This window comes from Nicotiana tabacum, chromosome 11 (assembly GCF_000715075.1).
Source record: "Nicotiana tabacum cultivar K326 chromosome 11, ASM71507v2, whole genome shotgun sequence".
Lineage (NCBI taxonomy): Eukaryota > Viridiplantae > Streptophyta > Magnoliopsida > Solanales > Solanaceae > Nicotiana > Nicotiana tabacum.
The window spans coordinates 53,214,069-53,286,157 of record NC_134090.1 but is presented as its reverse complement, the minus strand read 5'-3'; the positions used below and the strand labels follow the sequence as shown (position 1 = coordinate 53,286,157).

Below are 72,089 nucleotides of genomic sequence, written 5' to 3'. Positions count from 1 at the left end.
TCTGCGAACCAGAAATTCTAAGTAAGGAATTCTGTTGACCCGAGGGAAGGTGTTAGGAACCCTCGAATCCCGTGGTTCTAGCACGGTCGCTTAAATTGTTATAATGGCTAAATATCTGATTTAAATACATGTTGTGACTTACGTGCTTTTATTAAGTTTAAACCGCTTTTATTATTATCATTTATTTTTATAGAATTGCAATGTCGTGAAAATGCATCTCGAACCACGTCACAATCAATGCACCCGTAGTTGTTAACACATTTCGACTCCGTTGAGATTTGAATTTGGGTCACATAAATGCGCACCCGAATTTAAGAATGTAATTTGATTAAATCGCGCCTAAAGAGTCTGATGTGTTATTATCTTTGGGGAAGACAGTGAGATTCACTAAACAGTCATTCCCAAATTCTAAGTATTTATTATGATCGATTATTGAGGGCCCCACGATTTGCGTTTTATTTGGCGAGGCTCGTCTCATCTTATGAAATGGGTAAACCTACAATGACTACATCTTTATTGTGTTTGTCTCTAAGAAATGGAAGAAAGAAAATACATTCTAATTAAATTGCATGCTTGGCCAACTCCGAATTCTTGTTAATTATCTGATTAATTGTTTATGAGACGGGAATTGTCTCGTGCCCTATTCCATGGGTGAACATGCTTTTAATTTGGTAAAGGGAATTGCATACAAGATTGATGTAACGCTAAACTTACTCTAAACGCTTCTCAAGCTGAATTTAAACTAACCCATTTAAACAAGATTAATGGAATTACTTATTTAGAGGATGCTACTAATGGTATTCGGAACTTGTCCTATAAACTACCTAAACGGGATTCAATAAAATTGAAACTCGAAAGATTAAAACTGTATTACATTTGGCAAGGTTAAAAACCACCCGCCCTACATATTCAAAGCATAACTGGAGAAGGAGTTCGAATTAACAATTATACTAAGTGATTGCACATTCCATGAATTATATAGCTACATCATGTATACTACTAAACAAACCATATATCGCAATTTTAGACCAAAATAGTTTCAATTAAGTACAAGCTCACTAATGTGTTCTCTATTGAGATACAAATTAAAGAATTACACAATTTTAACAATATTTATAAAGCTGTAAGTAAGCAGCGACTGATTAAATTCCTTTGCATCTTCATTTCATGCTTTCAACTGTTACATCAATGAGAGATTCTAGTGTGTACCTGGATGTTGAAACGCAAAAAAAGAAGAGGAAAGCAGAGAAGCCAGCAACAGCAAGATGGAAACAGCATCAGCAGCAGTAGCAAGGCAGTAGCAAATGCCAAACAACCAGTAGAGTAAACCAAACAAATAAAAACCAGAATCCAATGGCAGTTTCAGAAGAAAGCAAGCAACGAACAACTGGACAGGATTCCTATTTCAAACTATGCTTTTGTTCTTTTAATAGATGCTAGAGTTGAAATTCAGTTCTGAAGCTGAATTTACAACTGACTTCTGATTTTAAAAACCAAGAAAACTCAATTTGAAACCTCCCTAGGCTGATCCCAAATGCTCTCACTCTCACTGGTTCTCTTTTTGTGTTCTACCCTGCCTCTTTTCTGATTCTCAGCACTGTCTTTGATTTTCTGAAAGATATTTTGATTTTTAGAACTCCCCTCAACTCTCTACTGTCTCCTCCTCCTCCCTTTTTAACTCTCTACTGTCTGATTTTTTTTTTAACTAATGGAATTCTCCTCTATTTATTCTAGCATCAGCCCATTCAAAACAGCCTGTTCAAATCCATTGAATCCCCTCCCATGTTCCCCTCTCAAACCTTAGGGCCTTTTTCAATTGAAAACTAATTCACCCATCTTCATTCCTCTGTCCTTCCCACTCAAAACTCAAAAGAAATGTCTTCCCCCCTCCCCCCCCATCAGATTCCCTGACATCCCTCTATTTAAAATGGTTTTGTCATTTTATTAAACTGAACCAAACATGGGCAGCAGGAATGTATCCTGACAGCACATACTGTCCAATTATTCTAATTCCCTAACTTCTGACAAACACATGCTGTTACTGGTTTCCAGCCATTAAAGGTACTCAATATGTCATTAATCCCACTATTGGTCAATTAATTCCATTAGTTGAATCAATGTTTTAATACTTTACTGTCAGCTCATTTGCCTTTAAGCATTTCAGAATTTTATAACCCCAAACCTTTTAAAACCCCTGACCATTACTGTTTTATCCCAACTTCAACAAAAAATGAAATTCTGAACTTATGGGAGTTCAAATTCAACCACTATCCTAACTGAATTCCAACTATTGTATTATAGCTAACAAACCATTCACAGATAGTTTCAAACAATCAGATAATCGACAATGGTTCGATCAAATCATATGAAGTTTATCAGAAATCAGGACATTTGAACATTCAGTCCTATAAAACTAATCGACGATGTTTATCTAATCGACTTTACTAATTATAACGCAGAACAATCAGTCGATTAAACAAATAATACAAATAAGGCATGAACTGTTCTTGACAATTTTGCACGATACAGGGAAAACTACAGGCATTATTGATTCGACGATATCAATCGAATTGAAATATATATACTACTATACGGATTCAACATAACAGAATAAACAATCGACCAAATAAAAGGTCTTATGAAGATGGAGAACAACTGACAACAGAAATCCTAAAATAAACAAACAAACTAAATAAATATGTCGATAAACTAATCTAAACTAAAATAGACAACAAAAGGGAAAAGTGAACAAACCAGAAAAGCTTAAACACAGATGACCCAGGACCGAGCTTGATTTGCCCATTTGAGGTCGAACAAATCTTAATCGAGGTGTTCTCGACTAAGAACACTTAGATTAGGGTCTATTAGACCCCGAACTTCCGTTAAATCTAAACAGACTCCACAAATTCTTGTGCTCTAGGGTTTGAATCTTCAGATTTGGGGTTTTGGTATTTGTGGGTAGATTCGGACCAAACCAAGTTTGGTTTCGTCACGAGGGAGGTCAGGGGAGTGTCTAGTGTGAATCTGGGGTAGGTCGGTATAGATCGAGGTTTTGCTCGAATCTTCAAATGAAGATTCGAGAACCTAGGGATTGATTCGAACTAAACGGTTGGTGGATTTGGATTCAGGGTGATTGAGTGGTCCTAGGGTGTTAGTCTGGTGGCCGACAGCGTTGATGCCGCCGGGTTTCAAACGGAAGGGGGCTAAGGCGGCTAGGGTTCTAAACCCAGGTCCGTCTCTGAAATGAGAGAGACGGAGGAACAGTGAGGAGGGGGGTCTGGCTCGAGGGGTGCGGGGTGAAAGAGGTGAGCTTATATACGGAGTGAATGGTTTGATGTTGGCCATTAGATCAATCGAGATCAACGGCCTGGATCCAAGGGTTAATCAAACGGTGTCGTTTGGTTTAGTATTGGGGTCGGGGTTGGTCCGGGTAACGGGTCGGGTATGGGGTTATGGGTGAGTGATCTGGACCGTCAATCTAGTGAGATTAACGGTCCAAATTGAAGGTGACACAACGACGTCGTTTGGACGGTCGTGTGGCCAGCTTAATTGGACCGGGCAAAAGGGATTTGGACTGGGTTATTTTGGTTTGGGCCTGTTCTTATTTAGTTCAAACTGGCCCAATCCGGAAACCCCTCTCTTTTCTTCTTTAATTTCTAAAAATCCCACCTAAATTGTAAAACAAAACTATACAATTATTAAACAACTATCACACACATTAATATTCAATAAAAATAAAATCACTAAAGGACGACAAATAGAATAATAGCTGCATATTTTATGATTTTCCTTTTAATAATCGAAATACGGTTTAATCACACACGACATATTTTTTGTATTTTTGTTTGATAAGACTAAATGAGAATGGACAAAACCACAAATAACTACCAAAAATGTCACGTAAATTCCAAAAATTGTACAGCAAGACCATTTGTTATTATTTTGATTTCTTTTGGAGTGATTGTCGCGTAAACAAAAATCACGTGCTCACAGCTCCCCCTCTTTGTCCGAAAACACGAAGAGTTTTCGTGCAAAGATAAAGAGAGCGGATATGAGCGATTTTTGCCTATTGGAATACTCCGTGTGAAGCACATTTTGAAAGATTTGACCGAATCTTTGCTTCGAAGATTTCCTACATATCCTGGGCTAAACAGGAATCAGGTCAATGTAGTTCGGGAAATTTTGGTAGCTGGGACTACCGTGGGATTGCAATGCTTGCTGTTACTGCTGCTGTTGTTGCCGCTACTGCTTACCGACCCCCTTATTACAACCAAAGGAAATTGAAACTGAACTGACTATTTATGCCTGTCAACTGCTAGTTACAAGATTCCTATCTATAATTCTTTTGCAACTTGATCTTGGGTCTTGGCTGATTCTGCTTGTAGACGTCGATCCGAATCTTGATGCTTGCAAATTGTAGGCGCCTGTTTATTTCCGCGATATTGAGTGAGACGGGATTGGCGGAGTCGGGACCTTGATTAAATTTTGGAGTGATCCGCCCTTTGTTTGTTCCAATGTCTCGGAACATCTTCTTTTTGTCTTTTTCTTCTTTTCTTTATTCTAGATTGAGACTCATCCCGTAGGTCGTCTCGATCCATGCGCCTCGAGGCCAAACCTGCTGAGACAAAACAAAACAAACGAACAAAATTTTCTGCCCCAGTTTCACTAGGAAAATTTCGTGAGTTAATTGCCATAATAATCTACAACACTAATGCGGGGATAAAAAAACTAGTCTGCAAAACGCAACTCAGAGGCTGGAGCCCTAATGTCGCCAAAGGTAAAAATACTCAGTTCAGGGTTGGAGCCCTAATGCTGGCTAAATGGAAAATGCTCAGTTCAGGGTTGGAGCCCTGATGCTGGCTAAAAGAAAAATGCTCAGTTCAAGGTTGGGGGCCTAATGCTGGCTAAATGGGAAATGCTCAGTTCAGGGTTGGAGCCCTAATACTGGCTAATGGGAAAATGCTCAGTTCAGGGTTGGAGCCCTAATGCTGGCTAAACAGAAAATGCTCAGTTCAGGGTTGGAGCCCTAATGCTGGCTAACAGAAAAATGCTCAGTTCAGGGTTGGAGCCCTAATGCTGGCTAAATGGAAAATGCTCAATTCAGGGTTGGAGCCCTAATACTGGCTAAATGGAAAATGCTCAGTTCAGGGTTGGAGCCCTAATGCTGGCTAAATGGAAACTTACTCAACTTAGGGATCAGAGCTCTAAATTGGGAGGATTGCCAGGTTATGCTGGACACTATTCGGGTTATGTCGGAAAGATTCGTCGGGTTATGCCGGGAAAAGGGAAAGAGTTCTCGGGTTATGCCGGTAGGTCATCGGGTTATGCCGGAAAGATTCATCGGGTCATGCCGGGAATAATCGTCGGGTTATGCCGGGAAAGTCATCGGGTTATGTCGGAAAGATTCATCGGGTTATGCCGGAAAGATTCATCGGGTTATGCCGGAAAAGGTCCACGGGTTATGCCGGGAAGATTCGTCGGGTTATGCCGGGAAAAGGTAAGAGTCCTCGGGTTATGCCGGGGAAGTCATCGGGTTATGCCGGAAAGATTCATCGGGTCATGCCGGAAAGATTCATCGGATCATGCCGGGAAGATTCATCGAGTTATGCCGGGAAGATTTATCGGGTTATGCCGGAAGATTCATCGGGTTATGCCGGAAGATTCATCGGGTTATGCCGGAAGATTCATCGGATCATGCCGGGAAGATTCATCGGATCATGCCGGGAAGATTCATCGGATCATGCCGGGAAGATTCACCGGATCATGCCGAGAAGATTCATCGGGTTATGCCGGAAGATTCATCGGGTTATGTCGGGAAGATTTATCGGGTTATGCCGGAAGATTCATCGGATCATGCTGGGAAGATTCATCGGATCATGCCGGGAAGATTCATCGGATCATGCCGGGAAGATTCATAAGGTTATGCCGAGGAGATTTATCGGGTTATGCCGGGAAGATTTATCGGGTTATGCCGGGAAGATTTATCGGGTTATGCCGGAAGATTCATCGGATCATGCCGGGAAGATTCATCGGATTATGCCGGAAAGATTCATCGGGTTATGCCGAAAAAGGTCCACGGGTTATGCCGGGAAAAGGTAAGAGTCCTCGGGTTATGCCGGGGATTTGGATAGAAAAAGCTCCTTGGGTTATGCCAGGGAGATCCGTGGTTTATACCGGGATAGTTGAGGAATGAGGTCCTATGTTACCATGATTTGTTTTTCTTTTGGGGATTTTCATTTTTCTTTCTTGTCTTCTTTCTTTTCTTTGGTTTTCCTCTTTATATATATATATATATTTTATTTTTATTTTTTTTGTTTATTAAAAATGCATGAAAGAATTCCGGGACAACTTACTTTTGGTCATTTTCCTGCTGCAAAGCTGTTTCAAACTCTCGCGCGCTTCATTTCTTTTGGGCTACACCTGCTTCTTGCTTTGGATTGCACCTGTCTCAATTTTCCCTAACAAAGAAAGCATTGTCAGTTTGAAAACGGTGGTTGATTCTGTGGCCTTGATCGTTCCAATTACTTGGTCTTGGACTAATTCCTGTTGAGAAACCCTGCCATTGATTGGATCTACAGGCGACCCCTTTTTAAACTGATCAGACTCGCATTTCCGGATTTTGTGATGATTTGTCCGTGTAAGGCTTTGGTTCTTTTATACCATTCTGCTTGGGGATTCTTTACTAGGTCAACTCAGTGGGGATTTTTATTGGGGAGGCTCTGTGGGGATTTGTACAAAGCAGACTCGTTGGGGATTTGTTGGGGCAGACTCTTTGGTGGATTTGTACAAGGGAAGACTGGCATTTTTACAAAGGGAGACCCTGTGGGGATTTGTCGGTTTTGTGTCAGGGATTTTGATCCTCAAACCTAAACTGTAGTGGCTAACCGCGTGGGACTTAACCTTTCCAACTTTATTTTGCCTTCGTAGGCTTTTCTTTTCTTTCGAACGTCTTTACTTTGGAAGCAAATCAACTACCATGGTCAGTCGGGATGGGACTGACGCACCACTGAGGCCGTGCATTTTCTTTGACTCTTGCCAGGCGGGGCCTTGTGAAACCGGTCCTGCCACCCTTTCTTTGTAATTGTTACGGAATCAGAGTTAGATCGAAAGGGATTCAAAGAAAACTATGCAAAAGGAAAGCATATGAGTTTAAAGGGAAGCGTCCCTTTCGAGGGGAAAGAAGGACTTATCTGGAGTGCATGCTGGCTTCAAACTGACATGACATGCCTTTTGGACTGGATGTTCGATCCATATCAAACTCCAGCTTCTCATGAACCTATTGATCTGTGTTTCTAAATCGGAGAACCTTTCCAGGACTTTCAGTGATGAAGTATCCATTTTCCGGTCGACCACGCCCTTTGCGGGTTTTCGCTAATCGACCTCTCTCATTTTTTATTTCTCTACTCTCATCGCCTCATGGTGCCCGAAGGTTTTCACCGATAAGACTCTCTCACTTTATTCTTCTCAATTTGATTTCTATCAGATTCCAACAATGATGTTTTCCACTTTCCTGTCTTTGCCGATTAATCAGAAGGACTTGGACAAGGTTTGGGGTGAAAAGAATTGGGATTGAACTACAACTTTGGAACCTTTTGGGCGGGATCATCGCCGAACCATTATAACTTCTGCCCCAGTTTCAACTATTGGGGGACTTCTTGGATTTTTATTTTGGTGTGACTGAACCCCAGTGAGAGGTTGCCTACGTATCCTTTCGGAATCAAGTCAGACGTAGTTCAGGCCACTTTTGTTTTTTGGGTTTTCTTTTTTTTGTTTTCTTTTTTGTTTTTTTTTTCTGCTTTACTTTGTTTTTCACTTCCTTTTCCTTTTCTCATTTTCATTGTATTTTCTTATTTTTCTAATTCTTTCTTCTTCTTCCTTTTTTCCATTTGTCTTTTTCATTCCAATTTCTCTTTCTTTTTTTTAATAATACTTTCAAGTTCCAAAGAGGGTAATCAAAGAAGAGTAACCGGCTCAAATGGGTTTGCAAAGGGTTGATAGTGTTTGGGTAGCGAGAACAAAAGCCTTCGTCATCTCAACTGTGCAAAGACATCGCCGGAGCGATCTAGACATAGTGTTGCATCTGCTTTCAAGCAGGGTCGGCGTCATTCCTTTCGACGTCGCCCAGATACAAATGCTCCTCTTGGCAATATTTTCCAGTGACGTATGGACCCTTCTTTGTCGATACAATTGCTCGTGACAAACCGCATCCATTAAGGTTAACATTCCGTACGAGTCTAAACCCATTTACTGTCCTCAAACTCTGCTTTAGTGACGGACATTTTCCAAACCATGAGCCAATTTTCTTTAGTTGTTCCTATTTTCTCACATTCTTTATTATTTCAAATTTTGACTCATTATTTGAAGTCTGACGGAGTTCTCGGGATCTGGGCATGAAGTCCGCAGGCATGTCATGTTATTTAAAGCTGCATCATCAGAATTGAAGAGAACTAAAAAAAATGTAGCAGATCTCTGAAAAAGAAAGTGAGCGATGAAACATGATTTCATTTCTTGGAATTTCGGGAAGATAAAAAAAGGGTTGACATTCAGGAAATTAAAAACAGGAAACTAAAGAAAACATCTGAGTTACACCCTGGGGTAGCTCGTGGTGCAGAGAAAGTGGCAGGACAGGTCCATTAGGACTTCCGTTTGATCAAGAATGGCGTAGCCTTCCAGATTTGAAGCTTGGCGCTTGGTCCCATGTACGATACTTCAGCGGTGCTAGTGCCCTCTCCTGGCTGGACTATGTGTGTTTCGCATAGCTTTTCCCTCATCGCCTCACATATTTCCTCACTCTCTTCAAGCGGGAACACCTTATCATCTTCCTTTTTACTGTATTTTGGCTTCTGTGGTATGCGTCCAACAAACACTGGCTCGTTCAGCCGAGGTGGTTTGATCGTCCCCCATACCATATAGGCCTGCTTGGATATATCAATTTTTCCTTTTTCTTGCTCCGGGGTTGCCTTAGGCTTCCTTTCTGTATTAGCAATAGCAATTATAGCCTTAAGCGCCGGATCAAATTCCTTGTCTTCACAAATCATCCCAATTATCGTCCCGTTATTATGGACGGGCAGCGGATTATTGGTCACATTTGGGACGTCCTCGTCTTTCAACACAATCTTCCCTTGCTCTAACAAATTCTCTACAGCTTGTTTCAATGTCCAACAGTTGTTGGTGTCGTGCCCTTCTACCCCTGAATGGTATGCACACCTGACACCCCGCTGATATGATGGTGATCCCGGGTTCTGCCCGTTTGGTGGTATGGGCTGCAACAAATTCATCTGGACAAGCTTAGGGAATAGGGTGGAGTAGGGTTCACCGATTGGTGTATAGTTGGGTCTCCTGGGTGGTTCCCGAGGACGGAAATTATTCTGGGAAGGTCGAGGATTGTAGTGGTTTTGGTGAGGAGGCTGATTTCTAGGATGTGGAGCTTATCCCCGATTGGCTGGCTGCGACCGCTGGACGTAAGGTTGGGTGCTCATGACCATGTAGGGCTGAGGAGCATAGGTCACATTTTGGTGGGGGAAATAATGTTGCGGGGTTCTTTCCGAAGAACAAAGCCCGGGATTATGATATTCTCCTGCCTCTGATGCCGCCATGGATGTCTCTTCCTTTTTCTTCCCTCTTGCCATTCCTCCAGTCCCGCTTTGGATGGCTTGGGAGGTTGCCCTTATGGCTGCCTGACTCAAAATTCTACCCGTTTTTAGACCATTCTCCACCATCTCCCCAATCTTAATCACTTCTGCGAAAGGCTTTCCCATGGCTGACATTATGTTTTGGAAATAGTCGGACTCTTGAGCCTGGAGGAAAGTAGTGACCATTTCTATCTCGTCCATGGGAGGTTTTACCCTTGACGCTTGCTCGTGCCATTTGATGGCGTATTCTCTGAAACTTTCCGAGAGTTTCTTCTTTAAGTTTGACAAGGCATTCCTGTTTGTGCGATGTCAATATTATATTGAAACTGCCCTACAAAATCTCTGGCAAGATCATCCCATATATGCCAACGAGATATGTCCTGGTCCATATACCACTCTGAGGCGATTCCTACCAGACTTTCCCCGAAGTATGCCATCAACAATTCTTCTTTGCCTCCGACTCCCCGCAGTTGGTTGCAATACTTTTTGAGATGAGCAATGGGGTCGCCGTGCCCGTCATACTTCTCAAACTTTGGAATTTTGAAACCCACGGGTAGATGCACGTGAGGGAACATGCATAGATCGGTATAGGAGACGCTCTTCTGTCCGCTCAAACCTTGCATGTTTTTCAAATTCTGCTTAAGGCTCCTCATTCTTTTGGCCATCTCATCTTGTTCAGTAATTTTGGGGTTTTGATCCTGCCCAGGTGCAAACTCGTATTGAGTTTGTTGAGGATGAGTGCTGGTGGTGAACCGAGTTGGTTCCAGTGAGAAGGATGGTGCTTGAAAGGTGAATGAGGAAGAGTCAAAATTGGGCCTGTGTGTAGTGGGTTGTGCCATGATTGGGCAGGGCGGTGCGGTGAATATGCTTGTAGCGACATCCGTCGTTGACATCCAAGGGCAAGACTCAGAGGGTGATCCTGCGGAGTGGGCTGAAATGGTTGGGTACCCGAATGGGGTATTTGGATAGCTTATGGGGATATTGGAAGCCCCACTTGTTCTGTAGAACAACTCAGGGAACCTAGGGATTACACTCGGTGGCTCCTTTCCATTATTCCAGTCATCCAACATCTCCATCATGCGGAGCCTCAGGATTCTATTTTCCTCCGCAGTTGCGGATTCGGGCGTGAGGACGGCCGAGATCGAACTCTCTTCGGAAACAGGAACTGTCGGCAACGGAATTTCTGAAGACATTTCTATGCTTCCCTTTGATCTTGTGAAGTAAGTGTGAGTACCCCCTCTTGACTTAACAACAGGTAATTGAACAATCCCTTTCGACCTCGTGAAGTATGAATGTGAGGCCAGACTTTCACCAAACCAACCGCCTTTTCTAAATCCTGGAAAGACTCAACGGCAAACAAACGGTTAGTTCGAAACAAATAACAGATAGGTAATCTCACGTTGGGGCATGATGCACCTATACAGTTAAGTGAATTCCTACATGTTTATTACTATTTTCAATGTTTGCATTTAAAAATGTGACCGGATCCGATGAGGATTGCCTACATATCACGATGCCGCGTGAATCAGATCATTACGTAGTTCAAAACAATAAAAGATAAGCAATACTAAACATTTTTCTTTTCAATTTTCATATTAAAACAAACTGGGTTCCAAAGGTTTAAAGATGACCTACAAACTCGAAAATCAAACAACCCACGTATTAAAAGATTTACAAACTCCAAAAACAACTGGCCAGCTTCCTTTCTCCGTTTGACAAATGCAACCGAACGGTTATTTTTGCAAATGTGGCCCCTTCCAAATTTCACATGAATTTTGAGGTCGGGGAGGATTATTTTATGACACTTTACAAACTTGTCCACTCTTTTACGAAAATAACCTTTCGACAATTGAAAGATACTCTAAGGCTATTTCGGCAAGAACGGTTTAAGACGCGGCCGAAGCTGGCTCGGCTTATTTTGACTAAAACCCAAACAGTATTTACTTGACCACTGACCATTTTTTCAAATTACAATAAAAAACCGGGTGTTGAAAACACGGCCCTTCAGCGCCTCGGAGACAAAGATTTTTAAGGTTGTGTGGGTCAACTGGGCCAAAATCCTAAACATGACCCAAAAAGTGGTTGTTTATGCAAAGTCAGCCTTCCGGCATCCCTTTCGGGACCATTTGGCTATTATTGACAAAACCAGCATCACCCGACTTATTTCTGACTCTTTTTTATCATTTTTCAAAAATGGAAAACTCAATATTGCAGACACGGTCTTTCAATGCCTCGGGGACGAAGATTTTTAAGGTTGTGTGGGTCAACCGGACCAAATCTTAAACATGACCCAAAAGGTGGCTGTTTATGCAAAGTCAGCCCTCCGGCGTCCCTTTCGAGAACATTCGGCTATTCTCGACAAAATAGCATCACCTGACTCATAAATTAAAATTCTGACGTTTTGGCCATTTCTGAAGAAAAGGGGAGGTTGGACCCGATGAGGGTTGCCTACGTATCTCGCACCCTGCGAGAATCAAACCGGCGTAGTTCGGGCTTGATCAAGCGTAGAGTAAAACCCCTTCTGAATACAACCATTTTAAAGAAAAGAAAAAAAATATTCTTCTGGATTTTTTATATTTTATTTTTTATTTTGAAAAGAGATAAAGACCAAAGAAAAATCTTTTTAAGGAAGTATTTGGACTATTAGTCTGAATTTATAAAAGAAATACTACAAAAGAAACAACATTTTTTGAATTTTGAATTTTCCCTTCTTTTTTTTACTTTTAAATAAATATATATATATTTTTTGGATTTTGAAAGTGATTAAAAGGAGTTTTTATTTTATTTTTTATACATGTTTTTTTTCTTAATAAATCAAACTAAAAGACAAATTTTGTTTTCATTTTTTTTTCTTTTAAGAAAATTCCGGCGAGGTTTTGACACTACTTGGACATTGGTTTTATTTTTCCAAAAATAAGTAATTGTCTCCCTACGCTGTTATTTTCTCTTCTTTTTTGAACCCTTTTTAGAAACCGGTCAGCATGCAGATCTGAAGCAAATAAATGCGCAAAACAAACGGGATGCAGCAAGATGGTCTTTTCATTTCAGGTTTCCTGTCCTAGACGGACCCAACCCCTGTGTTGAGTCCCCTATGTCAAATGCGACATGATGCAAATAAGCGTTCCTACTAGGGATCCGGCATGAGGTTTCGTTATACTAGGTTTATAACCTGGGTATATGTTCTAGACTATGTACCCGAGCGGACAACTCGAGTCGAGGAGGGGGCAACTTACTGGGAACCAAAAGGCCATCCGGCTTCGTAACTTGTCCGAGCCTCTTTTTTATTTCAGGGTATGACACTAACAGAATAGGGAGTCTCAACCAGTAAGCACATCCCCGGAGGTGAAGAGAGAAGGATTCGGCATAGTTTATATATACAGTCAAATAATATCAAAGCGGTAAAAGCAGCATTTAGCACATTAGGCTCAAACATGTAAAAATCAGATAAAGCTAAATATAACAATTATTCTAAGCTCGAATTATTGAACCCTGAACCAGTGGTTCTGGGTTTAATTCCCCAGCGGAGTCGCCAGAGCTGTCACACCTCCTTTTTGCGCGCCCGCCCCGAAGGGTAAGAAGCGCGAAGGAGTTTTTCTAATTTAAGTGACAATATTCGAAATGGGATTATTTATTTAATTAGAGTCGCCACTTGGGAAAGGTTTGGCTTTTGGTGTCCCAAGTCACCGGTTTATCTTGAATCCCAAATCGAGGAAAATATTCGACTTTCCGAATGAAGTCTGCGAACCAGAAATTCTAAGTAAGGAATTCTGTTGAACCGAGGGAAGGTGTTAGGCACCCTCGAATCCCGTGGTTCTAGCACGGTCGCTTAAATTGTTATAATGGCTAAATATCTAATTTAAATACATGTTGTGACTTACGTGCTTTTATTAAGTTTAAACCGCTTTTATTATTATCATTTATTTTTATAGAATTGCAACGTCGTGAAAATGCATCTCGAACCACGTCACAATCAATGCACCCGTAGTTGTTAACACATTTCGACTCCGTTGAGATTTGAATTTGGGTCACATAAATGCGCACCCGAATTTAAGAATGTAATTTGATTAAATCGCGCCTAAAGAGTCTGACGTGTTATTATCTTTGGGGAAGACAGTGAGATTCACTAAACAGTCATTCCCAAATTCTAAGTATTTATTATGATCGATTATTGAGGGCCCCACGATTTGCGTTTTATTTGGCGAGGCTCGTCTCATCTTATGAAATGGGTAAACCTACAATGACTACATCTTTATTGTGTTTGTCTCTAAGAAATGGAAGAAAGAAAATACATTCTAATTAAATTGCATGCTTGGCCAACTCCGGATTCTTGTTAATTATCTGATTAATTGTTTATGAGACGGGAATTGTCTCGTGCCCTATTCCATGGGTGAACATGCTTTTAATTTGGTAAAGGGAATTGCATACAAGATTGATGAAACGCTAAACTTACTCTAAACGCTTCTCAAGCTGAATTTAAACTAACCCATTTAAACAAGATTAATGGAATTACTTATTTAGAGGATGCTACTAATGGTATTCGGAACTTGTCCTATAAACTGCCTAAACGGGATTCAATAAAATTGAAACTCGAAAGATTAAAACTGTATTACATTTGGCAAGGTTAAAAACCACCCGCCCTACATATTCAAAGCATAACTGGAGAAGGAGTTCGAATTAACAATTATACTAAGTGATTGCACATTCCATGAATTATATAGCTACATCATGTATACTACTAAACAAACCATATATCGCAGTTTTAGACCAAAATAGTTTCAATTAAGTACAAGCTCACTAATGTGTTCTCTATTGAGCTACAAATTAAAGAATTACACAATTTTAACAATATTTATAAAGCTGTAAGTAAAGTAGCGACTGATTAAATTCCTTTGCATCTTCATTTCATGCTTTCAACTGTTACATCAATGCGAGATTCTAGTGTGTACCTGGATGTTGAAACGCAAAAGAAGAAGAGGAAAGCAGAGAAGTCAGCAACAGCAAGATGGAAACAGCATCAGCAGTAGTAGCAAGGCAGTAGCAAATGCCAAATAACCAGTAGAGTAAACCAAACAAATAAAAACCAGAATCCAATGGCAGTTTCAGAAGAAAGCAAGCAACGAACAACTGGACAGGATTCCTATTTCAAACTACGCTTTTGTTCTTTAAATAGATGCTAGAGTTGAAATTCAGTTCTGAAACTGAATTTAAAACTGACTTCTGATTTTAAAAACCAAGAAAACTCAATTTGAAACCTCCCTAGGCTGATCCCAAATGCTCTCACTCTCACTAGTTCTCTTTTTGTGTTCTACCCTGCCTCTTTTCTGATTCTCAGCATAGTCTTTGATTTTCTGAAAGATATTTTGATTTTCAGAACTCCCCTTAACTCTCTACTGTCTCCTCCCCCTCCCTTTTTTAACTCTCTACTGTCTGATTTTTTTTTTAAACTAATGGAATTCTCCTCTATTTATTCTAGCATCAGCCCATTCAAAACAGCCTGTTCAAATCCACTGAATCCCCTCCCATGTTCCCCTCTCAAACCTTAGGGCCTTTTTCAATTGAAAACTAATTCACCCATCTTCATTCCTCTGTCCTTCCCACTCAAAACTCAAAAGAAATGTCTTCCCCCCTCCCCCCCCATCAGATTCCCTGACATCCCTCTATTTAAAATGGTTTTGTCATTTTATTAAACTGAACCAAACATGGGCAGCAGGAATGTATCCTGACAGCACATGCTGTCCAATTATTCTAATTCCCTAACTTCTGACAAACACATGTTGTTACTGGTTTCCAGCCATTAAAGGTACTCAATATGTCATTAATCCCACTATTGGTCAATTAATTCCATTAGTTGAATCAATGTTTTAATACTTTACTGTCAGCTCATTTGCCTTTAAGCATTTCAGAATTTTATAACCCCAAACCTTTTAAAACCCCTGACCATTACTGTTTTATCCCAACTTCAACAAAAAATAAAATTCTGAACTTATGGGAGTTCAAATTCAACCACTATCCTAACTGAATTCCAACTATTGTATTATAGCTAACAAACCATTCACAGATAGTTTCAAACAATCAGCTAATCGACAATGGTTCGATCAAATCATATGAAGTTTATCAGAAATCAGGACATTTGAACATTCAGTCCTATAAAACTAATCGACGACGTTTATCTAATCGACTATACTAATTATAACGTAGAACAATCAGTCGATTAAACAAATAATACAAATAAGGCATGAACTGTTCTTGACAATTTTGCACGATACAGGGAAAACTACAGGCATTATTGATTCGACGATATCAATCGAATTGAAATATGTATACTACTATACGGATTCAACATAACAAAATAAACAATCGACCAAATAAAAGATCTTATGAAGATGGAGAACAACTGACAATAGAAATCCCAAAATAAATAAACAAACTAAATAAACATGCCGATAAACTAATCTAAACTAAAATAGACAACAAACAGGAAAAGTGAACAAACCAGAAAAGCTTAAACACAGATGACCCAGGCCCGAGCTTGATTTGCCCATTTGAGGTCGAACAAATCTTAATCGAGGTGTTCTCGACTGAGAACACTTCGATTAGGGTCTATTAGACCCCGAACTTCTGTTAAATCTAAACAAACTCCACAAATTCTTGTGCTCTAGGGTTTGAATATTCAGATTTGGGGTTTTGGGATTTGTGGGTAGATTCGGACCAAACCAAGCTTGGTTTGGTCACGAGGGAGGTCAGGGGAGTGTCTAGTGTGAATCTGGGGTAGGTCGGTATAGATCGAGGTTTTGGTCGAATCTTCAAATGATGATTAGAGAACTTAGGGATTGATTCGAACTAAACGGTTGGTGGATTTGGATTCAGGGTGATTGAGTGGTCCAAGGGTGTTAGTCTGGTGGCCGACGGCGTTGATGCCGCCGGGTTTCAAACGGAAGGGGGCTAAGGCGGCTAGGGTTCTAAACCTAGGTCCGTCTCTGAAATGAGAGAGACGGAGGAACAGTGAGGAGGAGGGTCTGGCTTGGGGGGTACGGGGTAAAAGAGGTGAGCTTATATACGGAGTGAATGGTTTGATGTTGGCCGTTAGATCAATCGAGATCAACGGCCTGGATCCAAGGGTTAATCAAACGGTGTCGTTTGGTTTAGTATTGGGGTCGGGGTTGGTCCGGGTAACGGGTCGGGTATGGGGTTATGGATGAGTGATCTGGACCGCCAATCTAGTGAGATTAACGGTCCAAATTGAAGGTGACACAACGACGTCGTTTGGACGGTCGTGTGGCCAGCTTAATTGGACCGGGCAAAAGGGATTTGGACTGGGTTATTTTGGTTTGGGCCTGTTCTTATTTAGTTCAAACTGGCCCAATTCGGAAACCCCTCTCTTTTCTTCTTTAATTTCTAAAAATCCCACCTAAATTGTAAAATAAAACTATACAATTATTAAACAACTATCACACACATTAATATTCAATAAAAATAAAATCACTCAAGGACGACAAATAGAATAATAGCTGCATATTTTATGATTTTCCTTTTAATAACTGAAATACGGTTTAATCACACACGACATATTTTTTGTATTTTTGTTTGATAAGACTAAATGAGAATGGACAAAACCACAAATAACTACCAAAAATGTCACATAAATTCCAAAAATTGTACAGCAAGACCATTTGTTATTATTTTGATTTCTTTTGGAGTGATTGTCGCGTAAAAAAAAAATCACGTGCTCACACTGACGCTCCCTGATACGATCAAATAATAAGACCGAGAAACCACGTAAGCTAGAACCTGACTAGGCTCCGAAAGATCCAATCTCACAAAGTGACTGGCTAAGGCCTGAACATCCATTACCATAGGCCTCTCCGATGCTGGTAAATAAGCCAAACTCCCCAAATTCTCTGCCCGGCGACTCAAGGCATCGGCCTTGCCCGGGTGATACAAAATAGTGATATCATAGTCCTTCAGCAACTTTAACCATCTCCTCTGGCGCAAATTTAGATCCTTTTACTTGAACAGGTGTTGCAAGCTCCGATGATCAATATAAATCTCATAAGGAACCCCGTACAAATAATGACGTCAGATCTTCAGGGCGTGAACAATGGTAGCTAACTCAAGGTCGTGGACAGGATAATTCTTCTCGAGAACCTTCAACTGTCTGGACGCGTAGGCAATCACTCTTCCATCCTGCATCAAAACCGCTCCAAGGCCAATCCTCGAGGCATCACAATAGACAGTGTAAGACCCCGAACCTATAGGCAATATCAAAATTGGGGCTGTAGTTAAAGCTGTCTTGAGCTTCTAAAAGCTTGCCTCACACTCTTCTGTCCACTAAAACAGAGCACCCTTCTAGGTCAGTCTGGTCTTAGGGGCAGCAATTCGATGAAAACCCCTCCACAAAACGATGGTAATAACCCGCCAAGCCAAGAAAACTACAGATCTTTGTAGTTGAGGATGGTCTGGACCAACTCTGTACTGCCTCTACTTTCTTTCGATCCACCTGAATACCCTCACTCGACACCACGTGGCCTAAGGATGCCACGGAATCCAACCAAAACTCATATTTTGAGAACTTAGCATATAACTTCTTTTCTCTCAAGGTCTAAAGCACTGTCCTCAGGTGCTGCTCATGATCTTCCTGACTCCGGGAATACACCAGAATATCATCAATAAAGACAATGACGAACGAGTCAAGATACGACCAGAACACACTGTGCATCAAATTCATAAAGGCTGCTGGGGCATTGGTCAGCCCAAATGACATAACAAAGAACTCGTAATGACTATATCGAGTCCTAAAAGCAGTCTTCGGAATATCTGGCTCCTAAATCTTCAACTGATGGTAACCTGAGCACAAGTCAATCTTAGAAAACACTCGTGCGCCCTGAAGCTGGTCAAACAGATCATCAATACGAGGCAAAGGATAACGGTTCTTCACTGTAACTTTGTTCAACTAGCGATAATCAATACACATACGCATAGAACGATCCTTTTTCTTCACAAACAAGATAGAAGCACCCCAAGGTGATACACTAGCACTAATAAAACCCTTATCAAGCAATTCCTGTAACGATCCTTCAACTCCTTCAACTTAGGAGGATCCATACGATACGCGAGAATAGAAATGGGCTGAGTGCCCGACAACAGATCAATGCCAAAATCAATATCTCTATCAGGCGGCATGCCCGGAAGATCAGCTAGAAACACATCAGGAAAATCCCGTACTACTGGGACTGAATCAACTGAAGGGGTATCAATATGACATCTCTCACATAAGCTAAATACGCGTCGCACCCCTTCTCAACCATTCGCTGAGCCTTAAGGAAAGAAATAACTCTACTAGGAGTGTGATCTAAAGTACCCCTCCACTCAACACGCAGTACACCTGGCTTATCCAACGTCATGATTTTGGCGTGACAATCAAGAATAGCATAATGGGGTGACAATCAGTCCATGCCCAAGATAATATCAAAATCTACCATGCTGAGTAACAATAAATTGGCTCTGGTCTCAAAACCACTAAGAGCAACCAAACACGATCGATAAATACGGTCCACAACAAGAGAATCTCCTACAAGAGTAGAAACATAAACAAGGGAACTCAAAGAATCCCGAGTTACACCCAAATGAGGAGCAAAATAAGAAGACACATAAGAGTAAATGGAGCCTGGATCGAATAGAACTGATGCATCTCTGTGACAAACCAGTATAATACCTGTGATGACAGAATCAGAGGCAACAGCCTCGGTACGGGCAGGAAGGGCATAGTATCGAGCCTGGACTCCCCCTCTAGGGCGACCTCTACCTCCCGACCTCCACCTCTAGCTGGCTGAGTAGGTGGGGTAGCAACTGGTGTTGTGATCATAGCCTGAGAACTCTGCGGGGCACGCTGTGGCTGAGAAGTCTGTGAAGGTGCACTCCTCCCAAGTCTAGGGCAATACCTCACCTCATGATGTATTTCGCCATACTCAAAACAACCTCGCAAATGACATGGTAGTGGAAACTATGCGGTACGGGTACTCTGAGACCCCTGAACACCTGAAACACTATATGAAGCCTCAGACGCAAACTGAGCTGGCTAACCCACAAAACCTCTACCATGCCGTACTCTTTCTCCAAAATAAGGACCAGTGGGTCTCTCTAGTCTGCGAGGTTTCCTCGCTTCCCTATACACTCTCTCCTGACCTCGTCGGTCCTCTCTCTCCTAAACCCACCTATACTCTACTCGGAGAGAGGTCCCCACCACCCATTGAACTGGGACTACAGGCTGTGTCGCCATGACACCTGGAACTTGACCAATGAGAACTCGCTGCTCTAGAGTGGGGGTGGCAAAAGTCTGGGTCCCTTCCCCGATCTGTAAAGTAGTTGGTACAACCTGAATCAATCCCGCCTGAACTAATGTACCAAACAGGCTCAGGAACTGTGTTAAGGTCTCTTGAAGTGCTAGAGTAGTAGTAGCAATAGGTGTGTTAGGTGCCTGGACTCCGGATGGAACTGCTGGTGGTACCTCGGTGGTAGCTCGCGCAGGTGCTCTGGCTACACCATGTGCACATCCTCAGCCTCTAGCCCAACCCCGGCCTCTGACAACTGCAGTAGGGGGCGCGGGTGCCTGATCATCTCTGGTAGCACGTGTACTCACCATCTGTGAGAGAATGGAAGACAGAGGTTTTGGATTGTGAAATCAAAAATCTCGCACGACATGGAAATCAAATGTAGTAGAATTTTCCTAATGGTTACATAGCCTCTCATAGATAAGTACAGACATCTCCGTACCAATCCGCGAGACTCTAATAAATCAGCTTGTGATTCATGACTCCTATGAACCTAGAGCTCGGATACCAACTTGTCACGACCCCGGTTCACCCTCCATGAACCATCGTGGCGGCACCTAGTCTCTATGGCTAGGTAAGCCTAACAATGCGGAAAATAAACCAATTTGCGGAAGACATAATAAAAATGAAATAGTGAAATAAAATAGTGTTTAAAAGTGTCACTCGGCATACACAATAACAACTCTCGAAATCTGAATACGTTTCCCAAAACCCAGAATCTCATGATCACAAGCCTTTGAATGTCTACAAGTATCGAACTCCAGAATATCTAACAAAGGAAAGGAAAATACAGAAGGGCTAATACTAAAAAGGGGGAGTAGAAAGGAATTTTACGGTCTGCGGACACGGCAGATATACTTCGGAGTCTCTACAAGTGCCTCATCTCAAGTGTGATGAATCTGAGGGGAGGTACCTGGATCTACACATGAAAAACATGCACAGAAAGGGCATGAGTACACCACAGCGGTACTTAGTAAGTGCCAAGCCTAACCTCGGTCGGGTAGTGACGAGGAAGGTTAGGGCCCTAGTGAGATTAAATGAAATATAAGGTGCGACAGTATAAGATAAAGCAGTACAGTTGGAAGATAACAATAAGAATCAATACAGGATAAGTACAACTGAAAAAGAAACAGAAACAATCACCAAGAATACCACTCTTCTCAAAGATAATAACCGGGGATCTCTCAGTATCCCCAGGATCTCTTAGTACCCTCAATACATGTCAGGGATCTCTTGGTATCCTGAGGATCGCTTGGTATCCTCAATATATGCTGGGGATCTCTTGGTATCCCGATGATCTCTTGGTATCCTCAATATACGTGCTAGGGATCTCTCGGTATCCTGCACCTTAACTCAAATCATAAATACGTACATGGAATCTCCCGGGATGCCGTCCCATAGTCCCAAAGGTCCCGTAGTTCCAGTTTCCATCATTTCAGATAAAGGTTCAGCATGAGTTGGGTACTTAGGTGGAGTTGAGTACGACATTTCACCCTCAGACGGACGGGCAGTCCGAGTGCATTATTCATATTCTTTAGGATATGCTTCGTACGTGTGTGATTGAGTTTGGAAGGTCTTGGGATCAGTTCTTGCCATTGGCGGAGTTTGCCTACAACATTAGCTATCAGCCCAGCATTCAGATAGCACCGTACGAGGCTTTATACGGTAGGCGGTATAGATCCTTGGTGGGTTGGTTTGAGCCGGGTGAGGCTAGATTGTTGGGCACAGACTTAGTTCAGGATGCCTTGGAGAAGGTTAAGGTGATTCAGGATAGACTCCGTACAGCTTAGTCCAGACAGAAGAGTTATGTAGATCGGAAGATTCGTGATATTTCCTATATGGTTGGAGAGCGGGTTCTGCTTCGAGTTTCGCCTATGAAGGGCGTTATGAGATTTGGGAAGAAAGGGAAGTTGAGTCCGAGGTTTATTGGCCCTTATGAGGTATTGAGGCATGTTGGGGAGGTTGCTTATGAGCTTGCCTTACCTCCCAGCTTGGCAGAAGTTCATCCGGTATTTCATGTTTCGATGCCCCGGAGGTATCACGGTGATCTGTTGCACGTGTTGGATTTCAGTTCAGTCCAATTGGACAAGGATCTATCCTATGTTGAGGAACTAGTGGCAATATTGGAAAAGCAGGTTAGAAAGCTGAGGTCAAAGAACATTGCATCAATAAAGGTTCAGTGGCTGAGGTTTGATTGTCTTTTTTATCAAAAGCGTATTTTTAGAGTTTTTGGGATTTTTAGGCTTGAATCCGATGAAAAATAGGTGTTTTGATGTTGTTTTGAGCGTTCCGAAGGTTGGAACAAATTTTAATGAAATTGTGGGATATGTTGGTAGGTTTTTTTGAGGTCCTTGGGGCCTCGGGATGATTTCGGATGGTTGACGGAAGAATTTTGGAGTTTCGAAGTTGCAGCTTCAGCTGGTTTTCTGTCATAACCGCACCTGCGATTTGGGTCCCGCAGGTGCGATGCCACAGAAGCGGTTCTGTGGTCGCAGAGCGGAATGGGAGAGGTAAATCAGGAGCCGCAGAAGGGTAGGTACTCCGCAGGAGCGGTACCGCATCTGCGGACGGGGAGTCGCAGATGCGACCCCTGTTACGCAAAAGCGGGACCACAGAAGTGGTCCCAGGATTGCAGATGCGGTAACAGCTGGGCAGAAATAGGAAATTTCGTTGGTTTAGTTTCAAAAGTTGGAAATTCGATTTGGAGCTCGGGAGAGGACGATTTTGAGAGGAAATTGAAGAGGAGATCATTGGGTAACATTTAATTTCGGATTGGAGATGAAAATTGGGAAAAAGTGGGAAGAAAGTTCTTAAACCTAAAATTCGACTTTTGAGTGGGAAGTTGACCTTAGATTTGGATAATTTTGATATGCATGAACTCGTGAGAGTATGAGGATTCTGAAAATATAAAGTTTACCCGATTCCAAAACGTGGGCCGAGGGGCGTTTTGGTCATTTTACCTAATTTCGCGTATTAGCTTAGAATTTAATTGTAGAATCAGTTACTTGAAGTGTTATTTACATTATGCAATTGAATTGAATTGATTTGGGCCATTTGGAGTCGAATACTCGTGGCAAGAATGTGATTTCAAGTTGATTTTGAGCTCCTTCCCCTTAGGATTTAGTATTGTTGTTAATTGACATGTCTTGTACGTGAGGTGACGAGTGCGTACTTGTGCTAATTGTTGAAAATCCGATTTTCATTAAGTAATTACTAGTATGTTTCCTTCCATGTTTATATTACTTGCACTTTAAGCCTGTTGTTAGCGTAGGAAAGTATGTCTAAGTGATTTAATTGCTTTATTTGTTCAAACTGCTTTACATTCTGTGCAGCATGCTAAACTAGAATTACTTATTTGCCTTAATATGAAATTGACACTTGCTGAACATTTTTCTGTTGCTGTTGTGTATTTACATTGGGACTACGGATATGGGATTCCGGTAGATCCCTTTTGTATGTTTATTTGGGACTACGGATGTGGGATTCCGGTAGAACCCCCTTGTCTATTTAATTAGGACTACAGATGTGGGATTCCGGTAGATCCCCCTGCACAGTTATATGGAACTACGGGACTGCACCCGGTAGATTCCCCCAGTACTGGGTATTTATATTTGGGACTACGGATCGGGATTCCGGTAGATCCCCACGCACTGATAGTTGGACTATGGAACGTGATCCCGGGAGATCCTTCGGATATATATGATGGACTACTGGACGGTATCCCGGGAGATCCACTGGATAGATGTAATTGGGACTATAGGACGGTATCCTGGAAGGTACACCGGTGTAGGCATGTGATTTTTGATCCTCCCCAAGATTTTTTATATTTTAGCATGTAAATATTTAATTTAGGCCTAATATCGCTATTTCAACTAATTTTGACCCTTTTACTTTATTTTATTACAAGAAAATAAAAATTACAAAAAATAGTTTCATTAATGTTTTGTAGTCATTTTTAATCTTGAAAAATGCCAAAAATAGTTTTGTTTTAATGGTCATTCTTATTTTAATAGTTATTTTACTTAAGTATGATTAATTAATAAATGAGATCGTATTTTTAGTCTCGTTCGCGGGGAAAGAATAAAATTTGGGCTCAAGCGACCCATATTTTAGGCCTAGTTTTCGGATCTAGCCCATAATTCCTAGGCCCATATCCCTTAACCTAAAAAATCCTACAAATACCTAGACCCTAGATCCCTACACTATGAAATGAGCCAAAAAAAACACAAAAAGAGAGGACCCTAGACCTTAGAAAGGTAGCGCCGTATTCATCAGGAGACCCCCCCCCCTCACTATCTCATGCAGAAGGCCAACAAAACGACCCCATGTTCAAAACCTAAGAGACTCGACAGCATCAGCCGCATATACCAAGACCCTCCCCTGTTGTTGTCTTCTCCAAGAGAACGCTAGAAACTGAAGTAACGCCATTGAAGACCAAAAAATGCCCCCCCCCCTCGTTCTGCTTCTTCTTCAGGTTTTGAACACATGAACCCTAAGCTTTATCATCTTCCTTCTTCAGCCATTAGAGATGCCAAAACCCTAGCAACCACAACCCAGCTGCTTCACCACCCAATCCAGCCGCTTTGCCATCACGCCGAACTCCATCTCCAGCCACCTTCACAGAACCAGTAACTCGCCGGAAATGAGAGAGCAGCGGCCGCTCAGAAACGCTATCCTATTTTCAAGTGCCTCTGAATTTCCACATTAATCGTCGGTGTAGGATTAGTCATATTTCTGCTGAAGATTCTTGGAACAAGTAATGGAAACTTAACGTCGGGACTTCTTCTCCTGGTTTTCTAGTTTGATGACACCTTGAAATTCAAAGAAAAAAAACCACACAAAAATAATTGTTGCTACTTGATTCTATTAGTATCGAATTCAGAAACAAGGATAATTAAGAAAGCTTTATCCGTGTTTTTAACTTTGGTCGTTTATAGTTGCTGTTTTTCATCAACAGACGAAAACACTGTCAGTTGATGCTCGTCCAAAAGATTTCATAAAACGTGATGGGGTATTTGAGATTGAAATAAACTCCAATTAAAAAACGTGAGAACTGAGAAGGCTGAAAGACTATTTCGGTTGCTCTATTCCAGCGTGAACAGTGATTAAAGTGTGGGTTTGAATCCGTGTTTGGTTGAGTTTCCGGTGCTAATTCGGGTTTCGCCCGCAGTTCGTCACATTTTTGAGTGTTAAACATTGAAACAGCCAATTTTTCAGCTATACTAAGGTCCAATTCTATCATCCTCTATCCGTTTTATTCAAGCTTAATGTTAAATGTTCGTATGGTGATATGATCCTGTTGTTTGTGTAGTTGTTCTGCTCGTATGTTTACTCGAATTGGTTATAGCTGAACATGATTTCGTCACAGTATAGAAATTGGGTTACTATTCATCAACTGAACTACATCAAATTAGATTAAAGGGGCCTGGGTGTGTATTTCATGTGACCCGACTTCAATTTCCAACAAGGTTAAATAAAGCGCGTCGTGAACCGCGGGTGCATTTCATATAGCGTGGCTTACGATGTGTTTTAAATAACCTTGAATTTTCATGAAAATATTGAAAGCGGTTAAAAAGTTAAAAAATGAACAATATGTTTAAAACGTGTAGAAATCAGATAATTACGCCAATAATAATAGTTGAGCGACCGTGCTAAAACCACGGAACCCGGGAATACCTAACACCTTCTCCCGGGTTAACAGAATTTCTTACCCGAATTTCTGTATTTGTGGACCATAATTAGAGTCAAATTTTCCTTGATTCGGGATTCTAAATCGGTGACGAGGGAAACCATAAATTATCCCAAGTGGCGACTTGAATAAATAAATAAATCTTGTTTCAATTGTCACTTAAATTAGAAAAAACTCCCTTATATCCCTTCCAGGGGTAGGAAAAAGGAGGTGTGACACCCGGTTGTTATCTTTATGTTGAGTTGTATTTCCTTTCCGTGATTATTTTATCTCTGTTTTAGTTGTTGTTGTTCTTTCTATTCTATGTTATTTCTTAGTGTTGCACTTGATTATACTGTCTTATTCTACACTGTTATACCCTATATTTTATTTAACCTCAGTAGGGCCCTGACCTTCCTCGTCACTACCAGATCGAGGTTAGGCTTGGCACTTACTGAGTACCGATGTGGTGTACTCATGCCCTTTCTGCACATGTTTTTCATGTAAAGAACCAGGTACTTTGACTCAGTCTTATCACCCTTGAGGCGAGGCGACTGTTCCAGAGACTTCGAGGTATATCTGCGCGTCCGCAAACCGAAGAGTCCCTTTACATTCTATCTTGTAGTGATAGCCCTTCTATTTTTTTCTGTTGATGTAGACATTCTGGAGTTAGAGCATTTTTATTATATTCGTAGTTTGTGATTTATGGGTTTTCAGGTTTTGGGAAAGTGTATTGGTTTTAAGAGTTAATATTGTGTATGTCGAGCGGCACTTTTAAACGATGTTTTATTACTCTATTTCTGTTTTAAATTGTTTTCTTCAGCAAATTTGGTTTATCTTCCGCATCTTAGACTTATCTAGTCGTAGAGACTAGGTGCCGTCACGATGGTTCACGGAGGGCGAACCGGGGTCGTGACAATATTTTTTTTATCTGGATATCATATGAACAAACGGTTAAGATAGTTGGAAACTATATTCCAAGACCTTCAATTTGGTATATAATATGTCCCAATAAGACCTCATATAACACACAAAATGTACTGCTCAAATAGCTTTAGTGACACACCTACTTGTCACCTATGCAGTCTGCGCAGTCTCGCGAAACTGCAAATATCTCTCTACTCCTATATCGTATAGATAAACGGTTTAATGTATTAGAAAATAGACTCGTATATCTTTAATTTGGTAAGTAGATCATCCCCTAATTCCAAGTATATTGGGAGAAAATCTCAGCTACATTTGACCTAAGTTTCAACACATTTATGAATGTAACTTGTGATGACATTTACCAATTTTTGTTCAACAACTCGTTTGACTTCAAATCATAACACACGTCTATCATACGACTAAAATAACTCATAACATAATCTCCTTATAATTTTAAACACCCTATTCTCACCCCAGAAGTACATGTTACAACATTCCCAACTTGTCGACTTTCGACGAAACTTATTTTCTTCAATTCGTGTAGCTTCGAAGCCTTCCAACCCTCTTGGTACTTGGTATTCATGATCTTAAATATTTGTAACCTCCATTGTAACATGATTAACTTACTTTATGTACTTTCAAAGATGATTTCATTTATGAGCTTACATCAATTGACTTAAGACGTACTCTTACGTACGAAAATATGGGATGTAACATCATTCCCCCTTTGGAACATTCGTCATCGAATGTTGGCTGATGCGCTTATCAGTCTCATAACCAATAGTTATTACGATTATTTTAATATTGTCCTTGTCTTCTAGGCAAAAGGTGGATTTTGTATGTGTATGATAAAGTAAGAATATTTAGAGAATGTCAATGTATTATTTTTTTATAATGAGTGTCCAATCCCTTCTATAACTACATATCTTTCTATTTATAAGGATACATGGGCCATAAAACCCTAAATAGTACAACTGGAAGGAATATTTGCTGGAATATTCTCTAGGGGACCATATTTCTAAAACTAACCGTTACTATTCTACTAAAGGGAATGCTCGTCTTGGTCCTCTGCTGAACCTCCTTGACCTCATGACGTCGACCTTTTGAAACCAAATCGAAGACACGCGGTAGCCTTCGAAGGTTTCCTTAATTTCGACGAGGTCCACATATAATTATGATAGTTTTTAGTCCGTATTTTTTCAAAATTAAATTGTTTCTAACTATAGAAAGATATTATCTTTCTTAAGACAGACCGTAAAAGAAAGAATGTTACATAAAGTGGGCAGAGTGAGTACTCAGTAACAAAGATCTTTTACCAGTATGCTCGCGATTTAGACAAACCAAAACAGGAACTTTGACATTTAAAGACACATGGGTTACAAATTCAAGTAGGAATATGGTAAAATGGAGAGAAGAAAAAATGGATAGGAGTGGGATCCGATAATTATTGCAAGAAGAGGATATGGCCCTTGAATTGGGATCGTTTTACTGAAAGTGTAATATTTCTTGGTGTTTCATAGGATTTAGGACCAAGGTTTGTAAATTTTCATGTGCTAGCCATGTTATATGAACAAATTCCAACTCTAATTTACATCAAATTGGAGGATTATTAACCTAACAGTAACAGTCACATATTATTCTTACTGATATACGTCGCTATTAGTTCATTGTCTTAACTTCAATTTCAAGTCTCAGAACCTCCTTAAAAGGAGCGGATAACCAAAGATGTTCCATCTGCATAACGGAAGAGGAAATAACAGCCTAGGAGCCACGTTCTCAAAGCCAAAGTCAGTTGTTCCTATTTGCAGCTAATCGACGCATTAAACCAAGTTCAGAAATTTCACTAGCTATAGCATTCGACCATAAACGACAGAGTAACTAAAGTTGCCTATATGAGTTCCATCAAACATAACCAGTCCAACTCCGGTTAAAGAAAAGAAAAGAGTATGAGTTCCAGCTAGTTTAGATTGTGCAGTTAATTTATTGAAACAATAGAACAATTGACATATGTTTATGAATAAGTTCAAAGGTTGGCGAAGATGAATATAAAGAATCATGACAAGTGAAAAATGTTTTTTTGAGTAATCAAATTGGCAGCTAACAAAGAGCTTCTCTCTCCAGAACAATTGTGAAACATCGTATAGGACTTCAAAGATTAAATTCCAAAATAATCACCACTATTAGACAATTGTTAAATAATCAAATTTCTACTGTTTTTGAGCTATAACTTGTTGATTGCATTGCCAGATTGGTTGAATGTTGCATTCAGCACATTCGACTATGCTGGGGATCGAACCCAGAATCTCTGGTTTCGTAGACCAGCGCCTTATCCATTGGGCCACAGAGTCCTTTTTGAAAGTATTTCGCTTAAAAATAAATAATATCACATTTTACAGAAACAGATGGTTGATGATTATCCATGTCTAACAACTGATGAGAAAGAAAAGTCCCTTCCAACACACTCTTTTTCTGCTAATATATTCCACTCACTTTCCTTTTCAAAAGAAAATAAAAAGTGTATATTCTGAAGTTTTTTTGCCTTTGAAGGTATTGAAAAATATGGGATATTAGAGCAGCATCACAAAAGCATAGTGGAATTTCTTGTCATCAAAAGGAGAAATACCAAAGCTTTAATAAATAATGGGTAGTCAAAACAAAGAAGAGGAAAATCTTGTTCAGCAGAAGAAGAAGAGTTCATTAAGGAGTAAAGCAGCACACTTTGTATCAGATTTTGCCACTGTTATTCTCAACCCCATTTCTGATAAACCCTTAAAGCCTCGTCCGCCTCCTCTACCCGTAAGTTTAATTATTTTTTGGGATTCGACATTTTTCGTCATATTAATTTATGCTTTCTTTTCTGCGGTTAATAATTTAGGTGATAATTTTCAGCTATTGAATACTCAATTGGAAATTGATCAGCGATAAAGATTTAGGTTGACTATTGGTTGTTGCGTAGTTGTGCTTTGCCTAATTCGGGTTACTGCTTACTACGGTAGTAGTTTTCATTTTCACTATTACACTATTCAATCTGAGATTTATGCTTAGGGTCTCTGCAAAAGCTAATCTGCAATCTTTAGCTGAACTGGGTAAATGTTTTTTTTTTTCTAACCATAGTTTAAGGCAAGTGAGAATTTTCTTTTCTTATATATTTTTCTTGGAGTTTAACTAATACCCACCGACCGGCTTTACACTATCGGGTCACCTTTACCTAGGTTAAAAAAAAACGGCGGTCCGGTGCACTAAGCTCCCACTATGTGCGGGGTCCGGGGAAAGGGGCGGATCACAATGGTCTATTGTACGCAGCCTTACCTTAGGTAATCTACCTCAAGATTACAAATTCCATCTTTTTATGGAGGGTTATCTCCAAATATCTTTTGAGTGACCTAATAGTAAACATGTCTTTACATTGTCACTATATATAAGTTAAACTCTTTTTGTTTGGCTTTCAGAGGGATTCAGTTCAGGTCAAATCCTATCTAGTTTGTCTCTCCGCTCTTGTTGATTTTTCCACCATAAGGTAATCGTTAGGTCGTCTAGAGTTAGAGAAGTACAAGATATGACTAGAATTGCACCATCATAAGCACTTCTTAGTATTCACTACCTGTTATTTTAGATGAATAATGCAGTGTACATAACATAAATATTGGGGCATATAATTTGGAATACAATATGAGTTTAAATGGAGAAACATGCTCAGTCATATAGCCGACCTCCAACTTGTTTGCGATTGAGGCGTATTTGTTGTTGTTGTTGTTGTATAATTTGGTATCCAGTATACTCACAACAAAGAGGTTTTGTAATATTTCCCCTTTTCATCTTGCTGTGAGTGTATTTAGGAAGATGGATCTGATTCAGAGGGAAGTAAGCATGAGTCATATGCAGAGGAAGATGCCAAGGATTTAATTGATGGTCCTGATACATCTTCTTTCACCGCATTTCTATATTCTCTGCTGTCGACCTCAGGATCTGTGAGTAAGTCTAACAGTAGTGGCAAGCAAGACGAGTCAACACCTGAACCTATAATGAAGGAACCTGGCAGAAGAAAAAGTATACTTTCCAGGGGTAAACAGTCCCTTGGTAGAGCGTTTCACGGAGTCGCTAGACTAGGTGGCTTTAGAAATCAGGGTTCTGCACAGGGCAGTTCTGAGATGGTGTTTGATGATGGAAGTAATTCCAAAGTTACTGGAGATGATCAGATACCCTTGGAAGATATGAATCAGAAACTTCCTCAGAGCAATCTTCCGGAAACTTCTGAGCCTTCAATGCTCCTCTCTGAGAAGGCTAGAAGTGCTCTTTATGCTGCATTACCGGTGCTTGTGCAGGACAGGAAGTGGGTCTTGTTATACAGGCAGGGGATCATAAGTTGATTAAATTTGAATCCCTTTCACAGCAGCATCTATATGCTTATTTTCTCTACTACTTTCCACTTTAACTTCTCGTTTCTATTTTGCCAGTACATGGAGAAATGGAATATCACTCTCAACGTTATATAGGAGAAGCCTACTCTGGCATGGCATCAGTCTGCTGGTAAGTATGTTAAGAGATATATATTGCTTTTAAAGAATTATGTACCAGGATTAACGTATTGGAAAGTAGTTTTGTTTACATTTTGAACAGTTATTTGATTGCTTATGGTCTACATAAATAAGACCTATTGCTTTGTTGTAGGTGTGTGTATTTCACTTCTCAAAGAATCTATTGGATAATCTCCTTTCCCTTTATGATAATCTGTTTGAACTTAACAAAGAGTAGAATCCCCATGCTAGCTTATACATGGAATAAGACCCAGCTATTTTATGAATGGATGGTCAAATATTCCCAGGTCCTGTCATCTTTTTATGCCCTAACTTATTAGTGTTGCTGTCACAGTCCAAATCATATTTTCAGAAACCAAGTAATCCTTCCAATATCAGGGAGGTCAGCTAGATTTATATTTTCACAGAAAAGACAAGGCATGTCCTTCATAACAAGACCTATGTAATGCCTCTCTTGGCTGATAAACTCATAATTTGGTAATTTATTCCTTCTGATTTCTGGAACTCAAGATTTCTGGGTTAAGCGTTATTATTTTGAAAAATAAAAAAGATAGATCATGAGCTGGAAACGTCTCTGAAGTTCGCTGTGTGCCATTTTTTGAAGTCAAAGGCAGTAAATTTGTCACTTTAGTTTTTTATTCTAGCTGGTTGCTCTTTCTGTATGAGTCTGAGCGCTCTATCTCTTTTTGCATTATTGAAGTTAAAAGCATTCCTGTGTCTGGTGTCTTTTTCTTTTCTGTCACTATGAATTGTGGATGTAGTCATTAAGACGTCAGACTTACAGATTATTAAACCTGGTATGGGATTCTAGTTTTGTCTCTCTCATGTCCATATCTTATAGGTTGTTGGGGATCGTAACGGTGCTGTATTTGGTGGCCTAGTTGATGCACCTTTAAGGGCAACTACTAAGAGAAGATATCAGGTAATTCTGAGCTGAAAACTCAAAACATGTCAGTGCTGTGTTTGAGTTTCCATTTTTCTTCTTGATTTTGATTGTGGTATTTGACAGGGTACAAATAATTCATTTGTTTTCTCAAATGTATCTGGCCAACCTGTTATATTTCGACCCACAGGTATCTCTTCTTTCCTTATATTTTTACCAAACATTTCATGTTTGGAGAACAAATTTCCATTTTTGGTTTTTGTTTTCTGTCCCGTATAAATTTGATTAATACATTGGGATGGGAGTGGATTGTTCAGCGTCTCATCATCCTTTGTTGTTTGTGAAATTGATGATCAAAAGGAGAACTAAAATAGTGGTCCACTTGTGGAAGAACATGGGATTGAAACATTTAAATCCGTTGGTTGCATGATTTACTGTCATTTGAGATATTCATGGTGTATGCTAAAGATGTAACAATCAATTGTTTTTACTATTTTCCAGGAATTAGTCATATTTTTCTCTACTAAATCACAACTGTCCCGATCCTGGCATGAGTTGCATGACTGGAACGGGAGGATAGGGGATAATAATCCCTGGAAAAATGTGGGATCATTTATCCCACGTTGGTTGAGTTTTTTATTTCGGTATAAGAAATCATGGGATTTTTTGTACCGTAATTGTGGTATTATTTTTTACCACACTTTATGTGGGATAACAATCTCGGGATTACTAATCCCCAGAAAAAACCACAAGATTACACACTTGCTCTTCTCGAGAACTCTTCTCCCAGTGTCTTTTAAGAAACCGAAGGTTAAAATTGGAGATAAAAGTTTATCAAAGTCTATCTAGTGTAGTAAGACATGATTTATATTATATCTGCATATACCATTTTTATTCATTATCCAAATAAAAAAGGCAGCCCGGTGCACAAAGCATCTTGCATTCATGCAGGGTCCGGGGAAGAGCCGCATCCCGGGATGTAAATAGCCTACCCTAATGCAAGCATTAGTGACTGCTTCCACCGCTCGAACCCGTGACCTATAAGGTCACACGGAGACAACTTTACCGTTGCTCCAATTATTTATTGGATAACCATTCAATGATCCAAATCTCTACCAATAAAAGTATATCCATAAATAATCCAGTCATTATTTAATTTAAACCCCGTATTATAATCCCAGTATAACTTGTTCACAAACCAATTGACCCCGAACTGTTTCTGTTTTTGACTCTTATTATTCATTTCCTTTTGCTTTTTATGGATATGTTTTCGATCAGCCTTAGGACTGTTTAGTATTCAAACCAATTCTTATGACACTGATACTGCTGCCTAAGTAGGTGTCAATCGCTATTTCACTGTCTGCTCCACCGAGTATTTAGCTTTGGGAGGTGGTGGTCATTTTGCTCTCTACTTAGATGGGGATCTGTAAGATTTCTTTCTCCTTTCTGTTGATCCTTATTTCATTGCTTTATGTTTTTTAATAAATAAAGATGAAATCTTATAAATGGTGTAAAACAGTAAGATAATGCGTTACAAAATTGTGCAAGGCCCTCATCATATCTAACATGGAACTACATCTTTAACAAAAGCCAGGTTGCACCAAAAAAGGTAGACAAAAGATTGTGTTGGCTATGTATGTTTCAACTTAATGAATCTAATGTTTAATTATGTTTGAATGCCTTTTCACCACTTTCTTACTTAGTATCATAATGTCCTCCAATAAAGGGAGAAAAAAGAGGATTATCGAATGCCCACAGCCTCTTGGGAGTTACCTTCTTCGTCCATCCAATTTTAGGATGTCATGTCAAAATTTGAAATATTAACCTTCTCAATGAACTCAAGGTAGAAACTATCATCATCATCGTCATGAACCTCACCTTTTTGACTTAATATATTTACTATGAAATCAAATCTTATGATTTCAGCTTATTTGGGATTTAATTCAAGTCGACTTTTTCAGGCTAACAGGTTCAAGTGCAACATCAGAAACTTATGGAAATTCTTGTTTGGCACATACTGAAGACTTTGAAGTAAAGGAAGTTGAGGTAGACTCGCAACTGGATCTCTGTGTGTTGTTTGTGTTTGCATACGTGTGCGGGTTGTGGCCTGCCTTGTCTATATGAAATTTAACTTTAAGAGTGCAATATACATTTATCATGTGCCATGCAGTTATGGGGCTTTGTATATACTTCCAAGTACGAAGAGATGGTTACCCTTTTGCGAACGGAGGCACCTGGAATTTGCCGCTGGTAATTACCGCTTTTCAGATGCTTCCCTTCCAGTCTAAATGATCGTGTCTGTTGGATGCCCGTGCTTGAGCACCATGTGGAATGCAGGATAGTTTTTGTACATATTTTGTCACATGTTAAGCAACAATGTTACACTTGTATAGATGTGTTCCCTTACATGTATAGCCAACAAGTTTGATAAAATGCTCCTTTCTTTTTATTTGCTTTGGCAAATGAGAATGAATGTGAGAGCCAACTGAAAATATTCCTTAAAACTGTTCTCCAGTGACTGAGGCTAATGTGCTGTGATTAGAGGCGAAGCCATGATTTGAAGTTTATGGGCTTGAGATCCTAGTTCTTTTAAGTTATGGGTTCCAAACTAATATTTTGTACATATTCAGTGAATTTCTTAAGAGAAATACAGGGTTTGAACCAACGTTACTGGTTATGCTGAACCTATAATCTGCACTGCTGATACTGCAGAAGAATTTTTCTTTACTGAATTTAAGATGTAAGTTAGACTTGTTTGAGCAGGTGCTTGGTGTTGTCTATTTACATCCGAAGAGTCGAAATCTTTGACAGTATGATATTATGATATTTGGTCCTGGTGCTGGGTCAAATTAAACCTCTCAAGCCATATTATTAAGTATTGTGTATTGAGGCAACCCCCTGAAGCAATTCCTACTTGAATGTGTACTCATTAAGCTAATTAATTTGGTCTCTTGAAGTCTTTCGCTACTGTTTTGGCAATGATCGATCAACCATTGATCTTACTGATGAATTAGATGTATTATTACATAATGCGGATTCTAATGGGACGAAACTTGGCCATTTTCTGTAGCCAACTGAAAATTTTTAACCATCTGATAAAAACATTTCAACGGGGAACAAGAACGTTACATTTTTATTTTACACGAGTTGTATGAGGACTTTAACGAAAGTTAACTTCTCAAGATGCAATGTAGTTTTACTCCAAAGAATATGAGTACCATATATAAGTGAGATTTAAAATGTTAATTTGGGAGCAAGGCGTCTTGGATTTGTATGAAGTTGTCAAAGCCTCCATGTGGGTACGTATATATTCCAAGAAAAAAACTTATGGATGTTTACACTGAATCAAGGCCGTCTCAACAAGATTGGGGCCTGAAGCCAAATTTTCAATTAAAAAAGTATAAATAAAGGTAGACAATAAAATCGACTCAAGAATTTGATAAGTTGATGTACAACAATATACCCAATGAAAACCCACAAAGTAAGGTCTGAGGAGGTAGAGTGTACACAAACCTTACTTCTACCTTGGGAGGTAGAAATGTTGCTTTCGAAAGATTCTCGGCACAAGAAAAAGTATGGCAAGAAAAAAGGTCAAATAAGGACAATCAATTCAGTGCAGTATGAAAATGAAAGTAACAAAAGTGAATAAGTCATGATAAAGCAGTCTAAAAAGGAGCAGTAACTATCACAGATAAACAAGACAATCGAAGTACAAGAAATAATAGATAGTAACAAAAATCAAAGAGTAAGAAACTATAGAGCAAGATAAGTTGATACAATAATAACAAAAAGTGTTGCATTGCTTCAATATGATTGCTTGTTGTAATGCCTGATATTTTGAAGAAGACAATTTGTAAGCCACAGTAAGTTGATGATTGAGAGGCTTTTCAATATTGAGAATACGAATAGTAAAAGAGAGAATGAAAAATGTAAATATATAAATAATAATGAGTGTGTGTATTAGTTGTTAGGATATAAATTAGGCAAAAAATTAGCTACTCTATCCATGTAAGGAAAATATTCATTAAAAATTATTCCATTCTCTAATTATTATAATGATCCTCACATTAAAAATTATTGTACTTTTGCTCCAAAAATTCTTTTTAAATTTAAATGTATACACATTTTTTAGTAATATATATGCAATACATTTTTAAGAAAAAAAGGGCCCCCAAAAAATTAGGGTCCCAAGCATTTGCAATACATTTCAGTAATGACATGGCATTTTCGAATTTAGCCATTACTAATATTCGTCATGCTTCTTTTACTTGAGGGAGATTAGAAAGAATAGATTAGTATGGAGAATTATTGGGATGATAAAGGGAGATTAGAAAGAATAGATTAGTGGAGACTGAAAAATAAGTTAGTGGTGAGGCAATTTTGGCAAAGGAAAAGGTTTAGTGGAAACAGAAAATAATTTTATGCCTATGAACTTGTGGAAAAGAATGATAATAATGATTTCTCCAAGTAGGTATGGCAAAATAACGTATATTGGAGAGAGCGAGTATTGATAAGTTCGAAATAGGTTGAATACTCAAAGTGATTCGAGTTTCTTATTTAGATGGCCTCAATGGAGATATTTAAGGGATATGAAAAGTTGTACTATATATGATTTAATTAAAAAGTTAAAAAGTATAAATTGTATCTTATGTAATTTTCTGAAAGTAATTGTATTTTTTTAAAATATGTAAGAAGGTTGTATTTTGCATAAATTCCTCTATTAGAAAGGGCAATTAGTCGGATCTAATGCTGTATTTTGTCCCGGGCCCGGGCCTTAGTGGGCCTAACGGGCCGGGCCTCGCGGTCCCGGGCTTCGTGGTCCCGGGCTCTGGCGGTCCCGGGCTTCGTGGGCCTAATGGGTGGAACCGGCCCGTGACGGGCCTAAGCCCACATGGTCCTGTGCTTAACGGGCCGGGCTCGTGGGCTTCGCGGGCCTAGCGGGCTTTTTTTTTTTTTTTTTAGACAATTTCTTGTAGTATCATGGCTATATTAAAAATATATATGTAGTATATATGTATATCTAATTATTAAAGTGCTTGATGAAAAAGAAAATAACAAAACAATAGTAAAACACTAAATTGTCATGCATAAATATCACTTCTTGAAGTATATTATATTGTATCTTATGTATATATATTCTCTTATATATTTTCTTTTAGTATATATATTGTATCTTATGTATATATGTTCGCATAATATATTTTCTTGTAGTATATATATTGTATATTATGTATATATTGTAGCATAATATATTTTCTTTTAGTATATTATATTGTATCTTATGTATATATATTCTCTTATATATTTTCTTATAGTATATATATTGTATCTTATGTATATATATTCGCATAATATATTTTCTTGTAGTATATATATTGTATCTTATGTATATATTGTAGCATAATATATTTTCTTGTAGTATATTATATTGTATCTTATGTATATATATTCTCTTATATATTTTCTTGTAGTATATATATTGTATCTTATGTATATATATTCGCATAATATATTTAAGAGCTTGGTATATATATTGTATATTATGTATATATATTCGCATAATATATTGTCTTGTAGTATATATATTGTATATTATGTATATATTTTCGCATAATATATTTTCTTGTAGTATATATATATTGTATATTATGTATATATTTTCGCATAATATATTTTCTTGTAGTATATTATATTGTATCTTATGTATATATATTCTCTTATATATTTTCTTGTAGTATATATATTGTATATTATGTATATATTGTAGCTTATAAATAATTCTAAGTATAGACAAAGAAATATTGCGAAAAGAAGCTCATGGGTAGAAGCAATAAATTTTATTACCAAAAAATGACATATCTTTCTTAGTCATCCTTCCCCCAATGGAATGAGCACAACAAGGTACTAATACCACCATTAGAAGGAAAAAAACTAAGGAAGATGTGCCAAAATACAAGTTACATATTATTCTATGTATTATCTCTAACAAATCTCATAAATCCTTCAAGGTTCGGAGGAGGTTGCGTTGGTGGTGGTGGAAAAGAAGCTTGTTCATCACCACTTCCGGGCGAAGCCGAATCCTCCGCAAGTTCCGCTATCATTTCTTCATAAGCTTCATCTATCGCCGGTTGTGCTTCTGCAATTCCAAAGTTTCTTCTTTCCGAGCGGATCCAATCTCTAAACAATACTGATTTTTCCAAGCTATCCCTCATAGACGCTCTATGATCACCTATTTGCAGTCTTGCTTGACTGAAAGCGCTCTCTGATGCAACAGTTGAAGCTTGAATTGATAAAATATCCCGAGCCATCCTTGCAAGAACAGGAAAATGTTTTTCCCTTGCCTTCCACCATTCCAAAAGATCAAAAGAGCCGTCTGGATTCTCCTTTTCAAGTCCCTGAGACAAATAAACTTGAAGCTCATTTAGATGTGAAGTTTCATCATAATTTTCACCTTGAGACCCCCTGAACTCCGTCCAAGATTTAAGAGCTTTTAAGCCCGCAACTCTTTTAGAGGATTGTGAGCTAGACGAAGTAGGGGTTGGAATAGTTGGCCTAGCATGCTCTAAGGCAAGTTGATAAGCATTATAAACTGTTTGAGCGTTAATCTTAATTGAAGCTTTTGCATCTGCAAGTGTCGCAATTTCCTCATTTGAAAGATCTAAAGCCTTATAAATATTTGAATACCAAAAATGAGGACCTCCCAATTTCATTGTAGGATTTAGCATTGCAGCAAGACCATAAATAGGAGGGATAGGAAAAAAATATTTTTTAAACTTTTGTTTCATTTCATTTATAGCAAGTTCATAAATATCTCCACCCTCACTAAATTCAACAAACAAATCAGATAGTGCTGCAATATAAACTAAACAGTTTGAAATAGTAGGATAATATTGCCCAGAAAATGCATTTGTTGCAATTTGAAAATGTTCTAAAAAATCTAAAAGAATTTTAACATTAGTCCAATCTTGAGTGGTAAGCATTTCATCATCATCTTCACCACCTACCCGAGAATTAAACGTTGCATTAATTGAGTTTCTATATTCATATGCTACTACTAAACTTTCGTACATACAATTCCATCTAGTCGGGCAAGGTTTAGGAACCTTTCTTTCTCTAAGGCCATATTCATCACATTTTTTAAAATACTCTCTAAGTCTACTTCTACGGTTTGAATAAAAAAGCCAATTAAGAGCCATTCTAACCTTTTCAATTTCTATGTTTAATATTCGCATACCATCACCGACAATTATGCAAAAATATATTCTAAAAACGTAAGAGTTGAAACGAGTTTACTGGATTGCCGAATAACTTCTTGAAAATTGAAAATCGTTGAACACTTGAAAACTTCAATTCAACAACTTCACAATTTTTCACGAAATTTCAACAATAAATTAAGTAATTGTAGTAGAGAGATTGAGAGAGATTGAGAGATATTGAGAGATATTGATGAATTGGTGAATAAAAATGAAAGAATGAGGGGGTATTTATAGTTGAGAAATGGGGAAAAGTGTAATTATATAAAGTTTGGGGTTAAAATAAAGTTTGGGGGCCAAATGGCCATTTTTTTAACTTAAAAAACGGTCATATTTTCAGCCCAAACGGCTAGATTTTAAATATGGCCGTTGCAGATTTTTTTTTTTTTTTTTTTTGAAAAATAGCCGTTGGGCCCGCCAGGCCCGCCAGGACCGGCCCAGGCCCGCCTGCCGGTCCCGGGCTCGTGGGCTCACCCATGGAGACCAGCCCGTGACGGGCTCAGGAGGCCCACCAAGACCGGCCCACCAGGCCCGTTAGGACCGCGGGCCCGGTCCGGTCCGGTTCAGGCCCGGCCCACCAAGCAGCATTAGTCGGATCACTAATTCATTGTGCTCTATTCAAGTTTGCATTAAGACGATTCATTATAGTCAGAGTATTTAAGTTGGTTGCTAAGTAGTAAGCACCACAATTCTCTTCCTTTATTTGAGCATGATCGGCTAATCTTTTTGGAGCACTCATAGCTACAACTACACTTATTTACAACCTTGAATGCATGATGTGTGGCCAAATATGTTAGGATAAAAGACGTGCATTATTTATGTTTATGTTTTAAGGTCAACCGATATGAAATTTTCATGAACTGACGGTGTATTTAACCCCACCCCAGCCTCAAAATGCTCCGTTCCTGATTCAGGAAATCAGTCATTCACACTCAGGTTCCAAGTCATGCATATATTTGTCACAATTCATGCATATTTCTTCTAGTAGAATAAACTCGGGTAACTGAGAAACAGGGTATCTACAACCCAAAAAAAGAAAAAGAGAAACACACAGGGAATAACACCGAAGAATTCAAACTCGTGAAAGAAGTTAAATAAATTGACAGTAAGAACAAGTCATGTTTTCAATATGTTAGACCAGGATGAACTTCCCAGCGCGAATGAGGATACAATCAAACAGCTACTGCAGCTTTATCAACTTCAAGTTTCTGAGGGGTATCTGTTGCGACTGTGGTTTTAACCTCTGATGCATCCTCATAAGCAGCTGCATGAACACCGAGTGCAGCTCGTCCAGATGGATCTAGATTCTTGGACCAAGCTGCGTCCCATTCTACTGCTTTTGCAGTGCTGCATGCCACACTTGGACCACCTGGAACTGTTTCCCTCGCAGCATTCTGCTCCAAATAATAGTTATCAATGTGATTACCTTTATCAACAAATATGAAGATAGAAGCGACCTTGTTAACAGAAGGAAGAAAAAGAAAACATTGTTTGGGACAAAATATCAAAAATTGAACATGAATAACAAGGAAAAGAAGACTATCTAAGACCCACCTTGGGGAAATATCGCTCAAAAATAGTTCTATAGTAGTATCCTTCCTTTGTCGTGGGTGTGTTATGCGGGTAAACGAAACTTGCATTCGCTAACATAGAATCAGAAACCTGGACCAAATATACGAGATGTGTTCAACAAAACCACAAAGGAAGGGATAAAGAATGGAAGAGGAGGGAAGAGAAAACAACTAAAAAGCTCACCAGTCTGCTTGCGTGATCCTTCAAACCATCAATCCAACTGTAGCCAACTCCATCACTGAACTGTTCCTTCTGCCTATACAAGATATGCTAAAAACGGAAAGCAGATGAAGATCAACTACTTGATCATAATGTCTTTTCAAACATCATTTTATTATATATATCACACACACATATATAGGTTTTACACATGCATGTGTTTTACGTGAATATATAAGTGAAAGGTGGGAGGAGTGTGTACATATAATACCCTTATATGTACAACAACAACAACAACAACAACAACATCCCAGTATAATCCCACCAATGGGGTCTGGGGAGGGTAGTATGTACGCAGACCTTACCCCTACCCCGAGGGGCAGAGAGGCTGTTTCCAGGAGACCCTCGGCTCAAGAGAGCAACAAGAGACAATATATTAGTACTATCAATAGAGTCATAATAAATAACATAAAATACATAATATAAAATACCAGAATAACAACAATATAAGAAATATAGGAAATACGAAAAGGATGGAGAAAAGGGTGTGAGGTATACTAATATCCAACCTACACAGCCCTGCATCCGTTACCGATCAGTGGCATCCTAAGACTAACTCCTAAATGGCTAGTGTTACTCCAGTGCGCTGTAGTAATACTCACAGACTTCCCCCTAATCTACAACCTTAATGCTCGACCTCCACAATTCCCTGTCAAAGGCCATGTCCTCAGAAATCCTAAGTCGTGCTAGGTCCTGCCTAATCACCTCCCCCAATACTTCTTAGGTCTCCCTTTACCTCTCCTCATGCCCACCACAGCCAGTCGCTCACACCTCCTCACTGGCGCATCAGTGCTCCTCCTCTGAATGTGTCCGAACCATCTGAATCTTGCTTCCCGCATCTTGTCCTCCATGGGGGCCACGCCCACCTTATCTCGAATAACTTCATTCCTAATCTTGTTCATCCTTGTATGCCCGCACATCCACCTCAGCATCCTCATCTCTGCTACTTTCATCTTCTAGATGTGTGAATTTTTAACCGGCCAACACTCGGTCCCATGCAACATAGCAGGCCTAACCACTGCTCTGTAAAACTTACCTTTTAGTAACGGTGACACTTTCTTGTCACACAAGACTCCCGTTGCTAACCTCCACTTCATCCACCCTACCCATATACGATGTGTGACATCCTCGTCGATCTCCCCGGTCCCCTGAATAACTGACCCAAGGTACTTGAAACTACCCCTCTTAGGGATGACTTGTGAGTCGAGCCTCACTTCCACTCATGCTTCCATCGGCTCGGCCCCAAAGTTGCACTCGAGATATTCCGTCTTCGTCCTGCTCAGCCTGAAACCTTTAGACTCAAGGGCATGTCTCCAAACCTCTAGCCTCTCGTTGACGCCGCGTCGTGTCTCGTCAATTAGGACTATGTCATCAGCAAATAACATGCACCATGGCACCTCCCCTTGAATATGATGCGGTTATAGCATCCATCACCAAGGCAAATAGGAAAGGGTTGAACGCAGACCCTTGATGCAACCCCGTAACAACCGGAAAATGGTCGGAGTTGCCTCCTACTGTCCTAATTCGAGTCTTAGCTCCATCATACATGTCTTTAATCACCCTAATGCAGTCAACCGGGACCCCTTTAACCTCTAGGCATCTCCATAGGACCTCCCTAGGAACCCTGTCGTACGCTTTCTCTAGATCAATAAACACCATGTGGAAATACCCTTATATGTGACACATATAATACACATCTCATACATTTGTGCATAAGTGTACACAATGTATTGGGAGTCTACTGCCTGTTTATGCAAATGAATAAACAAAGATTTTGATTTTGGACCTGATACAAGAAAACAAACAAACCTTTGGCAGATAAGGATTCTGATCATCGTCAAAAGCATTGCGTAGAACCCACTTTTCTATTCTTCCGAGATCAGGTCTGATCTGCAATGTTTCAAGAAAAGTTCTTCAGCATACTATAGTCACCGCAAAGAGATGCATTAATTTGTAATTAGGATTATACTAGATGTACAGATGAGATCAGCACATCAGCAACATTTTAATGAGGTTATGGGTATGAAGCCATTTTCTGTCCCATATATCAGACCCATTCAACTAACACTGACTTGTAATATGGAGATAAAATACTTGAGTGTACCTTCCATTGTTTTATTTGGCAGATATTCTCTAGACCTAACATAGATCGCAGCAAGTTTGAGTCTAGAAATAGCTTGCAGAACCTCAAAGGGGCCAAACAGAATTAATCAAGATCCAAAAACACTCTTCATCTATCCAGAGATAAACACAGGAAAGTCGGCACATCATGAATTCACGGTGGAACAACATTGAAAACTTTCTTATTTTTTAATAATGGTGGTTTTGAGTCAGCTCGTGTGCACCTGCACTAATCTACCAGGTACCTGCTAGCTCTAACTAGCTCATATACTAGTTAACTCTATCTACCAAGGCTTAAACGGATTAGAAGAGTTCACCTAGTATTTTTTTTAACCTCAGATTTGAACCCTGGTCTCCCATGACATTGAGGACTATTTTTTCTGCATAACTTGTGTCATTTTTGTGTAAAATGTCATTTTACCCCCTTCTTCCTTGAAGGAAAAAAAGAATCTCTCTTTTCAATTCTTTTTTTTTTTGGTGTGTGCGTGTGGGGGGGGGGGGGGGGAATCACCCTCGGAGGTTACATTTCGACTCTGGATCCATGTTCATCGCAACATTGACAAATTCTTTATCCAAGAAAGGTACACGAGCTTCAACACCCCAAGCTGAAGTGGATTTGTTGGCCCTCAAGCAATCATAAAGATGAAGTGCTTTAATCTGGATTAACATCAAAGCGTCCATCAGAGCAAGAAATAGTTCAAAGAAGTATTCTAGTAAAAATACAGTTACTTCCAATAATCCTGAATGACTGAAGAAATGACAATGAGATCCACCTTTCTACAAGTTTCTTGGTGAAACTCCTCTTTGTTGGGTGCCTTGTGGAAATATAAATAACCGCCAAAAATTTCATCAGAACCTTCACCAGATAGAACCATTTTCACACCCAAGGACTTTATCTTCCGAGACATGAGAAACATTGGTGTACTGGCTCTGATAGTGGTCACATCATATGTTTCAACATGATAAATGACTTCATCTAGTGCATCAATTCCTTCCTGATGTAGCAATAGAAAGAAGTAGATAGCCAATTTGACTTAAGCAGTTATACTCCTATAAGGAAAATCAGCATAGGATGTCTTTATGAAGAAAGTTACCTGCACAGTAAAGTGAAACTCATGGTGACGAGTTCCAAGGTAGTCTGCCACCTCTCTGGCAGCTTTCAGATCAGGAGAACCCTAAAGTCAAACAAAAGACAACCTTAATTACAATGACAAAAGCAAAAGAGAAAACAATATAAAAGAAAACAAAACACTAAAAGTATAAAAAGATGGATAAATCACTCATCTCCGAACTGCTCAATCACACCAAGTGGCTTTTCAACAAATCTCTAACTTTATTTCTGTCATTTTGGACAATAACATACCTACTGCATAAAGAACACTAAACACTTTCAATTGCACTAAGGTCTGCCAAATTTGGCATCGATAAGAGGTGTTGGAATAGTTTAGCACAAGAAATATTAGTGGAGCTATTACAGATTTCGAAAGGATGTAGGTTTAAATTTATTTAAGTGTCACATTATATCACAACAATACCTGCTTTTTATAAAAGTTTATTAGCAATGAACTGTGATCAGTTCGAATCATTTTGTAAAGTTATACACTTGCAAATTTCAAACTCCCGCATGAATACAAGATAGTAGCACTTTTTCAGGAGGACGTGATAGCAGAAATAAACAAAATATTAACAAACCTTGCAACTGGAGTTACATTGCATGTCTCGGAGAGTAAGACCAAAAGACAACAACAACAACAACAACAACAACAACAACAACAACAACAACAACAACAACAACAACAACGACCCAGTATAATCCTACAAGTGGGGTCTGGGGAGGGTAATATGTACGCAGACCTTACCCTACCCCGAAGGGTAGAGAGGCTGTTTCCAGGAGACCCTCGGCTCAAAAAAAGCAACAGGAGCCGATATATTAGTACCATAAAAATGCATAATAAAATAATAGCATAATAAGAGATATGAAATACAAAGGCATATAATTGCAAAAAGAGAAAAAAAATCTACAATCAAGAGAAGGAAAGCCAGGATGGACCAAATTCATATCAGAATTAATCACAATGTCAAAAGGAAATTTCAGATTCAACTGTAAGATCATTTCCCAAAAAGGCATTTGGTATCTTTAATAATGAGAAATTCCATTTCCTTTTTACTATTTTCAGAAAATCCCTATATATGGAAAAGAAACAGCAATAATGGTCTAGAACTTCCATGTGAATTGGGATGATACAGCTAGCAATTCCCTAATCAGAGCAAGTTTACAAAAGGGAGCATCACCACCTTCAAGCCTACGCAAAAGGTATGCAACTGTGATCCCCATTGTCGCGCAGCTTCAGTATCAGCCAAATAACGGTTGGCCACTGCAGCAACAAGTGAAGAATCTAGTCCACCTGAGAGAAGCACACCAAATGGTACATCCGTCATAAGTCGCTTGACTACAGCCTGCATAAAGTAAAGGTTGGGAATAAAATTAACATCTAATGCACCAAATCAGTAGTAATACAAGGATAGTAGAGAGAGGTACATGAAAGATGAAAATTGCGGGAAAAACTATTGCATATTTCACATACGGTAGTATAATTTGCATGTGAAGGTAAAAAAGAATTGATAAAGATTGAAATAAAATATCATGTAAAGTCTATGCAAAAAAAAAGGACAGCCCGGTGCACTAAGCTCCCGTTATGCGCGGGGTCCGGGGAAGGGTCGGACCACAAGGGTCGATTGTATGCAGCCTTACCCTACATTTCTGCAAGAGGCTGTTTCCACGGCTTGAACCCGTGACCTCCTGGTCACATGGCAGCAACTTTACCAGTTATGCCAAGACTCCCCTTCAACATATATCACAAAGTGTTATTAACATTTTATCATTTTCTTTTGATAAAGAAGGTTTATTTATAGGCAAGAGTATTACAAAGAAGAGGACAATCAAAATAAGCACAATACATCAAGGAAATTCAGCGCCCAGTCAGTCAAGGGGATATGTGTCCTCAAAAAACCAAAGGCTTTTGATGAAGTTCAAAATATAACAAAGTGGCACCTAAATATTATGTACAACTCAGAAACAAGCGACATCCAAAATAGAATGACCTTCTCAAAAGCTTTCCGTAAGACAAGGTGATCATATGGAGTAGAAGGAATGGTTTCTGAGTACCATGGTGGGTTGTACCATCTTCTGAGTCCTCCTGCACCCATAATATACTTGAGAAATAGCATGAATAGTTCTTGAAAGTAAACATTTGAAAGGATGACTTTGGTAATGATGACGATTTAAATAGTCCCTCCATGCCAAAGACGAGGTTCACTTTTTGTCCATCCAAAAGAATTTACCTTTCACCTCAAATGATGAACTTCCCCATCCCAATCTCCAAGGGCATAAGCAAATATAAAAAAATACTCGTTTAATTTTTTATGAGGGTATTGAACACACACAGTTTAAGATGCTAACATGAGTTGTTTAAGGAAGAAAATATTAAAGTAGTGGAAATAGTTAGTTTAATACATCAAAAAGTTTAGTGTACGGAGATCAAAAAATGTTGTCAAACTTTTAAAACGTTCCAAAATGAAAAAGAAGTCATATAACAGATGAATTGGTGTTCTATTTACGGGCTCCCTCTAGATTAACAAAAACTCAATAGAGCTTCTCTCCTGTAATGTTTCATTACGCTGATGTTCCTTTATCTAGGACAAATAGAACCTCTGTTTAAGGTCGACATGTTCTTCACTGCTACATCAAGTTTAAACATTGTAAATGCATTAAAAAATGGTGTTATATTGCAGTCTCACAATTTTTTTATTTGCAGAGGGACTAGAAAGTAATATAAAATCTGCTCAGCCAGTACATCAGTACAAAGTCAGAGGATTTTATATTAACCGACATTATCAAAAGTACATCACTCTAGCATCCCAAATATCCTAAAAGATTCATTAAGCTCCACTGGTTATCCTAAAAGTTATTTTATTGCAAATTTGTAATAATTACATGTAATTACTCCTTTGGTTGATCAAGAGATAACAATTACACCATCAATAAGGGTTTCAAGACTGTTTCCGACAGGGTCCTAAAGTAAATCTGAAATAAATAGCAAAAGTACGCTGATCGTATAGGAAACATGATCAACTATCAACATAAATGAAGCACAAGCTCAGAAATGAGCTTCGTATGGGCATACCATTTTTGCTTGAATAAATGTGACCGGGAAGGAAACTAACAAATCGTTCACAGTCATCACTTAAGGCTTTCATCTCTGAAGAAAACCATACAGACCCTGCATAAAAAATAATATTTATTTCAGGTCATTGCTTGCATATGCATAGCCAAAGTTGTTTAAAACTGAACTTGCGCAGTCAATATTACATGATCAAATAGAAGCTTCTGTTATTTTCTCTACATGCAGAAAGAGCTGAAAGCAAATTGTGGAAAGATAAAAATTATAGACACTTACAATAAAGCAGAATACATCAGCAGTTGTTTAGACCGACTACTAAAACAACTCATCAAAGCAAAGCAAACATGTCTGTCCACTTCAATGTGCAAGGATCCAAAGGTCAAGGAGCAGGATTCTACCTTAAGTTTCTCCCTTTTTCCTTTGAAGCGAAACATGTAACACTAAACACACAAAATTTCTACCTAAGGCATAAAGGAGGAGTTCAGGATCAGTCAGGCTTTGTTGCAATCAGCATGAATACAAAGTGTGGTCCAATATACATGGGTTAAGCACACCAGAAAGATAGATGGACAGAACTTGGAAGGACTAACACATTAAACTCGTAAAGAGTGAAGAGCAAGATCAATCAGAAAATGAAATGACATGTGAGCTTGATGTTCATTAACATTCTCACCACCGGAGAGTCACATAACCTCATCCATTAACAGCAAATAGAGAAAAATTGTCACAATATAAGAGTATCCAGAAAAGAAAAAAAACTATCTTCATTACAGCTACAACTACAGTGCAGGCACCCAAGGATGTGGCCAAGTGGTCAATGAAGTAGGATGAGAACCATGAGGTTACTAGTGTTAAGTAGTTAGTCATGTTTAGTGTCCCACATCGGGAAGTAGATACCTATTATTATGTAATTACTGTATATAAATAGGGTTGTACAACACTTTAATCAATATAATATATTTTTCTCCCGTGCATTCTCACATGGTATCAGAGCGGCAGTGAGAAAACATCCGGGGAAAAAAAAAACCAGCCGTCGCCGTGCTTCAATTCCGGTGACCTTTTAGGGCTATTTTTCGTCAAAACCAATTCCATCGGTGTTGTGCAAAAACCAACACCACCACAAGGTCCCCCAACTTCCGGCGACCAAACCCCAGCGAACACCTCCGTCATAAGCCGCCTCACGCACCGCCACGCGCCGATCGGAGACAGTCTTCTCCGGCGAGGTCTACTCCACGCACCAGCGCATGGAGCCCGTTCCGTCAATTTTTTCAGAAAAACTCCTTTAGGTTAGTCTGATCGCTCTACCATTCCGAGCCTGCCCATATTTTTATTTTTTGATTCCGAGCACTTTGAAAATTTTCCGGCAACTACAGTAGTTTTCCGGCAGTTTTTGGGCAACCACAGTTGATTCTTTGTTTTATTTGGTGCTAATTTGCTAGATCTCTTTTCAATCCAATAATGTCTTTGGGAGTGGATGTATTTGGGTCTAAAAACACGAGTTCTGGAAGTTCTGCTATTATGATTACCTCAGAACCTTTAATGAGAAGTTCAAACTACTTAGCTTGGGCTTCGTCTGTCGAGTTGTGTTGTAAAGGTCAAGGAGTTCAAGATCATTTAACAAAAAAGGCTAGCGAAGGTGATGAAAAGGCCAAAACACTTTTGAAGAAGGTCGATGCTCAGTTATGTAGTATCCTGTGGCAATCTATTGATTCCAAGTTGATGCCCTTGTTCCGTCCATTCCAGACATGTTATTTAGTTTGGGAAAAGGCTCGTACTTTATACACTAATGACATATCTCGTTTCTATGATGTAATATCGCGAATGACAAGCTTGAAGAAACAGGAATTGGATATGTCTACTTACTAGGGGACAAGTACAGGCAATCATGGAAGAATTTGAGACGTTGATGCCAGTTTCTGCTAGTATTAAAAAGCAACAAGAGCAACGACAGAAGATGTTTCTAGTTCTTACACTTGATGGACTCCCTAATGACCTTGATTCAGTACGTGACCAGATTTTGGCTAGTCCGACTGTCCCCACAGTTGATGAATTATTCTCTCGATTACTTCGCCTTGCTGCAGCACCAAGTCACCCAGTGAGCTCATCACAGAGACCTGACTCATCTGTTCTCGTATCCCAGTAAGTGAACAATCGGGCATCTCAAACTATGGAGAATAGACGAGGAGGAGGTCGTTTTGGAAGATCTAGACCCAAGTGCTCTTATTGTCATAAACTTGGACACACTCGTGACGTGTGCTATTCTTTACATGGTCGTCCACCCAAAAATGCTTATGTTGCTCAGACCGAGACTATAGGTAACCGGGTATTTTCTTTATCGGAAGGGGAGTATAATAAGTTCCTTCAGTATCGAGCAAGTAAGCAGACATCTCCACAAGTAGCCTCTGTTGCTCAGACTGATGCTTTTGTTGCTGGTAATTCTTTTGCTTGTGTTTCCCAGTCTAGTACTCTTGGACAATGGGTTGTGGACTCAACCGCTTCTGATCATATCTCTGGTAATAAATCACTTTTGTCAAATATTGCGTATTCACAGTCTCTTTCCACTGTTACTTTAGCCAACGGGTCTCAAACTAAAGCAAAAGGAGTTGGACAAGCGAATCCCCTACCCTCTGTCACTCTAGATTCCGTTCTTTATGTCCCTGGTTGTCCTTTTAATCTTGCATCTGTTAGTCGTTTGACTTGTGCCCTCCATTGTGGTATATATTTTATTAATGATTCTTTTATTATGCAGGACCGCAGTACGGACAGACGATTGGAACAGGACTTGAATTAGAAGGCCTTTACTACCTTAACCCACTCAATTCCTCCAAGGCATGTCTAGTTACAGATCCTCCGGACCTAATTCACAGATGTTTAGGACATCCAAGCTTCAGAAGATAGTGCCTAGTTTATCTACATTAGAGTGTGAGTCATGTCAGCTCGGGAAACATACCTGAGCCTCCTTTCCTCGTAGTATTGAGAGTCATGCATAGTCTGTTTTTTCTTTAGTTCATTCTGATATATAGGGTCATAGTAGAGTCAACTCAACCTTGGGATTTCGTTAGTTTGATAGTTTCATTGATGATCATTCAAGATGTACTTGGATTTTCTTAATGAAAGATCGTTCTGAGTTGTTTTCTATATTCCAGAATTTTTGTGATGAAATTAAAAATCAATTTGGTGTTTCTATTCGCACTTTTCGCAGTGATAATGCCTTAGAATATTTATCCTCTCAATTTTAGCACTTTATGACTTCTCAAGGAATTATTCATCAGACCTCTTGTCCTTATACCCCTCAGCAAAATGGGGTTGCAGAGAGAAAGAATAGGCACATCATTGAAACTGCTCGCACACTTCTCTTTGAATCTCATGTTCCGTTGCGTTTTTTAGGCGATACAGTTCTCACAGCTTGTTATTTGGTTAATCGAATGCCTTCATCTCCCATCCAGAATCAGATTCCGTATGCAGTATTGTTTCCCAGTCACCCTTATACTCTGTTCCTCCTCGTGTTTTGGGGAGCTCTTGTTTCGTTCATAATTTAGCCCCTAGGAAAGATAAGTTAGCTCCTCGTACTCTCAAGTATGTCTTCCTTGGTTATTCTCGTGTTCAAAAGGGATATCGTTGTTACTCACTTGATTTTCGTAATTACTTTATGTCATCTGACGTCACATTTTTTGAGTCTAAACCTTTCTTTACCTCTTCTGACCACCTTGATATATCTGAGGTCTTACCTATACCGACCTTTAAAGAGCTTACTATAGCTCCTCCTTCACCTTCCGCCACATAAGTCTTACCCATTCCAACCGTTGGGGAGTCTAGTGTGGCTCCTCCTAGATTCCCCGCCACCGGAACACCACTCTTGACATATCATCGTCGTCCGCACCCAGCATCAGGCCCAACTGATTCACATCCTACACTTGACCCTGCTCCTACTGCGGACTTGTCTCTTCCTAGTACACCGATTGCACTTCGGAAAGGTGTATGATCCACTCTTAATCTTAATCCTCATTATGTCGATTTAAGTTATCATCGTCTGTCATCACCTCATTATGCTTTTATATCATCTTTGTCAATTGTTTCTATCCCAAAGTCTACAGGTGAGGCACTATCTCATCCAGGATGGCGACAAACTATGATTGAGGAGATGTCTGCTTTACATGTGAGTGGCACTTGGAAGCTTGTTCCTCTTCCTTCAAGTAAGTCTATTGTTGGTTATCGTTGGGTTTATGCAGTCAAAGTCAGCCCGGATGGCCAAGTTGATCGTCTTAAGGCTCGTCTTGTTGCAAAAGGATACACTCAGATTTTTGGGCTTGATTATAGTGACACTCTCTCCCGTGGCTAAAGTAGCATCGGTTGTCTCTTCTTGTTCATGGTTGTTGTACGTCAATGACCTCTTTATCAGTTAGACACTAAGAATGCTTTCCTCCACGGTGATCTTGAGGAAGAAATTTATATGGAGCAATCACCTGGTTTTGTTGCTTAAGGGAAGTCTAGTGGTCTTGTATGCCGATTGCGCAGGTCACTATATGGTTTGAAACAGTTCCCTCGAGCTTGGTTTGGTAAGTTCAGCATAATTATTCAGGAGTTCGGCATGACTCGTAGTGAAGCGGATCACTCTGTGCTTTATCGACATTCTGCTCCTAATCTGTATATTTATCTGGTGGTTTATGTTTTTTTTTAGAATGGTAACAAATTATATAAAAGATTAAAAATATTTACAGGAGATAGTGTAAGCCACAATCAGACCCCAAAAGATCTGCAACTGCCTTGCCTATTCTAATCGATTACATTTCTTCTAGCAAATCTAGTAAAGAATGTACATCCTCCCTATAGCTCTCTTTGCACCAAAAATGAAATAACAAAAAACAATTAAGCTTAATTTTCTGGTAAGAGGCTAAGAGCTAGGCCTATCTTCAAAAACTCTGCATTCTTTTCCTTCCACATGACCCACCAGATACAAGCAGGAACTACTTTCCACCATTTCTTCTGTTTAATATTTGCCCCTCCATTGTTCCAGCTACTGAGAAGAGACGCAGTGTTATTGGGCATTGTCCAGGATATTCCAGCCAAATTGAGATAGAAATGCCAAAGTTGAGTGGTATGTTGATGATATTATTATTATTGGCAATGATCATGATGGTATTACTAATCTGAAGCAGCATCTCTTTCAGCACTTCCAGACTAAGGATCTGGGCAGATTGAAGTATTTTCTAGGTATTGAGGTCGCTCAGTCTAGCTCAGGTATTGTTATTTCACAGCGGAAATATGCCTTAGACATTCTTGAGGAGACTGGAATGATGGGTTGTAGACCAGTTGACACTTCTATGGATCCGAATGCTAAGCTTCTGCATGGACAGGGGGAGCATCTTAGAGATCCTACGAGATAGAGGAGGTTGGTTGGCAAATTAAATTACCACACAGTGACTAGACCTAATATTTCTTTTCCGGTGAGTGTTGCAAGTTAGTTTATGGTTTCTCCCTGTGATAGTCACTGGGATGCAGTTGTTCGCATTCTTCGGTATATAAAGTCAGCTCCAGGCAAAGGGTTACGATTTGAGGATCGAGGCCACGAGCAGATTGTTGGGTACACAGATGCTGATTGGGCAGGATTACCTGCTGATTGACGTTCTACGTCTGGATATTGTGTTCTAGTAGGAGGTAATTTAGTCTCTTGGAAGAGCAAGAAACAGAATGTAGTTGCTCGATCTAGCGCCGAAGCCGAATATCGGGCCATGGTTGTGGCAACGTGTGATTCTAGTTTGGATCAAGCAGTTGCTCAAGGAGTTGAAGTTCGGAGAAATCAGCAAGATGGAACTGGTGTGTGATAATCAAGCTGCTCTTCATATTGCGTCAAATCCGGTGTTCTATGAAAGGACTAAACACATTGAGATCGACTGTCACTTTGTTAGAGAAAAAATACTCTCAAGAGATATTGTTACAAAGTTTGTAAAGTCGAATGATTAGCTAGCAGATATTTTCACTAAGTCTCTTACTGGTTCTCGTATTAGTTACATCTGTAACAAGCTCGATACATATGATTTATATGCACCGGCTTGAGGGGGATTGTTAAGTAGTTAGTCATGTCTAGTGTCCCACATCGGGAAGTAGATACCTATTATTATGTAATTACTGTATCTAAATAGGGTTGTACAACACTTTAATCAATATAATATATTTTTCCCCCGTGCATTCTCACAACTAGTTATTTCTCATTTGAGCTTTCATGCATTTCATCAATCATTTTATTTGATTCTTACATATAAAAGCTCAAATGAGAAATAACTCTAGTTACTATATGTGCAATCATTCGTAGCGTTTGGATAAAGAAAATATCATCATTGTGCAACTTCCGACAACTATCAAATCTGTCCCAAGTTTATTTGCCTTCCTAAGGAGTTGCACTTAACCCAACACCAAACCTAGACACAAAAGCTTCGTGCCAACATACCCGAATAAACCACGTCCATGTCGGAGCTTTCACTCACCCTTACGTGCTTGTGATAGTCGTGTTCCCTAACAAGAGGATAGTGTCTCTAATTACATATTCAATGGTGCAACTGGTAAACCTCTTTCCTATCCTCGACTCCATCCACTACCCATTATTTCCTTATAAATCAAAAACGAAATCAAAACCTTTGATTCCAACCCCTTTCTCCCTTTGTTTCCAAGTTCCTGACAGCAACCAAAGAAGTCCTCACCTTCCCAACCCTATTATCCCTGTAGCCCTAGTATATTCTTGTCAATAAGACATTTCTCTATCATATCCATCATAAAATGCCTAGGAACTACGGGAAGCACTTGAGTACCTGGTGGTCTCAAATAGAGGCAACTCCCTTCATCAAAACTTGCTCTATATATACTGGCTCCTCCTTTGATACCTCTAACTCAATTGAAACAACCTCCTTTGATTGGTAGGTAACAGTTTGCCTATCTTTATCGGCAACTATCTTTATCAGCAAGAATTGAAATGTTCTTGAACTGAAAACTGATGTAGTGAGTCTATCAGGTGTCAACTGGATAAACTCTTTTGATCCATATTCTTCTTTAGTTCCACTTGTCTCACTGACTCCAAAACCAGGGGTTGCGTCGGCAGTAGAATGTCCAGCCTCCTTTCCATTATCATAATTTTCTTGATTTATCCGGATTGACGAAGTTTTCTGTTGATCTCTCTTGAAAGTCGGAGCTTACATGATTTGGCTAGACTCATTACAAGACTAGGCCATTTTTTGTGTTTGAGGCTCTCTCCGCATGCTCGCTTTTCCTCCTCGCAAACAATCACTTTGTTTAGGCTAGGTGTAGTTTGTTCAAATGTTTGGGCTTCTCCTTCACCTGTTTCTTTGTCAAGTCTTTATTTAGCAACCTTTCGGGGGACCAAAACGAGGCCCGACATTTATTAACGCATTTTGGACCAATTTAAAATTTGAACCAGATCTACACTAGCCTTACCGTGCTAAATTTTGCAGATTATCTATTAGCACTTTAGTAGACATCTTCTAGATTTTGTTCCTGGTTCCTTCTCACGCAATGATTGTTGACGGCTTCACCTTACTTAATATGAAATAATGAAAAATTCTACCAGTGTAACCTTACTTTAGTTCACCTGACGATGGATGGAGATGCCTAGAAGTTGGGGCCAATTCCATTCCCATCTTTGACAAAAGCCATAATGGAACTGTTCATTTCTAGCAAAACTTAGCGCCGGCACCTTCCTTCGATCCTTCAATGTTCTTATCCCCTAACATATCAGGGCCATGATCAATTTCAGGAAATCCTCCACCAGTATCCCAATTCAGGGAACTAGCCCAGGCATCCTGGACGGCAAAGAAAGCCTACAATACTCACCATTTTAAATCCTTTTCTTCCTCCTAGACAACTAGTTCTGAATGCCCAAATATCAAGTAGTAGATAGGCCTTTTTTATCCATAGCAACGCTCCCTCAAGAATACAATATGTTTCCGACTCTAATGACAGTTGTAAAAGCAACAGTGCCTACCATGCTCAACCCCAACCAGAAACTTCTACATGCTAGGTGCCAAGTCAAATATTGCACCTGTTGATCCTCTTCATTGAAATTAACATACGACTTCACAAAATTTTCTATTCTGCTTTTTTAAAATCAATTATTTCTTCTCTTCTCTGTTTCTCCTCCGGTCATTAAAAATGTTCCTCAACCATTGACATTTACTGTCAAGTGATAAATCCAGCAAGGTTGCTGCCTCCTCATAGTACTTCAAAACAAACACGGATATGTTGCTTTCCATTTCTCCAAACAGTGTTCAGAGTTCCTTAGTCACACCTCACAATGTTGTATAGCTGGCCTTAGGTAATGTCCGGTTAACTCTACATGTGTTATTCGCTGGAATGATAGATAACTGAAGATTAGGTTGAACTAGCTTAAGACAGATGTTCTTGGTACATTGTTGATCTACAGCGGCAAGAAAACATGTACTGTTCACTATTATACATCATTTGTTTGTAACAACAGCATGAGACCAGCATTATAGTAGGTAGGGGTGTCAATGGATATTCGAAAATCGACTAAACCGACCGAACCGTACCGCACCGAACCGATTTTTAGCTTTCTTTTTAAGAAACCGTAGGTTTTTATATAAATCTACAACCGCACCGATAATTAGGGTAGGTTTTTTATTTTATAAAAATAAACCGAAAAAATACAGAACCATACCGAATAAATTTTACATGTAGAAAATATATTTATTTAGTAAGTTTAAAAATAATAATGCAATAAATTTTCTTTGAGCCTTGGAATTATGAAAATTATTACAAGCCAACAAGTAATTAAACTCAAAATACTAATTCATAAAACCTATTATGCTACTTCTACTTAAACTAAATTATTTCAAGTATCTTTATTAGCAAGACACAAAGTATTCTAGCGATTATGAGTAGCAAACTACAATGAATTGAATATGTTTCCTTTCATATAATTTAGATTTATCTTTTTGAATATTTAATCTTCTATAGACTTTATTCTTGAGTCCTACCTTGGTATATCTTTCAACTCGTGTGATTAATATTTTCTTTGTCTTTGTTTGATTTCTTTTACGCTGTTGTATAATAGTTGATGGATCTATATTCTAGCCATCTTTCTTTTCTTTTTTTTTAATTCATCACCCTTTAAACAGTAAAAATATCTAGAGAGTTTTGCTAAGTCCTATAAAAGAATGTATGTTATTGCAATTCTACTTCTACTGGTGAATTTTACATGATATTAAAAAATACCGAAAATTAACCGAACCGTACCGATACCGAAGAGAAACCGACATGATTGGGACGGTTTCAAAAAGTCTAATTTTGGTTATACATAATAGAATAACCTAAAAATTGGTATGGTACAAATTTTATAAAATAACCGGCCGAACCGAACCATTGACACCCCTAATAGTAGGCAAAACAACAAAGATACATCAGTCAAATAAAAAACAAGGAAACAACAAAGGAACTTCATATAGCTCACGGGCTATTTATTAAAAGGACAATATACCAAAAATTATGAAATGGAACAATTACATACCATCAAGACCCCATCCCATATAAAGGGGTGTAATGCCAATTGCATCCCGAGCAGCAATGAAACTTTTATCACGGGTGTCAAGAAGCACAAAGGAGAACATTCCATCCAACATGTGAACGAAGTCTTCTCCATAGTCTTCATACTGCGATAGGTAGATTGCGGAGTTCAAGTACCATAAGAAAGAAATTATGACAAAAAATCTCATTCTCCTACTACAATCCACCTTTTTCGCTTTTGATGAAAAATTTGAGTCATGGTATTTTGAAATCATTCTGCGCACAGAAACTGAGAAGTCATGTATAGTTATCTAAATATATTCTGAAAGTACTTACAAGATGTGCAATAACTTCACAGTCACTGCCAGTTCGAAACTGGTGGGACTTCAGCTTTTCCCGTAAGTCTCTATGGTTATATATCTCCCCGTTAACCTAAAAGCAAAAAGAATAGGATATCAATATATGGAAGAAGATCAGAGTAGTCCAATCAAGAAGGATCCTGAAAAGTATGAATTAGTTTTAGGTATTTGACAAGGGTAGTTTATCTAAACAACAAAATGACAGAATTATATCTTCTGCAAGCTTTTGTCCGGCACATTTGATCTTCTGAATATCAATCCAAACAATGTAATCATGCATATTATTCCTTTAACCTAAGACAACTTATAAGATTTAAAGTACGAGGGTGAAACCATCTAATTGGCTGTACTTTCAGACATCAATTCTTTAAAAACTAAAATATATATTCTGAAACTACATAAAATATACTATAAGTCACAGTCAAAGAAAAAAGGTATAAAAAAGAAATTGAAAAATTGGTAGTCAAAAGAAACACTATTTGACACTCTAAATAGTAATAGAGTCATGTCAAATTGGACAGTGGCAGTGCTTACAAGTTGCTTTAACCACGTTTTATGTTACTGCTACACATCTCCTAGAGAAATTGAGCCGTAAATTCTGCTTCGATTTCAAGCATACAAAGGCTATTTGGTCTTTTGTTAAAAGGTAATGAAGTCACTATTTGCAAAAGGGAAGGCCAGAGTCATCCTGGTAAAAAAAAAAAGCACAAGGAAAATACAGGAGAATAAATTTGGGAAAGCAACCATTTTCAGGAAGTGAACAAAAACTTTTAGAAAAGGAGATGTCCTTCAAAAAGTTCAATCAGATGAATTGACATTATCCTGAAAAATGTGAGAAGCTCACCCAATTTATTACTTTCTCTTCAGTCAAACTCACACAATTTATTACTTAATCGTCCACTTCAACAGACTTTGCAGAAGCACAAATGTTTTGGTGTTACACTACTTATTAATATAAATGTGGCTGCAAGGAGAGATTTATTCATTCTAGTGTGAATCTGTTTTGGGATATAGCAATGAGGATAGAGGGCATCTTATTAGGAAGGGAGATAGCAACTAGACCCAAGATTTCTGTCTGCTCTATGTCAAAAATAATATTTTTATGTCTAAGACCATGTTAGATTGTGTGGCTTCACCTCATATAAAACGATTAATTGCCAGCAGGAAGAAATTTGCTTACTCATGTTTTCTCAACCTACTATTTTCGGAAGACTCTAGGCCTTCCAAGCAGTGTTAAAACACAATAAATTTTGAGATGATGAAAGACATAAAATACGCAGCAAAAAAACAGCCACATTTCTGAAAGCATTCATCAGCTACACTAATAGTTGAGGGAAAGCATGACTGTTATGGTGTAACACTACCCTAAAGCTTACATGTTCTTCACATAATTCTCTTATAACCACTTCAGCAAGGAAAGAAGAAAAGGTCCTCCTCTAAATTCAGTCATTCATTTTTCAGATCTACTATTTCAATATTTTGCTAATTCATATTTCCATTTACTCCATCGTTCTCAAAAAATACCAAATTAGGCACCCAAACAAGTTTGTGCTCTGTATCTAATACATTGTTGCTGATAAGTCAATTAAAGTACCGCCTAGCCCTTCACCTCAACATTTTAAAGGTCATAAAATGGAAAAACAATTTATTTTCGGCATTGCAAAATGTCAAAATATAAAATAAGTCAAGAAAGTGAAACACATGGGAAGGGGATTTGGTTAAGTTGCCTAAATAGCTGTACTGCTAGACGACCCAGAGATCTTTCAAATGAGCTGAGTAAATATTGATAACAGTAGAGGAAATTCTCCGTATTCACCTAGTCAATCGCCTAGTTACTTTACCGCATATGTTCCAAATATGTAAGAACTAAAAATTTCGAAATCACAAATTGTTTATTCCGATTTTCCTGTTAAGATCCATTCAAAGTAGAGGAAATTTATCCTACGAGAAAAGTTTGTACTATAGAAGATCAAAACGCACAAATATTGTCCAAAGTCCATGTACCGTTAACTATCTAAGAAATGATATAATAAATATTTCCCTACCGCGACAACAATGGTCTTGTCCTCATTGTAAAGTGGCTGATCTCCAGAAGTTGGGTCTACTATTGCCAACCGTTGATGAGCAAGATAACAGTCATCATGGCTATGCAATCCACTCCAATCAGGTCCTCTGTGGCGTAATCTACACTTGCCAGACATCACATCAAAGACAAATCAGGATAATTTCACGTCTGTAGCAATGTAGAATATGGTACTGTAGTAAAGCTACCGCTTATCATACTTCAAAGCAAAGCCCAGAGAATTTGGATTAACAGCCCAACCCAAGATCAACTAAAGAGGCAAAGATAGGCACTTTACATGTGAGAATTAAGAGTTGAAAAATGTGATACGAAAGATCAGGGTTAACACCATGGGTAAGAAGTATGCCCCAACAAGCAGAAGATAATGGTCAGCATCTGTTAAAAGGGGATGAACACGTGTCGGTAAGTTGAAAAGCAAGCCAGGTAGAGGCCAAATGGTGATTGCTGGGAATTTCCTTTACATAACCAATTTCTAAGAATTTCTTCAGGAAAAGAAATCGTGGTTCTCAGGAAGTAAAAGTTGTCCAGAGGTAAAGAACTAAACATGTGGCATCAACTGGGATCATGACAGATCAAACGAGATGACAGCAACTGATTTTTTAGAGGGTAGCACAAGAAAAGGGGCACACGCTTTTTAAATGAGGAAAATCAAACTGAGAAGATGGGGAACTGAGGATGACGAAACAGAAGCAACAAAGAATAGTGGTTCACAAAAAACAAAATAGAGATTGGACAGCGAACCATGCATTACTACAAGGGAAAAAAACAGTCAACGCATCAGAATACTTGAAAGGCAGTAATAAGCAGATAATTTCAGACTCGGAAAAGCAGAAAGGCTTTTGGGAGGTATTTTGTGGGGTCAGATGAAAAGAAAGCAAGAGAATTGATAAAACAATTTGAAAATGCGTGCAAGAAGATAGTGAACTAAGTGAGAGGAGAATCAACCAAGTAGAAGGACAGGAATAAGCAAGAACGCTTATCAGAAACGCTGGAAATGTGAAGTCTATATGCAAAGGAAGCAGCTTTCGGAATGCTGGAAATGCAATTTCTATAGTGCAAAAGAAGTAAAACACAGACAAGCAGAAAATTTAAATTGACTTCTAGTTAGTCTACCCCTTGAGTTTGTTCACATACTGACACCTTTTAAGGTTCTTTTAATATCTTCTTATCAAACAAATGCAAATTGTTGAATTGTTGACCGCCTCATCTAAAAGCTTAAGCTGTTAGAAAGGGACAATTCTATTTGTTTAATTATGCCAAGACGTCCCCTAACATGCCAGCCAAGCACGTGGAAATTTTTTATGAAGGGTGGCATGAGATTTGAACTAGGAAAAATTGTCTGCTATATTATCATGATAAATTTTGTGATTATCTGCTCTAAAAGCTAAGGATATTAGAAAGAACACGCTTTTATATACTTAACTATGCTTTCAACACATTTCACAATTTGGAAATAGTTGGAAAAACCTCATTAGCTAAGTAATTACATCTTACAATAATAATAATAATAATAATAATATAATAATAATAATAATAATAATAATAATAATAACAATAACAATAATAATAATGCATGCTCACTACTAAAAGTTCTCAAGGCCCTATTCTTTAAAATATAAACTTCTCTTCACTCCTCCCCTCTCCTCCACCACTCTAACTCTCACACCACCACCACCACCACCACCCCCTCGGACTTCCACAGCTACAAAGGCTTGTTTCGTTGGTGTTACAGCTTACCATGAGAACAATCCTACCCACTCTGGAGCCCTCCCAAAGAAATTCTTTACGGAGCCAAAGGATAAAGCCCTAAGAGGCAACCTACTTTGTCGAGAGTCACAGCTATCATACTATTAGCTCAGCTTAGCAGCTTGACCAACTCTATATGAATGCACATAATGACTGAAGCAATGTTTTTTATGAGAAATGACTGAAGCAATTATCTTTCTAGACCTGCCCCCTCCTAGTTCTACTTCTTTCAAGTGTGAAGTTCCCAGAAGATGCTTAATCGCAGACACTAAATTAGACTTAGGCCTTGTATAGAAAGTCATTCTGTATGGAAAAAGAGAAGTTCTTTAGAGGAAAAAAATATTCCGTTCTCCCTTTACTAATTGACCAGTAAACACTTCTCAATTATTGGAAATTTTCAGAAAACACAGGAAGAGTTAACTAGTTAATTATATCACTATATTGTAGATTGGTTTTTCAATTCTTGAGAAACAACACTAGAAAACAAAAGGAAGACATTTGGTATAATATGCCCCAAAGCAGACTAGATTTTCCTCCATCGATTAACTGAGATGTAAGTGCTACAAAGCTGAGTCTAGTGTGAAAAGGATGGTATTATCATCTTGACATCACCTAAGAGCAGCATATCATGCCTTAAACAACACATACCACCAATTTCACAGTGACATACTCTCCTTTGAGATAAAGCTATTTTTTAGCCAGGTTTTACCAGCGAATCGAACGGGGATTCAAGTTTCCAGAGATATTTCACTGTCATTCTGAATTTGATCTACTAGCAACCCGTTATTTAATGTAATTCAATAACCACTCTAGCAGTATTACTAATAGCCATCACTTCGTGTTTTAAAGCGCTGAAGCGATGCAGAGCGAGGGGTTAACCACATATCATAAGAACCATAAAAATGCCAAATTTTCTCGAGGAAATCAAATGTCATATATTTGAGAGATTCAAAAGAGAAATCCATACAAAAAACGCTGATTATAAATTGACAAAAATAAATCGAAGACCACGAGAAAGCGAACAAGTTCACGAATAGCAAATCCAAAACACATGCATACCATTGACACCCCAGAAGAATAAGAATGCTGTAGAAAATCGGAAAGCAATAAAAAGAAGAAACCTTCTGGAAAGTTCGATGATTCGGGAACGCTTGGCCTGAGAGTTATCAATGCAACCAAAAACAGCTAGTATTCCACACATGGCTCGCTCTCTCTCTCTCTCTGATGAAATGAGAGATAACTGTTGTGACTGCTGTTAGAATGAAAGGGGAGGCTGCTGACTCAGAGCTTGTTATATACAGTAACTGTTGAGCTTGAATCTGAGCCGTTAATTCTCCGACTATTTTTGGAAAGATTCCAGCCTTTTAATTTAATTTAATTATTAGGGTTTAAATTTTAAAAGCGCTGTTTAAGATTCGTGCTGGCGGGTCCCATGTAGGATCAGTGGCTCCAGACTTTATACAATGATCTGTTTGCTAAAACTCTTTGCGATTTGTTTTTATAGCTAACGTTGAAATACACAAAGATTAAGCTTAGACATAACAAATAGCTTGAATCCCCTCATCTTTTTTTAAAAAACTTTTCATATTCCATTTCTTTATTCTTAATTTTTCCATTCCTCTCTATATGTGCATCCTCTCTATTTATCTGAAATATTTGTAATTGTTTTGCCAATGATCGTTGCGATATGAGAGGCGAATATAGTGTTTTACCGACAGGTTCAACTGAATCAATAGCTTTTGATGCGGAGTAAAAATTTATTAAAACTGTAAAAATAGTATATATGAAATTATAACTTTAAAAATATAATTGCTTTAATGCTAAAAACCTTAAATGTTGAACCCAAAGAATTTAAATTTTGAATCCGCCTCTAGTGATATGAAAGATGTATTGTCTTATTTTCTTACTAGGGGCCACAAAAAATAAACTAAGTACTAAAAATTATGTCTATATTAATAAAATTTAACCAATACATTACGACACTGTATTTCCACTTCACAAGTCTTGTTTATTAGGTAGTTACAGTTTACATGTCAACTGTCATGCAACATCTAACAAGTATACTACAACTAACTATCTATTTTAGTGCAACGTATGATCTCACACGTATTTCCAATAGCAATTTTTATGTTAGGGATTATTTTATGAATATCTTTTTCTATGTTACTTGCTTTACTTTTAAATTCGACTTTTGATACTTATACAGTTATGTTGTGATTTTTTAAGCGAAGTGTCTGTTTGAGATAAATATTATATAAGTTATTAATGAATCATTTTTCATAACGATTTCAACATTTTTTTCGACTAGCTTGTTACATTTGGTATATATTTGATGAAATTTTGTTATAACAATCTGACTTATTTAACTACGTACAAAAATTCTATGAAATCAAAAATTTATTTACAATCATTACTTATGTAAATACAAAGCTCACAGTTCTAAGTAAATCTTACGAAAATTAATAATTTGTTGATTCCTTATTTAGTTTTACGATATTTACTAGCCAAATTAGCTTTCGTAGTCAGTGAAAAATTATGAGTATGTGAGAAACTACTTAAAAGAGACCGAGCTTAAAAAAAAAAGAGAAGATAAAAGGGATACATTAATTTGAAAATATTGGACTAAAATTTATGTCCAATGATCATTGGATTTTTTTTGAGTCATAAGGGAGTAAAAGGTTTATGAATGTCGTATTGTCCCTTGGGTGACTTATATGGTCATATAACACATGAGACGTGACCAATTGTTTATTGGTCGAGGGACCAATTTGAACAAATTTTTGGTCTTTTCGAGAGATGAGTTCCATATTCAACATAGCTCCAAATTTCATGATTTGACTGTTCATGCACATCGTTTTTTTTTTTTTTTTTTTTTGCTTTATGTTTTTTCTGTCGTCGCTAGTCAAATAATAATTTTTTCATGTCTAATCAAACAGGGTACAACTTCGTGCTATATTAATTCACTATCTTGTTTTAATTGTTTACAACTCTATCAAGATTATATTGACATGATTTTGTGCTATATTTATTTTACATGTCTTGTAATCTTGTTCATATTCACAAATTCTACTAGATTGGCATAACTTTGTTATATATTCATTCTATATATTTTGTTTAATTGATCACAAATTTTACCAAATTGGCATGACTTTACACTATACGGACATGCCATGATAATTCACAAACTCTGCCTACTTGGCATGACTTTGTATTTGTTTGATTATATACCAAACTCTACCATATTAGTGTGACTTCGTGATCTGCATTTGGCTTATCCGTTAAATTACTCACACAAATCTACATGATTGGCATAATTTGTCTATGTTGTAAAATTGAGTGTTCAACAAATTTGCAATCCTAGTTTTAAGCAACTCACCTCAAATCTAGCCAAATGATCTCAAACTTGAAACCAAGCTTTCAAACACCAGCAGAAAGGATCTTCAATCACCAATTTAATCAAATAACACAAAATTAACAAGTCTTCTTCAACATTTTCTAAGGACCAACAATGAAATTTTGAAATTTTTAAAAGAAAACATTAAATTAGTGTATAAACTAAAAATGTAAGCACAAATAATTAACATTCAAATAATTTTAATAATAATTAATCATAACCTTCAATTTTCAACCACCAAATAGAAATTAAAGCTTTCAAAATTGAAGAACTGTGGTTGATTTTGGTTTGTAAAAAAAAAAAAAAGATGAAGAAGGAGTGGAAGGGTATCATAGTCCAGAAATTGTTCATTAAACTTAAAAATGTCAGTTTCATACCTTTATCAAAATCAAGGATAAAAAATAAATATCAGTCACATAAAGGGGCAACCGGTGCAAATTTTTGAATTAAAACAATATAGTATAAAATGAACCAAAATAATATATTTGAGGCGAGGAGGTAGAATGACACGAGTTTTGAATAAAATTTTCGGGGAAAATAAATTGTTGAAATAATTTCAAATTCAACGTACAATAGAAAGGGATCGTTTGGTTCAAAATCAGAATCTATATGGGACAAGTTATATCAAGACTTTATTATAAAATTTAGCTACCTCCAATTAAACCAAGATAAATTTAAGGGATGATTTCAGAGACCTTCCTTAGGTTTAGTTTCATCACTGACCTTCCTTGTATTTTATGATATTACGCTTACTTCTCTCATTTGATTCCCTTGTAACAACTTTTAAATGTATTTTTAATTAATATAAAAAATTGATTTGACTAATTTGTCCTTTATATTTGAATTAATTTCATAAACATATTTATTTAAATTCATGTCATTGTCTTCCTCGATATCTCACTCATCTCACCACTACCACTCACAAACCTCTTATCACATACGATTCAACCATCACCATCACCATCACCTTGGATCATATCTCAGAAAACATCCTAAGAAGAGTTCAATCTGAGCTTGTTCCCATGGCTCTGGTGTGTCTGTAATGAATCTTACATCGTGAAAAGAATTCATCTCCGTTATTCAAAAGGCTAAATTAGTTTGCGTACTTTTTGAAATTCTAGAAAATTATGTCGTTTTGTCAATCAAGGATGAAAAACAAAGTTAATAATTCGAAAATAATGGGTCGTTGTCTAGGCATAGTAAACTTAAACAGCCCACAATTTTCTATAATTAAAAACATCAGATCTTTTGGGTTGATTTTGCTCTAGTATCTTGTGCTTATTAATCATAGCCTTTGAACCAATTAGTAAGAAGAATAATATGGAGTTGTGCTTTAGAAATGTAGAATTGCCTCTACTGTGGCTTTTGCATGTGCCAAAACTCAGGGGTGGTGTGGTAGGATGTATAAGAATAATGCGGAATAAGGTGTATTAGTAATGCATAGATTAGTAATGCAAGCATTAGTTGTGCATATATTATTTCTTATCTACTCTTTGGTGTGGTGTATTAAAATTATAATGCATTGTATAATTTTTAAGAAAAATAGTTATTTACAAAAATGTCTTCCATATTCTCTAGCTTTAAAGGATTTTAAGGACAATTTTGTCTTTAAACATACTAATGCATGCATTAATAGCCTTGGTATTACTAATGTCATGGTTTTCTATGCATTACTAATGCATAGGATAATACCAAGTATGATGTGTATTAGTTATACACATGTTGAAAAAATGTACCAAGCAAGGTATTAATAATGCATAGAGCAATGCTTGCATTATTTTTTCTAATACCTCCTACCAAACGACCCTTCAGTGTAATAGAAATTCGAGGCACGACTCAGAAGAGGAAATGCCTTTTTGTGAACATTTTAGTTTGTTAATTTTTTTATTGTTTTAAAAAGAATCTGTACTCTTTTTTTTTTGTTAAAAAGATAAACATATTATAAATACTTATAACGTACACAAGAGTTTGTAGGATGCATAAGTTGCATCAGTTGAAGAGAACTAGAGTTAGATACTATGTCCCCCTTATGGAAATGATTGTCATACACATAAACTGGATTTGTTACTACAATACTACTACTAAACACAATACTAGTTAGGGAACTACTATTACATAGCATATTTGTTGATTTGAGCAGTCTACTTCTAAGCATTCCATCTTGATCTTGCTGGTAAAAAGGCGTGACAAAAGGTGGAGGACTTCCAAAAAGTATACAACTATCTGCCGCATGCATTGCTCCATATTTAGCTAGACAGTCTGCAACAAAGTTTTGCTCTCTGTAGATGCTTTGGATCTTTGGATTATCCAGTTGTAGGAGTAATAACCTGCAATCATTGATTAAATTAGTGTATTGCATTGTAGGTGTATTTAACATACCAAGTATTGCAGTTGCATCTGTTTCGATGGTTAGTGGTGTGAGTTGATGTTGGATAGCAATTTTTAGCCCCATGAGAAGTGCCAGCAGTTCTGTCTGAACACTAGAGCCATGTTGTGTTCTTCCTACAAATACTATAATCCATTTGCAATGTTGACTGCGAAACAACCCACCAATACCACATTTATTGTGAGTGTAGGATGAAGATCCATCAATGTTTAACTTTAAAAAATGTCAGTTCGGTGGATACCATTTGATATATAGAGGTAGTAATGAGGTATTTCTTTTTGTAGGATTTGTGAGATAATAAAATTCAGCAGCCTGTTTGTATAGTAAAGGAACACTTGACTTAAGTTTTTGACGATCAAAATAGTTTTTATTTTTTATAGACCATAACTGCCACAAAGCAAAAGGCAAGATTATGGAAGATGGGATGTGACAATAGGAGGATAAAGGCTGTTTATGTATAAAGTTGTGTAACCAAGATGTACGAGCAATTAGAGGTGGAGTACTGATTTGTGTAGTGGATATATTAATAGCAGCCCAAAGTGCAATAGCATTATGACACTCAAAAAAAATATGATTTATAGTTTCAGGGACCATATGACATTGTGTGCATAGGGATGAATTAATAATGCCTAATTTATGTAAATAAGAAGTTGTAGGGAGTCTTTCATGACATATTAACCATAAGAAGAAAGAAAGTTTGGGTAGTATATGAAGTTTCCAAATCCACTTATAGTTAATAACCTCATTATTTATTGGTTGATTAAGTCCACTTATGAGAGTATGGTACATAGATTTCACAGAGAATAACCTATTTGGTGTAATTGCCCAATATAATTTGTCATAAGTGATGGGCACCAGTGGTATATAGATATCAGTGATTGCATGTTCTAAAGAAGGAGGTAACACGAATGGTAATTTATCTAGGTGCCATTTGTGATTGAAGTAATAATCTGACACTAATTTTCTGTCCTCAGCTTGGGGGAGGGGTCCTGATATATAATTACGAATCAAAGAATTGTGAGTCAGCCAAGGATCATCCCAGAATTTTACGTGTTGTCCAACAGTTAGGTTCCATTTATATCCTAATCCACAGTTGGACCAACCTTTAAGAATGTTAAGCCAAGTTGATGAAACTTTATTTTTGATTAAAGTGGGTGGCCTTAGATAACTATGCAGTAATACTTGAGACCACAGGTGATTAGGGTTTTGAAAAAGTCTCCATGCAAGACTCGCATGCAAAGCTAGGTTTTTGGTACTAAGATTTTGTATGCCTAACCCCCCTCGCTCTAAAGGTTGTGTAACCATAGACCACTTAATAAGATGTAATTTTTTCTTTTGAGGAGTGGTGCCCCATAGAAAATTTCGTTGGTATCTATTAAGTGAGGAAATAATATAAGAAGGTAGTGTGATATATTGCATCAGATGATTAGGAAGGTTGTTTAGAGTTGAACGTATTAAGGTCGTCCTTCCTGCTTTAGTTAAAATAATGGGTTTTCCAACCTGCCAATTTAGATTTGAAATTGTCAAGTAAATATTCGTAATCTCGTTTAGTAGGCCTTGAATTAAAGATAGGGAACCCTAAATATTTTCCAAAACTTTTGCCCTCACTCGTGTGAAAATTTTGTAGTATTGAAGCTCTTATATTAGCACCACAATTTTTGGAATTTTTTTTGATTTCTCAAAGTTAATAGTTTGCCCGGATTGATGACTAAATTGATTGATAGTGTTAGCTATGGATTGGCATGATGTAGGTGTAATTTTGGATGTTAAAATAATATCATCTGCGAAAAATAGATGTGATAATTGAGGTCCATTTCTACCTATTGAAATTGGATGCCAAATGTTATAGTCAACTTCAGTATTGATTTTCCTTGATAGCATTTCTAAGCATAAAATAAATAGATAAGGTGATAGAGGATCCCCTTGTCTAATACCCCGTGTAGATGTAAAATAATCAGTAGGTGTACCATTAATCAAAATAGCAGTAGTAGTAGTTGTTATACAAGACATTATTAATTGAATAAAAGTTTGTGGAAAATTTATAGTGTGTAATGTGTTGTAAATAAAAGACCATTTCAATTTATCAAAAGCCTTTTCAAGATCCAACTTGAGAAGCATATTTGAATTGTTACCCTTCATTTTGTGAAATCTAGTGGTGATTTCTTGTACTATAATAGCATTGTCAGTTGCTCGTCTATTTTTCTGGAAACTAGATTGAGTTGGATGAATAATGTGTTCCAGGACTAGTTTTAGTCTGTTAACAATTATTTTCATAATAATCTTATAGATTGTATTGCAAAGACTAATAGGTCTAAATTGTGATATAGTGGATGCATTCTTATTTTTTTGGAATTAAACAAATGAAGGTTATATTAATAGAAGGATCAATTTGATGGTCCAAGAAAACCTTATGACAAAAATATTTGACAGAGTTCCCTATGATATGCCAATATTTTTGATAAAATAATGAATGTAAGCCATCTGGCCCAGGAGCCTTTAGAGGTAGAAAGGAATGGATGGCAATGAGCATTTATAATCTTGTAAAGGAGTTGTTAAACAAGACTGCTCATTTGGTGTTAAGATATTAAAAGGCTGCAAAAAAGTTCTTTTAGTAGAAAGAATTTTTTGAGTTGTAAAAAGATGATGATAGTATTGTGTAATATCATTTTTAATCCGATGAGGGCCAGAGTCCAATTACCCCCTAAGTCTTGAAGAGCAGTAATACGATTATGTCTTCTTCTATTTAAAGTAGTAAGGTGAAAAAATTTGGTGTTAGCATCACCATTATTTAACCAATTAATTCGGGATTTTAACTTCCAAAATTCTTCCTCAAGCTGTAGAATATAATTAAATTCCAAAGTTAAAGTTTTTTCCAGATTTTGTAAAAAGGTACTCGTTGGATAGTGGAAAGAAGCGAATCTGAACTTTTTTATCAAGGCAGATGCATAATTATCGTAGCGGGGATAGACACACACATTAAATGTGGAAAAAAGATTTTTACAAAAAATGAATTAAACAAAGAATACATCAGTAAGGGTAAATAAGTCCAAACATAATATTTTTTACATTAATAAAAATATGTCAATTTTTTTTTACAAATAAATTAAAATAAGGAAGGTAAGCGTAATATCACAAGTCACAAAAAAAGTTAGTGTGATGAAGCTAAATGTGAGAGAAGGTATCTGAAATTATCTCTAAATTTAATCCTAAAATTTATTTTAGGATAATTCCATCTAATCCCTTGAACCAAATGGCCCCTTAGGATATCTTTTGCAAGAGGAGAAGATCAAACTTTTCACTTAAATTATGACAAATGATCTAAATCTACCTCCTTTAATAGCTTGGGCTAATAAGGTCATCATTGTTGCAAACTAGCTTATGTTTGTCCTTATTACTAAACAGGAAAAGATTAAAGATTAATTATTTTTAAAAAAAGATTAATTAGTGTTCCCTTGGATTTACTAGTACCAGAATTTGATACGTCGCTTAAGTAAATTCGACTTTCTGATCGAATTTTTTTATTTTGAGGATCCTTTCTTTCATTTCTTTCCACAAATATTACTCCTCCTTTATTGAGTGCTTTATTTTTTAGGAAGTATTTGAGGCAGCTGCCCCTCTCTTTATCCCCTGGACTTCTCTCTATTTTCAGCAAAACGAGAAACAAAGAAAATATATCATTATGATTTGTATTGGCGGCGCTCTTGCATGAAACTTGTTTGAAATATTATTTTTTATTGTAATTTTCTTCTAGAATAAAATTTAAATTAAACGTGCAAAAAATAAACTAACTTTTAAATTTGCAAACTAAAAAACGCCATCACCCTAAACGAATTAACCAAAAACTGATCGAACCGCAGTCAATCCTACCTATTAGGTTTTTGTGGCTAGTAGTATGTATATTATATACATAAAGTAGTGGAACTTACAATTTTCGAATTCTTAATTCCTCGAAAAAATTGCACGAGCACCTTATTTGGTCGCCCCCATTTAACCTATACCCATTTTTTAAAAAACTTTTAACTTGTACCCACTTTTTAAATAACTTCAGCCCTCTTTCTCCTCCTCCTTTTCCTCCTTTGTTTTTTTCTTCAAGTTACAAAACAAATTGGTATTTATCTCCAGAAGCAACGCTGCTTTAGTTATAAAGTCAACTTTTTTTTAATTGAACAGTTCGGCAGTTGTACTTCTGCTCCAAATTTATAGCAAATTAATCTTAGGAAAAAGTTTAAGTTACCAGTAAGGTTTGTTTTGGATTGCTCACTGTTGGAAAGTATTTTTGTAAGGCAATTACTTCTATTCAAATATTTCTGCACAAACTTTGTGAAACCCAAGCCAGGTCGAGCAAAATGAGACAAGATGGAGTGTTATATCTAACTAATATATCACAAAATTCATTCTTGGAAGCTACAGTGAAAAGGCACAGAAAGATTAACAGGAGATGATTTTACATTTTCAGAATTGGTATTTATACCCATCTGTTCAAGAGAAAGCTTCATTTATCCCATTAATTTACAAGAAAAGAAAGAATTGCTTTCTTATATTCAATGTTTAATTTGAAAAGAAGGAAAGACTTTTTCTTTGCTTAGAACTTGGGAGAACATCAACAGAGGAACTGCAGTTATCTTTCCAGCATCTTCGTTTTATTTTTTAAGTAACATGTACTATACAATGATTGGTAGAAAACCATCTCTAGATTTTAGTGGACGAAGATCTGTCACTTCATTTAGTAGGGAACAAGATCTCCCAGTTACAACACAAAAACTTCAGCTCTAGAGCTGAAGTTTCCCAGTTACAACACAAAAATTTCAGCTCTAGAGCTGAAGTTTCCAGTTACAACACAAAAACTTCAGCTCTAGAGCTGAAGTTTCCAAGTTACAACATAAAAACTTCCAACTCTAGAGCTGAAGTTTCTAGTTACAACACAAAAACTTCAGCTCTAGAGCTGAAGTTTCCAGTTTCAAAACAAAAACTTCAGCTCTAGAGCTGAAGTTCAGGCCCGACTACTAGAATGCTGAAGTTTTGCGTGATTGCCTTTGCTACTTCAGCCACATGTGCTGAAGTTATGCGAAAAAGCGGGTACGTTTGCAATTTTTTTTGCAAAGCGGGCATAAGTTAAAATGTGACACAAAAAGCGGGTATAGATGCAAATGCCCCTATTATGTATGATGTTGGGCCATGCTTAGCACGTTGGTAGAGGAATTAGGGGCATTTGCATCTATAACCTTTTTTTTGTGTCACATTTTAACTTGTGCCCGCTTTGCAAAAAAAATTATA

The 72,089-nt window shown here is 38.0% G+C and overlaps 2 protein-coding genes and 1 non-coding gene across 3 annotated transcripts; 1 reads left to right on the top strand and 2 right to left on the bottom strand.

Moving 5' to 3' along the window:
* Positions 1-28,830: 28,830 nt before the first annotated feature.
* TRNAR-ACG (transfer RNA arginine (anticodon ACG)) lies at positions 28,831-28,903 on the bottom strand. The gene has a single exon. It is a non-coding gene; the product is annotated as a tRNA-Arg (tRNA).
* A 126-nt stretch (positions 28,904-29,029) lies between these two features.
* Positions 29,030-34,638, top strand: LOC107813404 (uncharacterized). The gene is made up of 8 exons (XM_016638675.2): positions 29,030-29,351; positions 30,392-30,903; positions 31,010-31,082; positions 31,932-32,012; positions 32,100-32,163; positions 33,312-33,399; positions 33,935-34,019; positions 34,144-34,638. Exons 1-8 carry the CDS (start codon positions 29,196-29,198, stop codon positions 34,225-34,227), a joined length of 1,143 nt encoding a protein of 380 aa, XP_016494161.1. The 5' UTR covers positions 29,030-29,195; the 3' UTR covers positions 34,228-34,638.
* A 5,543-nt stretch (positions 34,639-40,181) lies between these two features.
* On the bottom strand, positions 40,182-62,367 carry LOC107792671 (asparagine synthetase [glutamine-hydrolyzing] 2). The gene is given in 14 exon segments (XM_075225077.1): positions 40,182-40,620; positions 40,781-40,888; positions 40,982-41,068; positions 42,827-42,939; positions 43,663-43,795; positions 43,912-44,133; positions 44,233-44,313; positions 45,434-45,595; positions 46,241-46,335; positions 47,323-47,418; positions 56,852-56,993; positions 57,184-57,279; positions 59,252-59,390; positions 62,157-62,367. Coding segments are annotated over 14 exon segments (1,776 nt in total). The 5' UTR covers positions 62,237-62,367; the 3' UTR covers positions 40,182-40,398.
* Between the last annotated feature and the right edge of the window lie 9,722 nt (positions 62,368-72,089).

Excerpts from the sequence above, each read along its gene's own strand:
- LOC107813404 (XM_016638675.2), top strand. The coding sequence starts at position 29,196 with ATGGGTAGTCAAAACAAAGAAGAGGAAAATCTTGTTCAGCAGAAGAAG. Across the intron at positions 29,352-30,391 it reads CTCGTCCGCCTCCTCTACCC|GAAGATGGATCTGATTCAGA; the intron begins GTAAGTTTAATT and ends GAGTGTATTTAG. Across the intron at positions 30,904-31,009 it reads AAGTGGGTCTTGTTATACAG|TACATGGAGAAATGGAATAT; the intron begins GCAGGGGATCAT and ends CTATTTTGCCAG.